The sequence below is a fragment of the Elephas maximus genome, chromosome 3, assembly GCF_024166365.1.
Source record: "Elephas maximus indicus isolate mEleMax1 chromosome 3, mEleMax1 primary haplotype, whole genome shotgun sequence".
NCBI classification, from domain to species: domain Eukaryota; kingdom Metazoa; phylum Chordata; class Mammalia; order Proboscidea; family Elephantidae; genus Elephas; species Elephas maximus.
This window is the reverse complement of record NC_064821.1, coordinates 220334362-220403824: the sequence shown is the minus strand read 5'-3', so window position 1 is coordinate 220403824 and position 69463 is coordinate 220334362.

The window sequence follows — 69463 nt, the reverse complement described above, 5'->3', positions numbered from 1 at the left end:
TCCACTTCCAGAACAGGGCTACCGCGAGGCAGTTCTCCGGGGGAAAACGGCCCTTCGCGAAGGGCAGATCTGCCGAGCTCATTGCGGGAAAGCGAAAGCAAAGGACGCTTTTCTCCCTCTAACCGCTTTCGTCAGAGGAACGGGGGAAGTCACAGTGTTCTTTCTCTCACTGAGATACACACAATCTGACGTTGCCTCTGAGCTCCGTTGCTGGCAAAGAACTGAAACTGACATACATTCCTGTGGGGAAACACAGGGCTTTGCTAGGATTTCTCTAGGCAGTGTGATTTCCCTGGGCCTCACTGCAGCAACACTATCTCGCCAGGGCAACACTGCGTGGGATTTCCTCTTCCAAGAGAGCTGCTGCTTTGTAGTTTGTGCTGGGAAACCTTACTTTGGCAAGTGCGAATTGACCGCATTCAGGCAGAAAGAAAAGAGAACAGCAAGAGGCCTTTTTTCCCCGGCTGCTTTCCCAAGCCCTTCCAGCTCAAACTATGTGGTTGCTCCTCTGGAAGGATCCTTGCACCGCGACGTAGTTTTTCAGAAGAAGCCCTGCTTTTGCAAGAGCAAATGAGGAATTCGTTGCAGGAAAGAGGAAGGAAAGAAAGTTTCTCTCCCTCTGCCTGCTTTGCTCAGAGAACTGGATGAAGTCAGGGAGTTCTCCCTTTCACTGAGAAACGTGCGGGCTGCTGTTGCCTGTGCGCTCTCTTCTTTGCAAAAGAGTCTGCAGTTCCACGCTTTGAACCGTGGAAAGGCGCCGGGCTCTGCTCAGACTTCCCCCGGCGCTTCGTTTGCCCTGGGCCAAAGCGAGCCTTCACAATAGCTGAACGCTAACACTGCATACTCGTTCCACTTCCAGAACAGGGCTACCGCGAGGCAGTTCTCCGGGGGAAAACGGCCCTTCGCGAAGGGCAGATCTGCCGAGCTCATTGCGGGAAAGGGAAAGCAAAGGACGCTTTTCTCCCTCTAACCGCTTTCGTCAGAGGAACGGGGGAAGTCACAGTGTTCTTTCTCTCACTGAGATACACACAATCTAACGTTGCCTCTGAGCTCCGTTGCTGGCAAAGAACTGAAACTGACATACATTCCTGTGGGGAAACACAGGGCTTTGCTAGGATTTCTCTAGGCAGTGTGTTTTCCCTGGACCTCACTGCAGCAACACTATCTCGCCAGGGCAACACTGCGTGGGATTTCCTCTTCCAAGAGAGCTGCTGCTTTGTAGTTTGTGCTGGGAAACCTTGCTTTGGCAAGTGCGAATTGACCGCATTCAGGCAGAAAGAAAAGAGAACAGCAAGAGGCCTTTTTTCCCCGGCTGCTTTCCCAAGCCCTTCCAGCTCAAACTATGTGGTTGCTCCTCTGGAAGGATCCTTGCACCGCGACGTAGTTTTTCAGAAGAAGCCCTGCTTTTGCAAGAGCAAATGAGGAATTCGTTGCAGGAAAGAGGAAGGAAAGAAAGTTTCTCTCCCTCTGCCTGCTTTGCTCAGAGAACTGGATGAAGTCAGGGAGTTCTCCCTTTCACTGAGAAACGTGCGGGCTGCTGTTGCCTGTGCGCTCTCTTCTTTGCAAAAGAGTCTGCAGTTCCACGCTTTGAACCGTGGAAAGGCGCCGGGCTCTGCTAAGACTTCCCCCGGCGCTTCGTTTGCCCTGGGCCAGAGCCAGCCTTCACAATAGCTGAACGCTAACACTGCATACTCGTTCCACTTCCAGAACAGGGCTACCGCGAGGCAGTTCTCCGGGGGAAAACGGCCCTTCGCGAAGGGCAGATCTGCCGAGCTCATTGCGGGAAAGCGAAAGCAAAGGACGCTTTTCTCCCTCTAACCGCTTTCGTCAGAGGAACGGGGGAAGTCACAGTGTTCTTTCTCTCACTGAGATACACACAATCTGACGTTGCCTCTGAGCTCCGTTGCTGGCAAAGAACTGAAACTGACATACATTCCTGTGGGGAAACACAGGGCTTTGCTAGGATTTCTCTAGGCAGTGTGATTTCCCTGGGCCTCACTGCAGCAACACTATCTCGCCAGGGCAACACTGCGTGGGATTTCCTCTTCCAAGAGAGCTGCTGCTTTGTAGTTTGTGCTGGGAAACCTTACTTTGGCAAGTGCGAATTGACCGCATTCAGGCAGAAAGAAAAGAGAACAGCAAGAGGCCTTTTTTCCCCGGCTGCTTTCCCAAGCCCTTCCAGCTCAAACTATGTCGTTGCTCCTCTGGAAGGATCCTTGCACCGCGACGTAGTTTTTCAGAAGAAGCCCTGCTTTTGCAAGAGCAAATGAGGAAGGAAAGAAAGTCTCTCTCCCTCTGCCTGCTTTGCTCAGAGAACTGGATGAAGTCAGGGAGTTCTCCCTTTCACTGAGAAACGTGCGGGCTGCTGTTGCCTGTGCGCTCTCTTCTTTGCAAAAGAGTCTGCAGTTCCACGCTTTGAACCGTGGAAAGGCGCCGGGCTCTGCTAAGACTTCCCCCGGCGCTTCGTTTGCCCTGGGCCAAAGCGAGCCTTCACAATAGCTGAACGCTAACACTGCATACTCGTTCCACTTCCAGAACAGGGCTACCGCGAGGCAGTTCTCCGGGGGAAAACGGCCCTTCGCGAAGGGCAGATCTGCCGAGCTCATTGCGGGAAAGCGAAAGCAAAGGACGCTTTTCTCCCTCTAACCGCTTTCGTCAGAGGAACGGGGGAAGTCACAGTGTTCTTTCTCTCACTGAGATACACACAATCTGACGTTGCCTCTGAGCTCCGTTGCTGGCAAAGAACTGAAACTGACATACATTCCTGTGGGGAAACACAGGGCTTTGCTAGAATTTCTCTAGGCAGTGTGATTTCCCTGGGCCTCACTGCAGCAACACTATCTCGCCAGGGCAACACTGCGTGGGATTTCCTCTTCCAAGAGAGCTGCTGCTTTGTAGTTTGTGCTGGGAAACCTTGCTTTGGCAAGTGCGAATTGACCGCATTCAGGCAGAAAGAAAAGAGAACAGCAAGAGGCCTTTTTTCCCCGGCTGCTTTCCCAAGCCCTTCCAGCTCAAACTATGTGGTTGCTCCTCTGGAAGGATCCTTGCACCGCGACGTAGTTTTTCAGAAGAAGCCCTGCTTTTGCAAGAGCAAATGAGGAATTCGTTGCAGGAAAGAGGAAGGAAAGAAAGTTTCTCTCCCTCTGCCTGCTTTGCTCAGAGAACTGGATGAAGTCAGGGAGTTCTCCCTTTCACTGAGAAACGTGCGGGCTGCTGTTGCCTGTGCGCTCTCTTCTTTGCAAAAGAGTCTGCAGTTCCACGCTTTGAACCGTGGAAAGGCGCCGGGCTCTGCTAAGACTTCCCCCGGCGCTTCGTTTGCCCTGGGCCAGAGCGAGCCTTCACAATAGCTGAACGCTAACACTGCATACTCGTTCCACTTCCAGAACAGGGCTACCGCGAGGCAGTTCTCCGGGGGAAAACGGCCCTTCGCGAAGGGCAGATCTGCCGAGCTCATTGCGGGAAAGCGAAAGCAAAGGACGCTTTTCTCCCTCTAACCGCTTTCGTCAGAGGAACGGGGGAAGTCACAGTGTTCTTTCTCTCACTGAGATACACACAATCTGACGTTGCCTCTGAGCTCCGTTGCTGGCAAAGAACTGAAACTGACATACATTCCTGTGGGGAAACACAGGGCTTTGCTAGGATTTCTCTAGGCATTGTGATTTCCCTGGGCCTCACTGCAGCAACACTATCTCGCCAGGGCAACACTGCGTGGGATTTCCTCTTCCAAGAGAGCTGCTGCTTTGTAGTTTGTGCTGGGAAACCTTACTTTGGCAAGTGCGAATTGACCGCATTCAGGCAGAAAGAAAAGAGAACAGCAAGAGGCCTTTTTTCCCCGGCTGCTTTCCCAAGCCCTTCCAGCTCAAACTATGTCGTTGCTCCTCTGGAAGGATCCTTGCACCGCGACGTAGTTTTTCAGAAGAAGCCCTGCTTTTGCAAGAGCAAATGAGGAATTCGTTGCAGGAAAGAGGAAGGAAAGAAAGTTTCTCTCCCTCTGCCTGCTTTGCTCAGAGAACTGGATGAAGTCAGGGAGTTCTCCCTTTCACTGAGAAACGTGCGGGCTGCTGTTGCCTGTGCGCTCTCTTCTTTGCAAAAGAGTCTGCAGTTCCACGCTTTGAACCGCGGAAAGGCGCCGGGCTCTGCTAAGACTTCCCCCGGCGCTTCGTTTGCCCTGGGCCAAAGCGAGCCTTCACAATAGCTGAACGCTAACACTGCATACTCGTTCCACTTCCAGAACAGGGCTACCGCGAGGCAGTTCTCCGGGGGAAAACGGCCCTTCGCGAAGGGCAGATCTGCCGAGCTCATTGCGGGAAAGCGAAAGCAAAGGACGCTTTTCTCCCTCTAACCGCTTTCGTCAGAGGAACGGGGGAAGTCACAGTGTTCTTTCTCTCACTGAGATACACACAATCTGACGTTGCCTCTGAGCTCCGTTGCTGGCAAAGAACTGAAACTGACATACATTCCTGTGGGGAAACACAGGGCTTTGCTAGAATTTCTCTAGGCAGTGTGATTTCCCTGGGCCTCACTGCAGCAACACTATCTCGCCAGGGCAACACTGCGTGGGATTTCCTCTTCCAAGAGAGCTGCTGCTTTGTAGTTTGTGCTGGGAAACCTTACTTTGGCAAGTGCGAATTGACCGCATTCAGGCAGAAAGAAAAGAGAACAGCAAGAGGCCTTTTTTCCCCGGCTGCTTTCCCAAGCCCTTCCAGCTCAAACTATGTGGTTGCTCCTCTGGAAGGATCCTTGCACCGCGACGTAGTTTTTCAGAAGAAGCCCTGCTTTTGCAAGAGCAAATGAGGAATTCGTTGCAGGAAAGAGGAAGGAAAGAAAGTTTCTCTCCCTCTGCCTGCTTTGCTCAGAGAACTGGATGAAGTCAGGGAGTTCTCCCTTTCACTGAGAAACGTGCGGGCTGCTGTTGCCTGTGCGCTCTCTTCTTTGCAAAAGAGTCTGCAGTTCCACGCTTTGAACCGTGGAAAGGCGCCGGGCTCTGCTCAGACTTCCCCCGGCGCTTCGTTTGCCCTGGGCCAAAGCGAGCCTTCACAATAGCTGAACGCTAACACTGCATACTCGTTCCACTTCCAGAACAGGGCTACCGCGAGGCAGTTCTCCGGGGGAAAACGGCCCTTCGCGAAGGGCAGATCTGCCGAGCTCATTGCGGGAAAGGGAAAGCAAAGGACGCTTTTCTCCCTCTAACCGCTTTCGTCAGAGGAACGGGGGAAGTCACAGTGTTCTTTCTCTCACTGAGATACACACAATCTAACGTTGCCTCTGAGCTCCGTTGCTGGCAAAGAACTGAAACTGACATACATTCCTGTGGGGAAACACAGGGCTTTGCTAGGATTTCTCTAGGCAGTGTGTTTTCCCTGGACCTCACTGCAGCAACACTATCTCGCCAGGGCAACACTGCGTGGGATTTCCTCTTCCAAGAGAGCTGCTGCTTTGTAGTTTGTGCTGGGAAACCTTGCTTTGGCAAGTGCGAATTGACCGCATTCAGGCAGAAAGAAAAGAGAACAGCAAGAGGCCTTTTTTCCCCGGCTGCTTTCCCAAGCCCTTCCAGCTCAAACTATGTGGTTGCTCCTCTGGAAGGATCCTTGCACCGCGACGTAGTTTTTCAGAAGAAGCCCTGCTTTTGCAAGAGCAAATGAGGAATTCGTTGCAGGAAAGAGGAAGGAAAGAAAGTTTCTCTCCCTCTGCCTGCTTTGCTCAGAGAACTGGATGAAGTCAGGGAGTTCTCCCTTTCACTGAGAAACGTGCGGGCTGCTGTTGCCTGTGCGCTCTCTTCTTTGCAAAAGAGTCTGCAGTTCCACGCTTTGAACCGTGGAAAGGCGCCGGGCTCTGCTAAGACTTCCCCCGGCGCTTCGTTTGCCCTGGGCCAGAGCGAGCCTTCACAATAGCTGAACGCTAACACTGCATACTCGTTCCACTTCCAGAACAGGGCTACCGCGAGGCAGTTCTCCGGGGGAAAACGGCCCTTCGCGAAGGGCAGATCTGCCGAGCTCATTGCGGGAAAGCGAAAGCAAAGGACGCTTTTCTCCCTCTAACCGCTTTCGTCAGAGGAACGGGGGAAGTCACAGTGTTCTTTCTCTCACTGAGATACACACAATCTGACGTTGCCTCTGAGCTCCGTTGCTGGCAAAGAACTGAAACTGACATACATTCCTGTGGGGAAACACAGGGCTTTGCTAGGATTTCTCTAGGCATTGTGATTTCCCTGGGCCTCACTGCAGCAACACTATCTCGCCAGGGCAACACTGCGTGGGATTTCCTCTTCCAAGAGAGCTGCTGCTTTGTAGTTTGTGCTGGGAAACCTTACTTTGGCAAGTGCGAATTGACCGCATTCAGGCAGAAAGAAAAGAGAACAGCAAGAGGCCTTTTTTCCCCGGCTGCTTTCCCAAGCCCTTCCAGCTCAAACTATGTCGTTGCTCCTCTGGAAGGATCCTTGCACCGCGACGTAGTTTTTCAGAAGAAGCCCTGCTTTTGCAAGAGCAAATGAGGAATTCGTTGCAGGAAAGAGGAAGGAAAGAAAGTTTCTCTCCCTCTGCCTGCTTTGCTCAGAGAACTGGATGAAGTCAGGGAGTTCTCCCTTTCACTGAGAAACGTGCGGGCTGCTGTTGCCTGTGCGCTCTCTTCTTTGCAAAAGAGTCTGCAGTTCCACGCTTTGAACCGCGGAAAGGCGCCGGGCTCTGCTAAGACTTCCCCCGGCGCTTCGTTTGCCCTGGGCCAAAGCGAGCCTTCACAATAGCTGAACGCTAACACTGCATACTCGTTCCACTTCCAGAACAGGGCTACCGCGAGGCAGTTCTCCGGGGGAAAACGGCCCTTCGCGAAGGGCAGATCTGCCGAGCTCATTGCGGGAAAGCGAAAGCAAAGGACGCTTTTCTCCCTCTAACCGCTTTCGTCAGAGGAACGGGGGAAGTCACAGTGTTCTTTCTCTCACTGAGATACACACAATCTGACGTTGCCTCTGAGCTCCGTTGCTGGCAAAGAACTGAAACTGACATACATTCCTGTGGGGAAACACAGGGCTTTGCTAGAATTTCTCTAGGCAGTGTGATTTCCCTGGGCCTCACTGCAGCAACACTATCTCGCCAGGGCAACACTGCGTGGGATTTCCTCTTCCAAGAGAGCTGCTGCTTTGTAGTTTGTGCTGGGAAACCTTACTTTGGCAAGTGCGAATTGACCGCATTCAGGCAGAAAGAAAAGAGAACAGCAAGAGGCCTTTTTTCCCCGGCTGCTTTCCCAAGCCCTTCCAGCTCAAACTATGTCGTTGCTCCTCTGGAAGGATCCTTGCACCGCGACGTAGTTTTTCAGAAGAAGCCCTGCTTTTGCAAGAGCAAATGAGGAATTCGTTGCAGGAAAGAGGAAGGAAAGAAAGTTTCTCTCCCTCTGCCTGCTTTGCTCAGAGAACTGGATGAAGTCAGGGAGTTCTCCCTTTCACTGAGAAACGTGCGGGCTGCTGTTGCCTGTGCGCTCTCTTCTTTGCAAAAGAGTCTGCAGTTCCACGCTTTGAACCGCGGAAAGGCGCCGGGCTCTGCTAAGACTTCCCCCGGCGCTTCGTTTGCCCTGGGCCAAAGCGAGCCTTCACAATAGCTGAACGCTAACACTGCATACTCGTTCCACTTCCAGAACAGGGCTACCGCGAGGCAGTTCTCCGGGGGAAAACGGCCCTTCGCGAAGGGCAGATCTGCCGAGCTCATTGCGGGAAAGCGAAAGCAAAGGACGCTTTTCTCCCTCTAACCGCTTTCGTCAGAGGAACGGGGGAAGTCACAGTGTTCTTTCTCTCACTGAGATACACACAATCTGACGTTGCCTCTGAGCTCCGTTGCTGGCAAAGAACTGAAACTGACATACATTCCTGTGGGGAAACACAGGGCTTTGCTAGAATTTCTCTAGGCAGTGTGATTTCCCTGGGCCTCACTGCAGCAACACTATCTCGCCAGGGCAACACTGCGTGGGATTTCCTCTTCCAAGAGAGCTGCTGCTTTGTAGTTTGTGCTGGGAAACCTTACTTTGGCAAGTGCGAATTGACCGCATTCAGGCAGAAAGAAAAGAGAACAGCAAGAGGCCTTTTTTCCCCGGCTGCTTTCCCAAGCCCTTCCAGCTCAAACTATGTGGTTGCTCCTCTGGAAGGATCCTTGCACCGCGACGTAGTTTTTCAGAAGAAGCCCTGCTTTTGCAAGAGCAAATGAGGAATTCGTTGCAGGAAAGAGGAAGGAAAGAAAGTTTCTCTCCCTCTGCCTGCTTTGCTCAGAGAACTGGATGAAGTCAGGGAGTTCTCCCTTTCACTGAGAAACGTGCGGGCTGCTGTTGCCTGTGCGCTCTCTTCTTTGCAAAAGAGTCTGCAGTTCCACGCTTTGAACCGTGGAAAGGCGCCGGGCTCTGCTCAGACTTCCCCCGGCGCTTCGTTTGCCCTGGGCCAAAGCGAGCCTTCACAATAGCTGAACGCTAACACTGCATACTCGTTCCACTTCCAGAACAGGGCTACCGCGAGGCAGTTCTCCGGGGGAAAACGGCCCTTCGCGAAGGGCAGATCTGCGGAGCTCATTGCGGGAAAGGGAAAGCAAAGGACGCTTTTCTCCCTCTAACCGCTTTCGTCAGAGGAACGGGGGAAGTCACAGTGTTCTTTCTCTCACTGAGATACACACAATCTAACGTTGCCTCTGAGCTCCGTTGCTGGCAAAGAACTGAAACTGACATACATTCCTGTGGGGAAACACAGGGCTTTGCTAGGATTTCTCTAGGCAGTGTGTTTTCCCTGGACCTCACTGCAGCAACACTATCTCGCCAGGGCAACACTGCGTGGGATTTCCTCTTCCAAGAGAGCTGCTGCTTTGTAGTTTGTGCTGGGAAACCTTGCTTTGGCAAGTGCGAATTGACCGCATTCAGGCAGAAAGAAAAGAGAACAGCAAGAGGCCTTTTTTCCCCGGCTGCTTTCCCAAGCCCTTCCAGCTCAAACTATGTCGTTGCTCCTCTGGAAGGATCCTTGCACCGCGACGTAGTTTTTCAGAAGAAGCCCTGCTTTTGCAAGAGCAAATGAGGAATTCGTTGCAGGAAAGAGGAAGGAAAGAAAGTTTCTCTCCCTCTGCCTGCTTTGCTCAGAGAACTGGATGAAGTCAGGGAGTTCTCCCTTTCACTGAGAAACGTGCGGGCTGCTGTTGCCTGTGCGCTCTCTTCTTTGCAAAAGAGTCTGCAGTTCCACGCTTTGAACCGTGGAAAGGCGCCGGGCTCTGCTAAGACTTCCCCCGGCGCTTCGTTTGCCCTGGGCCAGAGCCAGCCTTCACAATAGCTGAACGCTAACACTGCATACTCGTTCCACTTCCAGAACAGGGCTACCGCGAGGCAGTTCTCCGGGGGAAAACGGCCCTTCGCGAAGGGCAGATCTGCCGAGCTCATTGCGGGAAAGCGAAAGCAAAGGACGCTTTTCTCCCTCTAACCGCTTTCGTCAGAGGAACGGGGGAAGTCACAGTGTTCTTTCTCTCACTGAGATACACACAATCTGACGTTGCCTCTGAGCTCCGTTGCTGGCAAAGAACTGAAACTGACATACATTCCTGTGGGGAAACACAGGGCTTTGCTAGGATTTCTCTAGGCAGTGTGATTTCCCTGGGCCTCACTGCAGCAACACTATCTCGCCAGGGCAACACTGCGTGGGATTTCCTCTTCCAAGAGAGCTGCTGCTTTGTAGTTTGTGCTGGGAAACCTTACTTTGGCAAGTGCGAATTGACCGCATTCAGGCAGAAAGAAAAGAGAACAGCAAGAGGCCTTTTTTCCCCGGCTGCTTTCCCAAGCCCTTCCAGCTCAAACTATGTCGTTGCTCCTCTGGAAGGATCCTTGCACCGCGACGTAGTTTTTCAGAAGAAGCCCTGCTTTTGCAAGAGCAAATGAGGAATTCGTTGCAGGAAAGAGGAAGGAAAGAAAGTTTCTCTCCCTCTGCCTGCTTTGCTCAGAGAACTGGATGAAGTCAGGGAGTTCTCCCTTTCACTGAGAAACGTGCGGGCTGCTGTTGCCTGTGCGCTCTCTTCTTTGCAAAAGAGTCTGCAGTTCCACACTTTGAACCGCGGAAAGGCGCCGGGCTCTGCTAAGACTTCCCCCGGCGCTTCGTTTGCCCTGGGCCAAAGCGAGCCTTCACAATAGCTGAACGCTAACACTGCATACTCGTTCCACTTCCAGAACAGGGCTACCGCGAGGCAGTTCTCCGGGGGAAAACGGCCCTTCGCGAAGGGCAGATCTGCCGAGCTCATTGCGGGAAAGCGAAAGCAAAGGACGCTTTTCTCCCTCTAACCGCTTTCGTCAGAGGAACGGGGGAAGTCACAGTGTTCTTTCTCTCACTGAGATACACACAATCTGACGTTGCCTCTGAGCTCCGTTGCTGGCAAAGAACTGAAACTGACATACATTCCTGTGGGGAAACACAGGGCTTTGCTAGAATTTCTCTAGGCAGTGTGATTTCCCTGGGCCTCACTGCAGCAACACTATCTCGCCAGGGCAACACTGCGTGGGATTTCCTCTTCCAAGAGAGCTGCTGCTTTGTAGTTTGTGCTGGGAAACCTTACTTTGGCAAGTGCGAATTGACCGCATTCAGGCAGAAAGAAAAGAGAACAGCAAGAGGCCTTTTTTCCCCGGCTGCTTTCCCAAGCCCTTCCAGCTCAAACTATGTCGTTGCTCCTCTGGAAGGATCCTTGCACCGCGACGTAGTTTTTCAGAAGAAGCCCTGCTTTTGCAAGAGCAAATGAGGAATTCGTTGCAGGAAAGAGGAAGGAAAGAAAGTTTCTCTCCCTCTGCCTGCTTTGCTCAGAGAACTGGATGAAGTCAGGGAGTTCTCCCTTTCACTGAGAAACGTGCGGGCTGCTGTTGCCTGTGCGCTCTCTTCTTTGCAAAAGAGTCTGCAGTTCCACGCTTTGAACCGTGGAAAGGCGCCGGGCTCTGCTAAGACTTCCCCCGGCGCTTCGTTTGCCCTGGGCCAGAGCCAGCCTTCACAATAGCTGAACGCTAACACTGCATACTCGTTCCACTTCCAGAACAGGGCTACCGCGAGGCAGTTCTCCGGGGGAAAACGGCCCTTCGCGAAGGGCAGATCTGCCGAGCTCATTGCGGGAAAGCGAAAGCAAAGGACGCTTTTCTCCCTCTAACCGCTTTCGTCAGAGGAACGGGGGAAGTCACAGTGTTCTTTCTCTCACTGAGATACACACAATCTGACGTTGCCTCTGAGCTCCGTTGCTGGCAAAGAACTGAAACTGACATACATTCCTGTGGGGAAACACAGGGCTTTGCTAGGATTTCTCTAGGCAGTGTGATTTCCCTGGGCCTCACTGCAGCAACACTATCTCGCCAGGGCAACACTGCGTGGGATTTCCTCTTCCAAGAGAGCTGCTGCTTTGTAGTTTGTGCTGGGAAACCTTACTTTGGCAAGTGCGAATTGACCGCATTCAGGCAGAAAGAAAAGAGAACAGCAAGAGGCCTTTTTTCCCCGGCTGCTTTCCCAAGCCCTTCCAGCTCAAACTATGTCGTTGCTCCTCTGGAAGGATCCTTGCACCGCGACGTAGTTTTTCAGAAGAAGCCCTGCTTTTGCAAGAGCAAATGAGGAATTCGTTGCAGGAAAGAGGAAGGAAAGAAAGTTTCTCTCCCTCTGCCTGCTTTGCTCAGAGAACTGGATGAAGTCAGGGAGTTCTCCCTTTCACTGAGAAACGTGCGGGCTGCTGTTGCCTGTGCGCTCTCTTCTTTGCAAAAGAGTCTGCAGTTCCACACTTTGAACCGCGGAAAGGCGCCGGGCTCTGCTAAGACTTCCCCCGGCGCTTCGTTTGCCCTGGGCCAAAGCGAGCCTTCACAATAGCTGAACGCTAACACTGCATACTCGTTCCACTTCCAGAACAGGGCTACCGCGAGGCAGTTCTCCGGGGGAAAACGGCCCTTCGCGAAGGGCAGATCTGCCGAGCTCATTGCGGGAAAGCGAAAGCAAAGGACGCTTTTCTCCCTCTAACCGCTTTCGTCAGAGGAACGGGGGAAGTCACAGTGTTCTTTCTCTCACTGAGATACACACAATCTGACGTTGCCTCTGAGCTCCGTTGCTGGCAAAGAACTGAAACTGACATACATTCCTGTGGGGAAACACAGGGCTTTGCTAGAATTTCTCTAGGCAGTGTGATTTCCCTGGGCCTCACTGCAGCAACACTATCTCGCCAGGGCAACACTGCGTGGGATTTCCTCTTCCAAGAGAGCTGCTGCTTTGTAGTTTGTGCTGGGAAACCTTACTTTGGCAAGTGCGAATTGACCGCATTCAGGCAGAAAGAAAAGAGAACAGCAAGAGGCCTTTTTTCCCCGGCTGCTTTCCCAAGCCCTTCCAGCTCAAACTATGTCGTTGCTCCTCTGGAAGGATCCTTGCACCGCGACGTAGTTTTTCAGAAGAAGCCCTGCTTTTGCAAGAGCAAATGAGGAATTCGTTGCAGGAAAGAGGAAGGAAAGAAAGTTTCTCTCCCTCTGCCTGCTTTGCTCAGAGAACTGGATGAAGTCAGGGAGTTCTCCCTTTCACTGAGAAACGTGCGGGCTGCTGTTGCCTGGGCGCTCTCTTCTTTGCAAGAGAGTCTGCAGTTCCACGCTTTGAACCGTGGAAAGGCGCCGGGCTCTGCTAAGACTTCCCCCGGCGCTTCGTTTGCCCTGGGCCAAAGCGAGCCTTCACAGTAGCTGAACGCTAACACTGCATACTCGTTCCACTTCCAGAACAGGGCTACCGCGAGGCAGTTCTCCGGGGGAAAACGGCCCTTCGCGAAGGGCAGATCTGCCGAGCTCATTGCGGGAAAGCGAAAGCAAAGGACGCTTTTCTCCCTCTAACCGCTTTCGTCAGAGGAACGGGGGAAGTCACAATGTTCTTTCTCTCACTGAGATACACACAATCTGACGTTGCCTCTGAGCTCCGTTGCTGGCAAAGAACTGAAACTGACATACATTCCTGTGGGGAAACACAGGGCTTTGCTAGGATTTCTCTAGGCAGTGTGTTTTCCCTGGACCTCACTGCAGCAACACTATCTCGCCAGGGCAACACTGCGTGGGATTTCCTCTTCCAAGAGAGCTGCTGCTTTGTAGTTTGTGCTGGGAAACCTTGCTTTGGCAAGTGCGAATTGACCGCATTCAGGCAGAAAGAAAAGAGAACAGCAAGAGGCCTTTTTTCCCCGGCTGCTTTCCCAAGCCCTTCCAGCTCAAACTATGTGGTTGCTCCTCTGGAAGGATCCTTGCACCGCGACGTAGTTTTTCAGAAGAAGCCCTGCTTTTGCAAGAGCAAATGAGGAATTCGTTGCAGGAAAGAGGAAGGAAAGAAAGTTTCTCTCCCTCTGCCTGCTTTGCTCAGAGAACTGGATGAAGTCAGGGAGTTCTCCCTTTCACTGAGAAACGTGCGGGCTGCTGTTGCCTGTGCGCTCTCTTCTTTGCAAAAGAGTCTGCAGTTCCACGCTTTGAACCGTGGAAAGGCGCCGGGCTCTGCTAAGACTTCCCCCGGCGCTTCGTTTGCCCTGGGCCAGAGCCAGCCTTCACAATAGCTGAACGCTAACACTGCATACTCGTTCCACTTCCAGAACAGGGCTACCGCGAGGCAGTTCTCCGGGGGAAAACGGCCCTTCGCGAAGGGCAGATCTGCCGAGCTCATTGCGGGAAAGCGAAAGCAAAGGACGCTTTTCTCCCTCTAACCGCTTTCGTCAGAGGAACGGGGGAAGTCACAGTGTTCTTTCTCTCACTGAGATACACACAATCTGACGTTGCCTCTGAGCTCCGTTGCTGGCAAAGAACTGAAACTGACATACATTCCTGTGGGGAAACACAGGGCTTTGCTAGGATTTCTCTAGGCAGTGTGATTTCCCTGGGCCTCACTGCAGCAACACTATCTCGCCAGGGCAACACTGCGTGGGATTTCCTCTTCCAAGAGAGCTGCTGCTTTGTAGTTTGTGCTGGGAAACCTTACTTTGGCAAGTGCGAATTGACCGCATTCAGGCAGAAAGAAAAGAGAACAGCAAGAGGCCTTTTTTCCCCGGCTGCTTTCCCAAGCCCTTCCAGCTCAAACTATGTCGTTGCTCCTCTGGAAGGATCCTTGCACCGCGACGTAGTTTTTCAGAAGAAGCCCTGCTTTTGCAAGAGCAAATGAGGAAGGAAAGAAAGTCTCTCTCCCTCTGCCTGCTTTGCTCAGAGAACTGGATGAAGTCAGGGAGTTCTCCCTTTCACTGAGAAACGTGCGGGCTGCTGTTGCCTGTGCGCTCTCTTCTTTGCAAAAGAGTCTGCAGTTCCACGCTTTGAACCGTGGAAAGGCGCCGGGCTCTGCTAAGACTTCCCCCGGCGCTTCGTTTGCCCTGGGCCAAAGCGAGCCTTCACAATAGCTGAACGCTAACACTGCATACTCGTTCCACTTCCAGAACAGGGCTACCGCGAGGCAGTTCTCCGGGGGAAAACGGCCCTTCGCGAAGGGCAGATCTGCCGAGCTCATTGCGGGAAAGCGAAAGCAAAGGACGCTTTTCTCCCTCTAACCGCTTTCGTCAGAGGAACGGGGGAAGTCACAGTGTTCTTTCTCTCACTGAGATACACACAATCTGACGTTGCCTCTGAGCTCCGTTGCTGGCAAAGAACTGAAACTGACATACATTCCTGTGGGGAAACACAGGGCTTTGCTAGAATTTCTCTAGGCAGTGTGATTTCCCTGGGCCTCACTGCAGCAACACTATCTCGCCAGGGCAACACTGCGTGGGATTTCCTCTTCCAAGAGAGCTGCTGCTTTGTAGTTTGTGCTGGGAAACCTTGCTTTGGCAAGTGCGAATTGACCGCATTCAGGCAGAAAGAAAAGAGAACAGCAAGAGGCCTTTTTTCCCCGGCTGCTTTCCCAAGCCCTTCCAGCTCAAACTATGTGGTTGCTCCTCTGGAAGGATCCTTGCACCGCGACGTAGTTTTTCAGAAGAAGCCCTGCTTTTGCAAGAGCAAATGAGGAATTCGTTGCAGGAAAGAGGAAGGAAAGAAAGTTTCTCTCCCTCTGCCTGCTTTGCTCAGAGAACTGGATGAAGTCAGGGAGTTCTCCCTTTCACTGAGAAACGTGCGGGCTGCTGTTGCCTGTGCGCTCTCTTCTTTGCAAAAGAGTCTGCAGTTCCACGCTTTGAACCGTGGAAAGGCGCCGGGCTCTGCTAAGACTTCCCCCGGCGCTTCGTTTGCCCTGGGCCAGAGCCAGCCTTCACAATAGCTGAACGCTAACACTGCATACTCGTTCCACTTCCAGAACAGGGCTACCGCGAGGCAGTTCTCCGGGGGAAAACGGCCCTTCGCGAAGGGCAGATCTGCCGAGCTCATTGCGGGAAAGCGAAAGCAAAGGACGCTTTTCTCCCTCTAACCGCTTTCGTCAGAGGAACGGGGGAAGTCACAGTGTTCTTTCTCTCACTGAGATACACACAATCTGACGTTGCCTCTGAGCTCCGTTGCTGGCAAAGAACTGAAACTGACATACATTCCTGTGGGGAAACACAGGGCTTTGCTAGGATTTCTCTAGGCAGTGTGATTTCCCTGGGCCTCACTGCAGCAACACTATCTCGCCAGGGCAACACTGCGTGGGATTTCCTCTTCCAAGAGAGCTGCTGCTTTGTAGTTTGTGCTGGGAAACCTTACTTTGGCAAGTGCGAATTGACCGCATTCAGGCAGAAAGAAAAGAGAACAGCAAGAGGCCTTTTTTCCCCGGCTGCTTTCCCAAGCCCTTCCAGCTCAAACTATGTCGTTGCTCCTCTGGAAGGATCCTTGCACCGCGACGTAGTTTTTCAGAAGAAGCCCTGCTTTTGCAAGAGCAAATGAGGAAGGAAAGAAAGTCTCTCTCCCTCTGCCTGCTTTGCTCAGAGAACTGGATGAAGTCAGGGAGTTCTCCCTTTCACTGAGAAACGTGCGGGCTGCTGTTGCCTGTGCGCTCTCTTCTTTGCAAAAGAGTCTGCAGTTCCACGCTTTGAACCGTGGAAAGGCGCCGGGCTCTGCTAAGACTTCCCCCGGCGCTTCGTTTGCCCTGGGCCAAAGCGAGCCTTCACAGTAGCTGAACGCTAACACTGCATACTCGTTCCACTTCCAGAACAGGGCTACCGCGAGGCAGTTCTCCGGGGGAAAACGGCCCTTTGCGAAGGGCAGATCTGCCGAGCTCATTGCGGGAAAGCGAAAGCAAAGGACGCTTTTCTCCCTCTAACCGCTTTCGTCAGAGGAACGGGGGAAGTCACAGTGTTCTTTCTCTCACTGAGATACACACAATCTGACGTTGCCTCTGAGCTCCGTTGCTGGCAAAGAACTGAAACTGACATACATTCCTGTGGGGAAACACAGGGCTTTGCTAGAATTTCTCTAGGCAGTGTGATTTCCCTGGGCCTCACTGCAGCAACACTATCTCGCCAGGGCAACACTGCGTGGGATTTCCTCTTCCAAGAGAGCTGCTGCTTTGTAGTTTGTGCTGGGAAACCTTGCTTTGGCAAGTGCGAATTGACCGCATTCAGGCAGAAAGAAAAGAGAACAGCAAGAGGCCTTTTTTCCCCGGCTGCTTTCCCAAGCCCTTCCAGCTCAAACTATGTGGTTGCTCCTCTGGAAGGATCCTTGCACCGCGACGTAGTTTTTCAGAAGAAGCCCTGCTTTTGCAAGAGCAAATGAGGAATTCGTTGCAGGAAAGAGGAAGGAAAGAAAGTTTCTCTCCCTCTGCCTGCTTTGCTCAGAGAACTGGATGAAGTCAGGGAGTTCTCCCTTTCACTGAGAAACGTGCGGGCTGCTGTTGCCTGTGCGCTCTCTTCTTTGCAAAAGAGTCTGCAGTTCCACGCTTTGAACCGTGGAAAGGCGCCGGGCTCTGCTAAGACTTCCCCCGGCGCTTCGTTTGCCCTGGGCCAGAGCGAGCCTTCACAATAGCTGAACGCTAACACTGCATACTCGTTCCACTTCCAGAACAGGGCTACCGCGAGGCAGTTCTCCGGGGGAAAACGGCCCTTCGCGAAGGGCAGATCTGCCGAGCTCATTGCGGGAAAGCGAAAGCAAAGGACGCTTTTCTCCCTCTAACCGCTTTCGTCAGAGGAACGGGGGAAGTCACAGTGTTCTTTCTCTCACTGAGATACACACAATCTGACGTTGCCTCTGAGCTCCGTTGCTGGCAAAGAACTGAAACTGACATACATTCCTGTGGGGAAACACAGGGCTTTGCTAGGATTTCTCTAGGCATTGTGATTTCCCTGGGCCTCACTGCAGCAACACTATCTCGCCAGGGCAACACTGCGTGGGATTTCCTCTTCCAAGAGAGCTGCTGCTTTGTAGTTTGTGCTGGGAAACCTTACTTTGGCAAGTGCGAATTGACCGCATTCAGGCAGAAAGAAAAGAGAACAGCAAGAGGCCTTTTTTCCCCGGCTGCTTTCCCAAGCCCTTCCAGCTCAAACTATGTCGTTGCTCCTCTGGAAGGATCCTTGCACCGCGACGTAGTTTTTCAGAAGAAGCCCTGCTTTTGCAAGAGCAAATGAGGAATTCGTTGCAGGAAAGAGGAAGGAAAGAAAGTTTCTCTCCCTCTGCCTGCTTTGCTCAGAGAACTGGATGAAGTCAGGGAGTTCTCCCTTTCACTGAGAAACGTGCGGGCTGCTGTTGCCTGTGCGCTCTCTTCTTTGCAAAAGAGTCTGCAGTTCCACGCTTTGAACCGCGGAAAGGCGCCGGGCTCTGCTAAGACTTCCCCCGGCGCTTCGTTTGCCCTGGGCCAAAGCGAGCCTTCACAATAGCTGAACGCTAACACTGCATACTCGTTCCACTTCCAGAACAGGGCTACCGCGAGGCAGTTCTCCGGGGGAAAACGGCCCTTCGCGAAGGGCAGATCTGCCGAGCTCATTGCGGGAAAGCGAAAGCAAAGGACGCTTTTCTCCCTCTAACCGCTTTCGTCAGAGGAACGGGGGAAGTCACAGTGTTCTTTCTCTCACTGAGATACACACAATCTGACGTTGCCTCTGAGCTCCGTTGCTGGCAAAGAACTGAAACTGACATACATTCCTGTGGGGAAACACAGGGCTTTGCTAGAATTTCTCTAGGCAGTGTGATTTCCCTGGGCCTCACTGCAGCAACACTATCTCGCCAGGGCAACACTGCGTGGGATTTCCTCTTCCAAGAGAGCTGCTGCTTTGTAGTTTGTGCTGGGAAACCTTACTTTGGCAAGTGCGAATTGACCGCATTCAGGCAGAAAGAAAAGAGAACAGCAAGAGGCCTTTTTTCCCCGGCTGCTTTCCCAAGCCCTTCCAGCTCAAACTATGTCGTTGCTCCTCTGGAAGGATCCTTGCACCGCGACGTAGTTTTTCAGAAGAAGCCCTGCTTTTGCAAGAGCAAATGAGGAATTCGTTGCAGGAAAGAGGAAGGAAAGAAAGTTTCTCTCCCTCTGCCTGCTTTGCTCAGAGAACTGGATGAAGTCAGGGAGTTCTCCCTTTCACTGAGAAACGTGCGGGCTGCTGTTGCCTGGGCGCTCTCTTCTTTGCAAGAGAGTCTGCAGTTCCACGCTTTGAACCGTGGAAAGGCGCCGGGCTCTGCTAAGACTTCCCCCGGCGCTTCGTTTGCCCTGGGCCAAAGCGAGCCTTCACAGTAGCTGAACGCTAACACTGCATACTCGTTCCACTTCCAGAACAGGGCTACCGCGAGGCAGTTCTCCGGGGGAAAACGGCCCTTCGCGAAGGGCAGATCTGCCGAGCTCATTGCGGGAAAGCGAAAGCAAAGGACGCTTTTCTCCCTCTAACCGCTTTCGTCAGAGGAACGGGGGAAGTCACAATGTTCTTTCTCTCACTGAGATACACACAATCTGACGTTGCCTCTGAGCTCCGTTGCTGGCAAAGAACTGAAACTGACATACATTCCTGTGGGGAAACACAGGGCTTTGCTAGGATTTCTCTAGGCAGTGTGTTTTCCCTGGACCTCACTGCAGCAACACTATCTCGCCAGGGCAACACTGCGTGGGATTTCCTCTTCCAAGAGAGCTGCTGCTTTGTAGTTTGTGCTGGGAAACCTTGCTTTGGCAAGTGCGAATTGACCGCATTCAGGCAGAAAGAAAAGAGAACAGCAAGAGGCCTTTTTTCCCCGGCTGCTTTCCCAAGCCCTTCCAGCTCAAACTATGTGGTTGCTCCTCTGGAAGGATCCTTGCACCGCGACGTAGTTTTTCAGAAGAAGCCCTGCTTTTGCAAGAGCAAATGAGGAATTCGTTGCAGGAAAGAGGAAGGAAAGAAAGTTTCTCTCCCTCTGCCTGCTTTGCTCAGAGAACTGGATGAAGTCAGGGAGTTCTCCCTTTCACTGAGAAACGTGCGGGCTGCTGTTGCCTGTGCGCTCTCTTCTTTGCAAAAGAGTCTGCAGTTCCACGCTTTGAACCGTGGAAAGGCGCCGGGCTCTGCTAAGACTTCCCCCGGCGCTTCGTTTGCCCTGGGCCAGAGCCAGCCTTCACAATAGCTGAACGCTAACACTGCATACTCGTTCCACTTCCAGAACAGGGCTACCGCGAGGCAGTTCTCCGGGGGAAAACGGCCCTTCGCGAAGGGCAGATCTGCCGAGCTCATTGCGGGAAAGCGAAAGCAAAGGACGCTTTTCTCCCTCTAACCGCTTTCGTCAGAGGAACGGGGGAAGTCACAGTGTTCTTTCTCTCACTGAGATACACACAATCTGACGTTGCCTCTGAGCTCCGTTGCTGGCAAAGAACTGAAACTGACATACATTCCTGTGGGGAAACACAGGGCTTTGCTAGGATTTCTCTAGGCAGTGTGATTTCCCTGGGCCTCACTGCAGCAACACTATCTCGCCAGGGCAACACTGCGTGGGATTTCCTCTTCCAAGAGAGCTGCTGCTTTGTAGTTTGTGCTGGGAAACCTTACTTTGGCAAGTGCGAATTGACCGCATTCAGGCAGAAAGAAAAGAGAACAGCAAGAGGCCTTTTTTCCCCGGCTGCTTTCCCAAGCCCTTCCAGCTCAAACTATGTCGTTGCTCCTCTGGAAGGATCCTTGCACCGCGACGTAGTTTTTCAGAAGAAGCCCTGCTTTTGCAAGAGCAAATGAGGAAGGAAAGAAAGTCTCTCTCCCTCTGCCTGCTTTGCTCAGAGAACTGGATGAAGTCAGGGAGTTCTCCCTTTCACTGAGAAACGTGCGGGCTGCTGTTGCCTGTGCGCTCTCTTCTTTGCAAAAGAGTCTGCAGTTCCACGCTTTGAACCGTGGAAAGGCGCCGGGCTCTGCTAAGACTTCCCCCGGCGCTTCGTTTGCCCTGGGCCAAAGCGAGCCTTCACAATAGCTGAACGCTAACACTGCATACTCGTTCCACTTCCAGAACAGGGCTACCGCGAGGCAGTTCTCCGGGGGAAAACGGCCCTTCGCGAAGGGCAGATCTGCCGAGCTCATTGCGGGAAAGCGAAAGCAAAGGACGCTTTTCTCCCTCTAACCGCTTTCGTCAGAGGAACGGGGGAAGTCACAGTGTTCTTTCTCTCACTGAGATACACACAATCTGACGTTGCCTCTGAGCTCCGTTGCTGGCAAAGAACTGAAACTGACATACATTCCTGTGGGGAAACACAGGGCTTTGCTAGAATTTCTCTAGGCAGTGTGATTTCCCTGGGCCTCACTGCAGCAACACTATCTCGCCAGGGCAACACTGCGTGGGATTTCCTCTTCCAAGAGAGCTGCTGCTTTGTAGTTTGTGCTGGGAAACCTTGCTTTGGCAAGTGCGAATTGACCGCATTCAGGCAGAAAGAAAAGAGAACAGCAAGAGGCCTTTTTTCCCCGGCTGCTTTCCCAAGCCCTTCCAGCTCAAACTATGTGGTTGCTCCTCTGGAAGGATCCTTGCACCGCGACGTAGTTTTTCAGAAGAAGCCCTGCTTTTGCAAGAGCAAATGAGGAATTCGTTGCAGGAAAGAGGAAGGAAAGAAAGTTTCTCTCCCTCTGCCTGCTTTGCTCAGAGAACTGGATGAAGTCAGGGAGTTCTCCCTTTCACTGAGAAACGTGCGGGCTGCTGTTGCCTGTGCGCTCTCTTCTTTGCAAAAGAGTCTGCAGTTCCACGCTTTGAACCGTGGAAAGGCGCCGGGCTCTGCTAAGACTTCCCCCGGCGCTTCGTTTGCCCTGGGCCAGAGCCAGCCTTCACAATAGCTGAACGCTAACACTGCATACTCGTTCCACTTCCAGAACAGGGCTACCGCGAGGCAGTTCTCCGGGGGAAAACGGCCCTTCGCGAAGGGCAGATCTGCCGAGCTCATTGCGGGAAAGCGAAAGCAAAGGACGCTTTTCTCCCTCTAACCGCTTTCGTCAGAGGAACGGGGGAAGTCACAGTGTTCTTTCTCTCACTGAGATACACACAATCTGACGTTGCCTCTGAGCTCCGTTGCTGGCAAAGAACTGAAACTGACATACATTCCTGTGGGGAAACACAGGGCTTTGCTAGGATTTCTCTAGGCAGTGTGATTTCCCTGGGCCTCACTGCAGCAACACTATCTCGCCAGGGCAACACTGCGTGGGATTTCCTCTTCCAAGAGAGCTGCTGCTTTGTAGTTTGTGCTGGGAAACCTTACTTTGGCAAGTGCGAATTGACCGCATTCAGGCAGAAAGAAAAGAGAACAGCAAGAGGCCTTTTTTCCCCGGCTGCTTTCCCAAGCCCTTCCAGCTCAAACTATGTCGTTGCTCCTCTGGAAGGATCCTTGCACCGCGACGTAGTTTTTCAGAAGAAGCCCTGCTTTTGCAAGAGCAAATGAGGAAGGAAAGAAAGTCTCTCTCCCTCTGCCTGCTTTGCTCAGAGAACTGGATGAAGTCAGGGAGTTCTCCCTTTCACTGAGAAACGTGCGGGCTGCTGTTGCCTGTGCGCTCTCTTCTTTGCAAAAGAGTCTGCAGTTCCACGCTTTGAACCGTGGAAAGGCGCCGGGCTCTGCTAAGACTTCCCCCGGCGCTTCGTTTGCCCTGGGCCAAAGCGAGCCTTCACAGTAGCTGAACGCTAACACTGCATACTCGTTCCACTTCCAGAACAGGGCTACCGCGAGGCAGTTCTCCGGGGGAAAACGGCCCTTTGCGAAGGGCAGATCTGCCGAGCTCATTGCGGGAAAGCGAAAGCAAAGGACGCTTTTCTCCCTCTAACCGCTTTCGTCAGAGGAACGGGGGAAGTCACAGTGTTCTTTCTCTCACTGAGATACACACAATCTGACGTTGCCTCTGAGCTCCGTTGCTGGCAAAGAACTGAAACTGACATACATTCCTGTGGGGAAACACAGGGCTTTGCTAGAATTTCTCTAGGCAGTGTGATTTCCCTGGGCCTCACTGCAGCAACACTATCTCGCCAGGGCAACACTGCGTGGGATTTCCTCTTCCAAGAGAGCTGCTGCTTTGTAGTTTGTGCTGGGAAACCTTGCTTTGGCAAGTGCGAATTGACCGCATTCAGGCAGAAAGAAAAGAGAACAGCAAGAGGCCTTTTTTCCCCGGCTGCTTTCCCAAGCCCTTCCAGCTCAAACTATGTGGTTGCTCCTCTGGAAGGATCCTTGCACCGCGACGTAGTTTTTCAGAAGAAGCCCTGCTTTTGCAAGAGCAAATGAGGAATTCGTTGCAGGAAAGAGGAAGGAAAGAAAGTTTCTCTCCCTCTGCCTGCTTTGCTCAGAGAACTGGATGAAGTCAGGGAGTTCTCCCTTTCACTGAGAAACGTGCGGGCTGCTGTTGCCTGTGCGCTCTCTTCTTTGCAAAAGAGTCTGCAGTTCCACGCTTTGAACCGTGGAAAGGCGCCGGGCTCTGCTAAGACTTCCCCCGGCGCTTCGTTTGCCCTGGGCCAGAGCGAGCCTTCACAATAGCTGAACGCTAACACTGCATACTCGTTCCACTTCCAGAACAGGGCTACCGCGAGGCAGTTCTCCGGGGGAAAACGGCCCTTCGCGAAGGGCAGATCTGCCGAGCTCATTGCGGGAAAGCGAAAGCAAAGGACGCTTTTCTCCCTCTAACCGCTTTCGTCAGAGGAACGGGGGAAGTCACAGTGTTCTTTCTCTCACTGAGATACACACAATCTGACGTTGCCTCTGAGCTCCGTTGCTGGCAAAGAACTGAAACTGACATACATTCCTGTGGGGAAACACAGGGCTTTGCTAGGATTTCTCTAGGCATTGTGATTTCCCTGGGCCTCACTGCAGCAACACTATCTCGCCAGGGCAACACTGCGTGGGATTTCCTCTTCCAAGAGAGCTGCTGCTTTGTAGTTTGTGCTGGGAAACCTTACTTTGGCAAGTGCGAATTGACCGCATTCAGGCAGAAAGAAAAGAGAACAGCAAGAGGCCTTTTTTCCCCGGCTGCTTTCCCAAGCCCTTCCAGCTCAAACTATGTCGTTGCTCCTCTGGAAGGATCCTTGCACCGCGACGTAGTTTTTCAGAAGAAGCCCTGCTTTTGCAAGAGCAAATGAGGAATTCGTTGCAGGAAAGAGGAAGGAAAGAAAGTTTCTCTCCCTCTGCCTGCTTTGCTCAGAGAACTGGATGAAGTCAGGGAGTTCTCCCTTTCACTGAGAAACGTGCGGGCTGCTGTTGCCTGTGCGCTCTCTTCTTTGCAAAAGAGTCTGCAGTTCCACGCTTTGAACCGCGGAAAGGCGCCGGGCTCTGCTAAGACTTCCCCCGGCGCTTCGTTTGCCCTGGGCCAAAGCGAGCCTTCACAATAGCTGAACGCTAACACTGCATACTCGTTCCACTTCCAGAACAGGGCTACCGCGAGGCAGTTCTCCGGGGGAAAACGGCCCTTCGCGAAGGGCAGATCTGCCGAGCTCATTGCGGGAAAGCGAAAGCAAAGGACGCTTTTCTCCCTCTAACCGCTTTCGTCAGAGGAACGGGGGAAGTCACAGTGTTCTTTCTCTCACTGAGATACACACAATCTGACGTTGCCTCTGAGCTCCGTTGCTGGCAAAGAACTGAAACTGACATACATTCCTGTGGGGAAACACAGGGCTTTGCTAGAATTTCTCTAGGCAGTGTGATTTCCCTGGGCCTCACTGCAGCAACACTATCTCGCCAGGGCAACACTGCGTGGGATTTCCTCTTCCAAGAGAGCTGCTGCTTTGTAGTTTGTGCTGGGAAACCTTACTTTGGCAAGTGCGAATTGACCGCATTCAGGCAGAAAGAAAAGAGAACAGCAAGAGGCCTTTTTTCCCCGGCTGCTTTCCCAAGCCCTTCCAGCTCAAACTATGTCGTTGCTCCTCTGGAAGGATCCTTGCACCGCGACGTAGTTTTTCAGAAGAAGCCCTGCTTTTGCAAGAGCAAATGAGGAATTCGTTGCAGGAAAGAGGAAGGAAAGAAAGTTTCTCTCCCTCTGCCTGCTTTGCTCAGAGAACTGGATGAAGTCAGGGAGTTCTCCCTTTCACTGAGAAACGTGCGGGCTGCTGTTGCCTGTGCGCTCTCTTCTTTGCAAAAGAGTCTGCAGTTCCACGCTTTGAACCGCGGAAAGGCGCCGGGCTCTGCTAAGACTTCCCCCGGCGCTTCGTTTGCCCTGGGCCAAAGCGAGCCTTCACAATAGCTGAACGCTAACACTGCATACTCGTTCCACTTCCAGAACAGGGCTACCGCGAGGCAGTTCTCCGGGGGAAAACGGCCCTTCGCGAAGGGCAGATCTGCCGAGCTCATTGCGGGAAAGCGAAAGCAAAGGACGCTTTTCTCCCTCTAACCGCTTTCGTCAGAGGAACGGGGGAAGTCACAGTGTTCTTTCTCTCACTGAGATACACACAATCTGACGTTGCCTCTGAGCTCCGTTGCTGGCAAAGAACTGAAACTGACATACATTCCTGTGGGGAAACACAGGGCTTTGCTAGAATTTCTCTAGGCAGTGTGATTTCCCTGGGCCTCACTGCAGCAACACTATCTCGCCAGGGCAACACTGCGTGGGATTTCCTCTTCCAAGAGAGCTGCTGCTTTGTAGTTTGTGCTGGGAAACCTTACTTTGGCAAGTGCGAATTGACCGCATTCAGGCAGAAAGAAAAGAGAACAGCAAGAGGCCTTTTTTCCCCGGCTGCTTTCCCAAGCCCTTCCAGCTCAAACTATGTGGTTGCTCCTCTGGAAGGATCCTTGCACCGCGACGTAGTTTTTCAGAAGAAGCCCTGCTTTTGCAAGAGCAAATGAGGAATTCGTTGCAGGAAAGAGGAAGGAAAGAAAGTTTCTCTCCCTCTGCCTGCTTTGCTCAGAGAACTGGATGAAGTCAGGGAGTTCTCCCTTTCACTGAGAAACGTGCGGGCTGCTGTTGCCTGTGCGCTCTCTTCTTTGCAAAAGAGTCTGCAGTTCCACGCTTTGAACCGTGGAAAGGCGCCGGGCTCTGCTCAGACTTCCCCCGGCGCTTCGTTTGCCCTGGGCCAAAGCGAGCCTTCACAATAGCTGAACGCTAACACTGCATACTCGTTCCACTTCCAGAACAGGGCTACCGCGAGGCAGTTCTCCGGGGGAAAACGGCCCTTCGCGAAGGGCAGATCTGCCGAGCTCATTGCGGGAAAGGGAAAGCAAAGGACGCTTTTCTCCCTCTAACCGCTTTCGTCAGAGGAACGGGGGAAGTCACAGTGTTCTTTCTCTCACTGAGATACACACAATCTAACGTTGCCTCTGAGCTCCGTTGCTGGCAAAGAACTGAAACTGACATACATTCCTGTGGGGAAACACAGGGCTTTGCTAGGATTTCTCTAGGCAGTGTGTTTTCCCTGGACCTCACTGCAGCAACACTATCTCGCCAGGGCAACACTGCGTGGGATTTCCTCTTCCAAGAGAGCTGCTGCTTTGTAGTTTGTGCTGGGAAACCTTGCTTTGGCAAGTGCGAATTGACCGCATTCAGGCAGAAAGAAAAGAGAACAGCAAGAGGCCTTTTTTCCCCGGCTGCTTTCCCAAGCCCTTCCAGCTCAAACTATGTCGTTGCTCCTCTGGAAGGATCCTTGCACCGCGACGTAGTTTTTCAGAAGAAGCCCTGCTTTTGCAAGAGCAAATGAGGAATTCGTTGCAGGAAAGAGGAAGGAAAGAAAGTTTCTCTCCCTCTGCCTGCTTTGCTCAGAGAACTGGATGAAGTCAGGGAGTTCTCCCTTTCACTGAGAAACGTGCGGGCTGCTGTTGCCTGTGCGCTCTCTTCTTTGCAAAAGAGTCTGCAGTTCCACGCTTTGAACCGTGGAAAGGCGCCGGGCTCTGCTAAGACTTCCCCCGGCGCTTCGTTTGCCCTGGGCCAGAGCCAGCCTTCACAATAGCTGAACGCTAACACTGCATACTCGTTCCACTTCCAGAACAGGGCTACCGCGAGGCAGTTCTCCGGGGGAAAACGGCCCTTCGCGAAGGGCAGATCTGCCGAGCTCATTGCGGGAAAGCGAAAGCAAAGGACGCTTTTCTCCCTCTAACCGCTTTCGTCAGAGGAACGGGGGAAGTCACAGTGTTCTTTCTCTCACTGAGATACACACAATCTGACGTTGCCTCTGAGCTCCGTTGCTGGCAAAGAACTGAAACTGACATACATTCCTGTGGGGAAACACAGGGCTTTGCTAGGATTTCTCTAGGCAGTGTGATTTCCCTGGGCCTCACTGCAGCAACACTATCTCGCCAGGGCAACACTGCGTGGGATTTCCTCTTCCAAGAGAGCTGCTGCTTTGTAGTTTGTGCTGGGAAACCTTACTTTGGCAAGTGCGAATTGACCGCATTCAGGCAGAAAGAAAAGAGAACAGCAAGAGGCCTTTTTTCCCCGGCTGCTTTCCCAAGCCCTTCCAGCTCAAACTATGTCGTTGCTCCTCTGGAAGGATCCTTGCACCGCGACGTAGTTTTTCAGAAGAAGCCCTGCTTTTGCAAGAGCAAATGAGGAATTCGTTGCAGGAAAGAGGAAGGAAAGAAAGTTTCTCTCCCTCTGCCTGCTTTGCTCAGAGAACTGGATGAAGTCAGGGAGTTCTCCCTTTCACTGAGAAACGTGCGGGCTGCTGTTGCCTGGGCGCTCTCTTCTTTGCAAAAGAGTCTGCAGTTCCACGCTTTGAACCGCGGAAAGGCGCCGGGCTCTGCTAAGACTTCCCCCGGCGCTTCGTTTGCCCTGGGCCAAAGCGAGCCTTCACAATAGCTGAACGCTAACACTGCATACTCGTTCCACTTCCAGAACAGGGCTACCGCGAGGCAGTTCTCCGGGGGAAAACGGCCCTTCGCGAAGGGCAGATCTGCCGAGCTCATTGCGGGAAAGCGAAAGCAAAGGACGCTTTTCTCCCTCTAACCGCTTTCGTCAGAGGAACGGGGGAAGTCACAGTGTTCTTTCTCTCACTGAGATACACACAATCTGACGTTGCCTCTGAGCTCCGTTGCTGGCAAAGAACTGAAACTGACATACATTCCTGTGGGGAAACACAGGGCTTTGCTAGAATTTCTCTAGGCAGTGTGATTTCCCTGGGCCTCACTGCAGCAACACTATCTCGCCAGGGCAACACTGCGTGGGATTTCCTCTTCCAAGAGAGCTGCTGCTTTGTAGTTTGTGCTGGGAAACCTTACTTTGGCAAGTGCGAATTGACCGCATTCAGGCAGAAAGAAAAGAGAACAGCAAGAGGCCTTTTTTCCCCGGCTGCTTTCCCAAGCCCTTCCAGCTCAAACTATGTCGTTGCTCCTCTGGAAGGATCCTTGCACCGCGACGTAGTTTTTCAGAAGAAGCCCTGCTTTTGCAAGAGCAAATGAGGAATTCGTTGCAGGAAAGAGGAAGGAAAGAAAGTTTCTCTCCCTCTGCCTGCTTTGCTCAGAGAACTGGATGAAGTCAGGGAGTTCTCCCTTTCACTGAGAAACGTGCGGGCTGCTGTTGCCTGGGCGCTCTCTTCTTTGCAAGAGAGTCTGCAGTTCCACGCTTTGAACCGTGGAAAGGCGCCGGGCTCTGCTAAGACTTCCCCCGGCGCTTCGTTTGCCCTGGGCCAAAGCGAGCCTTCACAGTAGCTGAACGCTAACACTGCATACTCGTTCCACTTCCAGAACAGGGCTACCGCGAGGCAGTTCTCCGGGGGAAAACGGCCCTTCGCGAAGGGCAGATCTGCCGAGCTCATTGCGGGAAAGCGAAAGCAAAGGACGCTTTTCTCCCTCTAACCGCTTTCGTCAGAGGAACGGGGGAAGTCACAATGTTCTTTCTCTCACTGAGATACACACAATCTGACGTTGCCTCTGAGCTCCGTTGCTGGCAAAGAACTGAAACTGACATACATTCCTGTGGGGAAACACAGGGCTTTGCTAGGATTTCTCTAGGCAGTGTGTTTTCCCTGGACCTCACTGCAGCAACACTATCTCGCCAGGGCAACACTGCGTGGGATTTCCTCTTCCAAGAGAGCTGCTGCTTTGTAGTTTGTGCTGGGAAACCTTGCTTTGGCAAGTGCGAATTGACCGCATTCAGGCAGAAAGAAAAGAGAACAGCAAGAGGCCTTTTTTCCCCGGCTGCTTTCCCAAGCCCTTCCAGCTCAAACTATGTCGTTGCTCCTCTGGAAGGATCCTTGCACCGCGACGTAGTTTTTCAGAAGAAGCCCTGCTTTTGCAAGAGCAAATGAGGAATTCGTTGCAGGAAAGAGGAAGGAAAGAAAGTTTCTCTCCCTCTGCCTGCTTTGCTCAGAGAACTGGATGAAGTCAGGGAGTTCTCCCTTTCACTGAGAAACGTGCGGGCTGCTGTTGCCTGTGCGCTCTCTTCTTTGCAAAAGAGTCTGCAGTTCCACGCTTTGAACCGTGGAAAGGCGCCGGGCTCTGCTAAGACTTCCCCCGGCGCTTCGTTTGCCCTGGGCCAGAGCCAGCCTTCACAATAGCTGAACGCTAACACTGCATACTCGTTCCACTTCCAGAACAGGGCTACCGCGAGGCAGTTCTCCGGGGGAAAACGGCCCTTCGCGAAGGGCAGATCTGCCGAGCTCATTGCGGGAAAGCGAAAGCAAAGGACGCTTTTCTCCCTCTAACCGCTTTCGTCAGAGGAACGGGGGAAGTCACAGTGTTCTTTCTCTCACTGAGATACACACAATCTGACGTTGCCTCTGAGCTCCGTTGCTGGCAAAGAACTGAAACTGACATACATTCCTGTGGGGAAACACAGGGCTTTGCTAGGATTTCTCTAGGCAGTGTGATTTCCCTGGGCCTCACTGCAGCAACACTATCTCGCCAGGGCAACACTGCGTGGGATTTCCTCTTCCAAGAGAGCTGCTGCTTTGTAGTTTGTGCTGGGAAACCTTACTTTGGCAAGTGCGAATTGACCGCATTCAGGCAGAAAGAAAAGAGAACAGCAAGAGGCCTTTTTTCCCCGGCTGCTTTCCCAAGCCCTTCCAGCTCAAACTATGTCGTTGCTCCTCTGGAAGGATCCTTGCACCGCGACGTAGTTTTTCAGAAGAAGCCCTGCTTTTGCAAGAGCAAATGAGGAAGGAAAGAAAGTCTCTCTCCCTCTGCCTGCTTTGCTCAGAGAACTGGATGAAGTCAGGGAGTTCTCCCTTTCACTGAGAAACGTGCGGGCTGCTGTTGCCTGTGCGCTCTCTTCTTTGCAAAAGAGTCTGCAGTTCCACGCTTTGAACCGTGGAAAGGCGCCGGGCTCTGCTCAGACTTCCCCCGGCGCTTCGTTTGCCCTGGGCCAAAGCGAGCCTTCACAATAGCTGAACGCTAACACTGCATACTCGTTCCACTTCCAGAACAGGGCTACGGCGAGGCAGTTCTCCGGGGGAAAACGGCCCTTCGCGAAGGGCAGATCTGCCGAGCTCATTGCGGGAAAGCGAAAGCAAAGGACGCTTTTCTCCCTCTAACCGCTTTCGTCAGAGGAACGGGGGAAGTCACAGTGTTCTTTCTCTCACTGAGATACACACAATCTGACGTTGCCTCTGAGCTCCGTTGCTGGCAAAGAACTGAAACTGACATACATTCCTGTGGGGAAACACAGGGCTTTGCTAGAATTTCTCTAGGCAGTGTGATTTCCCTGGGCCTCACTGCAGCAACACTATCTCGCCAGGGCAACACTGCGTGGGATTTCCTCTTCCAAGAGAGCTGCTGCTTTGTAGTTTGTGCTGGGAAACCTTGCTTTGGCAAGTGCGAATTGACCGCATTCAGGCAGAAAGAAAAGAGAACAGCAAGAGGCCTTTTTTCCCCGGCTGCTTTCCCAAGCCCTTCCAGCTCAAACTATGTCGTTGCTCCTCTGGAAGGATCCTTGCACCGCGACGTAGTTTTTCAGAAGAAGCCCTGCTTTTGCAAGAGCAAATGAGGAATTCGTTGCAGGAAAGAGGAAGGAAAGAAAGTTTCTCTCCCTCTGCCTGCTTTGCTCAGAGAACTGGATGAAGTCAGGGAGTTCTCCCTTTCACTGAGAAACGTGCGGGCTGCTGTTGCCTGTGCGCTCTCTTCTTTGCAAAAGAGTCTGCAGTTCCACGCTTTGAACCGTGGAAAGGCGCCGGGCTCTGCTAAGACTTCCCCCGGCGCTTCGTTTGCCCTGGGCCAGAGCGAGCCTTCACAATAGCTGAACGCTAACACTGCATACTCGTTCCACTTCCAGAACAGGGCTACCGCGAGGCAGTTCTCCGGGGGAAAACGGCCCTTCGCGAAGGGCAGATCTGCCGAGCTCATTGCGGGAAAGCGAAAGCAAAGGACGCTTTTCTCCCTCTAACCGCTTTCGTCAGAGGAACGGGGGAAGTCACAGTGTTCTTTCTCTCACTGAGATACACACAATCTGACGTTGCCTCTGAGCTCCGTTGCTGGCAAAGAACTGAAACTGACATACATTCCTGTGGGGAAACACAGGGCTTTGCTAGGATTTCTCTAGGCATTGTGATTTCCCTGGGCCTCACTGCAGCAACACTATCTCGCCAGGGCAACACTGCGTGGGATTTCCTCTTCCAAGAGAGCTGCTGCTTTGTAGTTTGTGCTGGGAAACCTTACTTTGGCAAGTGCGAATTGACCGCATTCAGGCAGAAAGAAAAGAGAACAGCAAGAGGCCTTTTTTCCCCGGCTGCTTTCCCAAGCCCTTCCAGCTCAAACTATGTCGTTGCTCCTCTGGAAGGATCCTTGCACCGCGACGTAGTTTTTCAGAAGAAGCCCTGCTTTTGCAAGAGCAAATGAGGAATTCGTTGCAGGAAAGAGGAAGGAAAGAAAGTTTCTCTCCCTCTGCCTGCTTTGCTCAGAGAACTGGATGAAGTCAGGGAGTTCTCCCTTTCACTGAGAAACGTGCGGGCTGCTGTTGCCTGTGCGCTCTCTTCTTTGCAAAAGAGTCTGCAGTTCCACGCTTTGAACCGTGGAAAGGCGCCGGGCTCTGCTAAGACTTCCCCCGGCGCTTCGTTTGCCCTGGGCCAGAGCCAGCCTTCACAATAGCTGAACGCTAACACTGCATACTCGTTCCACTTCCAGAACAGGGCTACCGCGAGGCAGTTCTCCGGGGGAAAACGGCCCTTCGCGAAGGGCAGATCTGCCGAGCTCATTGCGGGAAAGCGAAAGCAAAGGACGCTTTTCTCCCTCTAACCGCTTTCGTCAGAGGAACGGGGGAAGTCACAGTGTTCTTTCTCTCACTGAGATACACACAATCTGACGTTGCCTCTGAGCTCCGTTGCTGGCAAAGAACTGAAACTGACATACATTCCTGTGGGGAAACACAGGGCTTTGCTAGGATTTCTCTAGGCAGTGAGATTTCCCTGGGCCTCACTGCAGCAACACTATCTCGCCAGGGCAACACTGCGTGGGATTTCCTCTTCCAAGAGAGCTGCTGCTTTGTAGTTTGTGCTGGGAAACCTTACTTTGGCAAGTGCGAATTGACCGCATTCAGGCAGAAAGAAAAGAGAACAGCAAGAGGCCTTTTTTCCCCGGCTGCTTTCCCAAGCCCTTCCAGCTCAAACTATGTCGTTGCTCCTCTGGAAGGATCCTTGCACCGCGACGTAGTTTTTCAGAAGAAGCCCTGCTTTTGCAAGAGCAAATGAGGAATTCGTTGCAGGAAAGAGGAAGGAAAGAAAGTTTCTCTCCCTCTGCCTGCTTTGCTCAGAGAACTGGATGAAGTCAGGGAGTTCTCCCTTTCACTGAGAAACGTGCGGGCTGCTGTTGCCTGTGCGCTCTCTTCTTTGCAAAAGAGTCTGCAGTTCCACACTTTGAACCGCGGAAAGGCGCCGGGCTCTGCTAAGACTTCCCCCGGCGCTTCGTTTGCCCTGGGCCAAAGCGAGCCTTCACAATAGCTGAACGCTAACACTGCATACTCGTTCCACTTCCAGAACAGGGCTACCGCGAGGCAGTTCTCCGGGGGAAAACGGCCCTTCGCGAAGGGCAGATCTGCCGAGCTCATTGCGGGAAAGCGAAAGCAAAGGACGCTTTTCTCCCTCTAACCGCTTTCGTCAGAGGAACGGGGGAAGTCACAGTGTTCTTTCTCTCACTGAGATACACACAATCTGACGTTGCCTCTGAGCTCCGTTGCTGGCAAAGAACTGAAACTGACATACATTCCTGTGGGGAAACACAGGGCTTTGCTAGAATTTCTCTAGGCAGTGTGATTTCCCTGGGCCTCACTGCAGCAACACTATCTCGCCAGGGCAACACTGCGTGGGATTTCCTCTTCCAAGAGAGCTGCTGCTTTGTAGTTTGTGCTGGGAAACCTTACTTTGGCAAGTGCGAATTGACCGCATTCAGGCAGAAAGAAAAGAGAACAGCAAGAGGCCTTTTTTCCCCGGCTGCTTTCCCAAGCCCTTCCAGCTCAAACTATGTGGTTGCTCCTCTGGAAGGATCCTTGCACCGCGACGTAGTTTTTCAGAAGAAGCCCTGCTTTTGCAAGAGCAAATGAGGAATTCGTTGCAGGAAAGAGGAAGGAAAGAAAGTTTCTCTCCCTCTGCCTGCTTTGCTCAGAGAACTGGATGAAGTCAGGGAGTTCTCCCTTTCACTGAGAAACGTGCGGGCTGCTGTTGCCTGGGCGCTCTCTTCTTTGCAAGAGAGTCTGCAGTTCCACGCTTTGAACCGTGGAAAGGCGCCGGGCTCTGCTAAGACTTCCCCCGGCGCTTCGTTTGCCCTGGGCCAAAGCGAGCCTTCACAGTAGCTGAACGCTAACACTGCATACTCGTTCCACTTCCAGAACAGGGCTACCGCGAGGCAGTTCTCCGGGGGAAAACGGCCCTTCGCGAAGGGCAGATCTGCCGAGCTCATTGCGGGAAAGCGAAAGCAAAGGACGCTTTTCTCCCTCTAACCGCTTTCGTCAGAGGAACGGGGGAAGTCACAATGTTCTTTCTCTCACTGAGATACACACAATCTGACGTTGCCTCTGAGCTCCGTTGCTGGCAAAGAACTGAAACTGACATACATTCCTGTGGGGAAACACAGGGCTTTGCTAGGATTTCTCTAGGCAGTGTGATTTCCCTGGGCCTCACTGTAGCAACACTATCTCGCCAGGGCAACACTGCGTGGGATTTCCTCTTCCAAGAGAGCTGCTGCTTTGTAGTTTGTGCTGGGAAACCTTACTTTGGCAAGTGCGAATTGACCGCATTCAGGCAGAAAGAAAAGAGAACAGCAAGAGGCCTTTTTTCCCCGGCTGCTTTCCCAAGCCCTTCCAGCTCAAACTATGTGGTTGCTCCTCTGGAAGGATCCTTGCACCGCGACGTAGTTTTTCAGAAGAAGCCCTGCTTTTGCAAGAGCAAATGAGGAATTCGTTGCAGGAAAGAGGAAGGAAAGAAAGTTTCTCTCCCTCTGCCTGCTTTGCTCAGAGAACTGGATGAAGTCAGGGAGTTCTCCCTTTCACTGAGAAACGTGCGGGCTGCTGTTGCCTGTGCGCTCTCTTCTTTGCAAAAGAGTCTGCAGTTCCACGCTTTGAACCGTGGAAAGGCGCCGGGCTCTGCTCAGACTTCCCCCGGCGCTTCGTTTGCCCTGGGCCAAAGCGAGCCTTCACAATAGCTGAACGCTAACACTGCATACTCGTTCCACTTCCAGAACAGGGCTACCGCGAGGCAGTTCTCCGGGGGAAAACGGCCCTTCGCGAAGGGCAGATCTGCCGAGCTCATTGCGGGAAAGCGAAAGCAAAGGACGCTTTTCTCCCTCTAACCGCTTTCGTCAGAGGAACGGGGGAAGTCACAGTGTTCTTTCTCTCACTGAGATACACACAATCTAACGTTGCCTCTGAGCTCCGTTGCTGGCAAAGAACTGAAACTGACATACATTCCTGTGGGGAAACACAGGGCTTTGCTAGGATTTCTCTAGGCAGTGTGTTTTCCCTGGACCTCACTGCAGCAACACTATCTCGCCAGGGCAACACTGCGTGGGATTTCCTCTTCCAAGAGAGCTGCTGCTTTGTAGTTTGTGCTGGGAAACCTTGCTTTGGCAAGTCCGAATTGACTGCATTCACGCAGAAAAATGAGAGAACAGCAAGAGGCCTTTTATCCCCGGCTGCTTTCCCAAGCCCTTCCAGCTCAAACTATGTCGTTGCTCCTCTGGAAGGATCCTTGCACCGCGACGTAGTTTTTCAGAAGAAGCCCTGCTTTTGCAAGAGCAAATGAGGAATTCGTTGCAGGAAAGAGGAAGGAAAGAAAGTTTCTCTCCCTCTGCCTGCTTTGCTCAGAGAACTGGATGAAGTCAGGGAGTTCTCCCTTTCACTGAGAAACGTGCGGGCTGCTGTTGCCTGGGCGCTCTCTTCTTTGCAAAAGAGTCTGCAGTTCCACGCTTTGAACCGTGGAAAGGCGCCGGGCTCTGCTAAGACTTCCCCCGGCGCTTCGTTTGCCCTGGGCCAAAGCGAGCCTTCACAGTAGCTGAACGCTAACACTGCATACTCGTTCCACTTCCAGAACAGGGCTACCGCGAGGCAGTTCTCCGGGGGAAAACGGCCCTTCGCGAAGGGCAGATCTGCCGAGCTCATTGCGGGAAAGCGAAAGCAAAGGACGCTTTTCTCCCTCTAACCGCTTTCGTCAGAGGAACGGGGGAAGTCACAATGTTCTTTCTCTCACTGAGATACACACAATCTGACGTTGCCTCTGAGCTCCGTTGCTGGCAAAGAACTGAAACTGACATACATTCCTGTGGGGAAACACAGGGCTTTGCTAGGATTTCTCTAGGCAGTGTGATTTCCCTGGGCCTCACTGTAGCAACACTATCTCGCCAGGGCAACACTGCGTGGGATTTCCTCTTCCAAGAGAGCTGCTGCTTTGTAGTTTGTGCTGGGAAACCTTACTTTGGCAAGTGCGAATTGACCGCATTCAGGCAGAAAGAAAAGAGAACAGCAAGAGGCCTTTTTTCCCCGGCTGCTTTCCCAAGCCCTTCCAGCTCAAACTATGTGGTTGCTCCTCTGGAAGGATCCTTGCACCGCGACGTAGTTTTTCAGAAGAAGCCCTGCTTTTGCAAGAGCAAATGAGGAATTCGTTGCAGGAAAGAGGAAGGAAAGAAAGTTTCTCTCCCTCTGCCTGCTTTGCTCAGAGAACTGGATGAAGTCAGGGAGTTCTCCCTTTCACTGAGAAACGTGCGGGCTGCTGTTGCCTGTGCGCTCTCTTCTTTGCAAAAGAGTCTGCAGTTCCACGCTTTGAACCGTGGAAAGGCGCCGGGCTCTGCTAAGACTTCCCCCGGCGCTTCGTTTGCCCTGGGCCAGAGCCAGCCTTCACAATAGCTGAACGCTAACACTGCATACTCGTTCCACTTCCAGAACAGGGCTACCGCGAGGCAGTTCTCCGGGGGAAAACGGCCCTTCGCGAAGGGCAGATCTGCCGAGCTCATTGCGGGAAAGCGAAAGCAAAGGACGCTTTTCTCCCTCTAACCGCTTTCGTCAGAGGAACGGGGGAAGTCACAGTGTTCTTTCTCTCACTGAGATACACACAATCTGACGTTGCCTCTGAGCTCCGTTGCTGGCAAAGAACTGAAACTGACATACATTCCTGTGGGGAAACACAGGGCTTTGCTAGGATTTCTCTAGGCAGTGTGATTTCCCTGGGCCTCACTGCAGCAACACTATCTCGCCAGGGCAACACTGCGTGGGATTTCCTCTTCCAAGAGAGCTGCTGCTTTGTAGTTTGTGCTGGGAAACCTTACTTTGGCAAGTGCGAATTGACCGCATTCAGGCAGAAAGAAAAGAGAACAGCAAGAGGCCTTTTTTCCCCGGCTGCTTTCCCAAGCCCTTCCAGCTCAAACTATGTCGTTGCTCCTCTGGAAGGATCCTTGCACCGCGACGTAGTTTTTCAGAAGAAGCCCTGCTTTTGCAAGAGCAAATGAGGAATTCGTTGCAGGAAAGAGGAAGGAAAGAAAGTTTCTCTCCCTCTGCCTGCTTTGCTCAGAGAACTGGATGAAGTCAGGGAGTTCTCCCTTTCACTGAGAAACGTGCGGGCTGCTGTTGCCTGTGCGCTCTCTTCTTTGCAAAAGAGTCTGCAGTTCCACACTTTGAACCGCGGAAAGGCGCCGGGCTCTGCTAAGACTTCCCCCGGCGCTTCGTTTGCCCTGGGCCAAAGCGAGCCTTCACAATAGCTGAACGCTAACACTGCATACTCGTTCCACTTCCAGAACAGGGCTACCGCGAGGCAGTTCTCCGGGGGAAAACGGCCCTTCGCGAAGGGCAGATCTGCCGAGCTCATTGCGGGAAAGCGAAAGCAAAGGACGCTTTTCTCCCTCTAACCGCTTTCGTCAGAGGAACGGGGGAAGTCACAGTGTTCTTTCTCTCACTGAGATACACACAATCTGACGTTGCCTCTGAGCTCCGTTGCTGGCAAAGAACTGAAACTGACATACATTCCTGTGGGGAAACACAGGGCTTTGCTAGAATTTCTCTAGGCAGTGTGATTTCCCTGGGCCTCACTGCAGCAACACTATCTCGCCAGGGCAACACTGCGTGGGATTTCCTCTTCCAAGAGAGCTGCTGCTTTGTAGTTTGTGCTGGGAAACCTTACTTTGGCAAGTGCGAATTGACCGCATTCAGGCAGAAAGAAAAGAGAACAGCAAGAGGCCTTTTTTCCCCGGCTGCTTTCCCAAGCCCTTCCAGCTCAAACTATGTCGTTGCTCCTCTGGAAGGATCCTTGCACCGCGACGTAGTTTTTCAGAAGAAGCCCTGCTTTTGCAAGAGCAAATGAGGAATTCGTTGCAGGAAAGAGGAAGGAAAGAAAGTTTCTCTCCCTCTGCCTGCTTTGCTCAGAGAACTGGATGAAGTCAGGGAGTTCTCCCTTTCACTGAGAAACGTGCGGGCTGCTGTTGCCTGTGCGCTCTCTTCTTTGCAAAAGAGTCTGCAGTTCCACACTTTGAACCGCGGAAAGGCGCCGGGCTCTGCTAAGACTTCCCCCGGCGCTTCGTTTGCCCTGGGCCAAAGCGAGCCTTCACAATAGCTGAACGCTAACACTGCATACTCGTTCCACTTCCAGAACAGGGCTACCGCGAGGCAGTTCTCCGGGGGAAAACGGCCCTTCGCGAAGGGCAGATCTGCCGAGCTCATTGCGGGAAAGCGAAAGCAAAGGACGCTTTTCTCCCTCTAACCGCTTTCGTCAGAGGAACGGGGGAAGTCACAGTGTTCTTTCTCTCACTGAGATACACACAATCTGACGTTGCCTCTGAGCTCCGTTGCTGGCAAAGAACTGAAACTGACATACATTCCTGTGGGGAAACACAGGGCTTTGCTAGAATTTCTCTAGGCAGTGTGATTTCCCTGGGCCTCACTGCAGCAACACTATCTCGCCAGGGCAACACTGCGTGGGATTTCCTCTTCCAAGAGAGCTGCTGCTTTGTAGTTTGTGCTGGGAAACCTTACTTTGGCAAGTGCGAATTGACCGCATTCAGGCAGAAAGAAAAGAGAACAGCAAGAGGCCTTTTTTCCCCGGCTGCTTTCCCAAGCCCTTCCAGCTCAAACTATGTGGTTGCTCCTCTGGAAGGATCCTTGCACCGCGACGTAGTTTTTCAGAAGAAGCCCTGCTTTTGCAAGAGCAAATGAGGAATTCGTTGCAGGAAAGAGGAAGGAAAGAAAGTTTCTCTCCCTCTGCCTGCTTTGCTCAGAGAACTGGATGAAGTCAGGGAGTTCTCCCTTTCACTGAGAAACGTGCGGGCTGCTGTTGCCTGGGCGCTCTCTTCTTTGCAAGAGAGTCTGCAGTTCCACGCTTTGAACCGTGGAAAGGCGCCGGGCTCTGCTAAGACTTCCCCCGGCGCTTCGTTTGCCCTGGGCCAAAGCGAGCCTTCACAGTAGCTGAACGCTAACACTGCATACTCGTTCCACTTCCAGAACAGGGCTACCGCGAGGCAGTTCTCCGGGGGAAAACGGCCCTTCGCGAAGGGCAGATCTGCCGAGCTCATTGCGGGAAAGCGAAAGCAAAGGACGCTTTTCTCCCTCTAACCGCTTTCGTCAGAGGAACGGGGGAAGTCACAATGTTCTTTCTCTCACTGAGATACACACAATCTGACGTTGCCTCTGAGCTCCGTTGCTGGCAAAGAACTGAAACTGACATACATTCCTGTGGGGAAACACAGGGCTTTGCTAGGATTTCTCTAGGCAGTGTGATTTCCCTGGGCCTCACTGTAGCAACACTATCTCGCCAGGGCAACACTGCGTGGGATTTCCTCTTCCAAGAGAGCTGCTGCTTTGTAGTTTGTGCTGGGAAACCTTACTTTGGCAAGTGCGAATTGACCGCATTCAGGCAGAAAGAAAAGAGAACAGCAAGAGGCCTTTTTTCCCCGGCTGCTTTCCCAAGCCCTTCCAGCTCAAACTATGTGGTTGCTCCTCTGGAAGGATCCTTGCACCGCGACGTAGTTTTTCAGAAGAAGCCCTGCTTTTGCAAGAGCAAATGAGGAATTCGTTGCAGGAAAGAGGAAGGAAAGAAAGTTTCTCTCCCTCTGCCTGCTTTGCTCAGAGAACTGGATGAAGTCAGGGAGTTCTCCCTTTCACTGAGAAACGTGCGGGCTGCTGTTGCCTGTGCGCTCTCTTCTTTGCAAAAGAGTCTGCAGTTCCACGCTTTGAACCGTGGAAAGGCGCCGGGCTCTGCTCAGACTTCCCCCGGCGCTTCGTTTGCCCTGGGCCAAAGCGAGCCTTCACAATAGCTGAACGCTAACACTGCATACTCGTTCCACTTCCAGAACAGGGCTACCGCGAGGCAGTTCTCCGGGGGAAAACGGCCCTTCGCGAAGGGCAGATCTGCCGAGCTCATTGCGGGAAAGCGAAAGCAAAGGACGCTTTTCTCCCTCTAACCGCTTTCGTCAGAGGAACGGGGGAAGTCACAGTGTTCTTTCTCTCACTGAGATACACACAATCTAACGTTGCCTCTGAGCTCCGTTGCTGGCAAAGAACTGAAACTGACATACATTCCTGTGGGGAAACACAGGGCTTTGCTAGGATTTCTCTAGGCAGTGTGTTTTCCCTGGACCTCACTGCAGCAACACTATCTCGCCAGGGCAACACTGCGTGGGATTTCCTCTTCCAAGAGAGCTGCTGCTTTGTAGTTTGTGCTGGGAAACCTTGCTTTGGCAAGTCCGAATTGACTGCATTCACGCAGAAAAATGAGAGAACAGCAAGAGGCCTTTTATCCCCGGCTGCTTTCCCAAGCCCTTCCAGCTCAAACTATGTCGTTGCTCCTCTGGAAGGATCCTTGCACCGCGACGTAGTTTTTCAGAAGAAGCCCTGCTTTTGCAAGAGCAAATGAGGAATTCGTTGCAGGAAAGAGGAAGGAAAGAAAGTTTCTCTCCCTCTGCCTGCTTTGCTCAGAGAACTGGATGAAGTCAGGGAGTTCTCCCTTTCACTGAGAAACGTGCGGGCTGCTGTTGCCTGGGCGCTCTCTTCTTTGCAAAAGAGTCTGCAGTTCCACGCTTTGAACCGTGGAAAGGCGCCGGGCTCTGCTAAGACTTCCCCCGGCGCTTCGTTTGCCCTGGGCCAAAGCGAGCCTTCACAGTAGCTGAACGCTAACACTGCATACTCGTTCCACTTCCAGAACAGGGCTACCGCGAGGCAGTTCTCCGGGGGAAAACGGCCCTTCGCGAAGGGCAGATCTGCCGAGCTCATTGCGGGAAAGCGAAAGCAAAGGACGCTTTTCTCCCTCTAACCGCTTTCGTCAGAGGAACGGGGGAAGTCACAATGTTCTTTCTCTCACTGAGATACACACAATCTGACGTTGCCTCTGAGCTCCGTTGCTGGCAAAGAACTGAAACTGACATACATTCCTGTGGGGAAACACAGGGCTTTGCTAGGATTTCTCTAGGCAGTGTGATTTCCCTGGGCCTCACTGTAGCAACACTATCTCGCCAGGGCAACACTGCGTGGGATTTCCTCTTCCAAGAGAGCTGCTGCTTTGTAGTTTGTGCTGGGAAACCTTACTTTGGCAAGTGCGAATTGACCGCATTCAGGCAGAAAGAAAAGAGAACAGCAAGAGGCCTTTTTTCCCCGGCTGCTTTCCCAAGCCCTTCCAGCTCAAACTATGTGGTTGCTCCTCTGGAAGGATCCTTGCACCGCGACGTAGTTTTTCAGAAGAAGCCCTGCTTTTGCAAGAGCAAATGAGGAATTCGTTGCAGGAAAGAGGAAGGAAAGAAAGTTTCTCTCCCTCTGCCTGCTTTGCTCAGAGAACTGGATGAAGTCAGGGAGTTCTCCCTTTCACTGAGAAACGTGCGGGCTGCTGTTGCCTGTGCGCTCTCTTCTTTGCAAAAGAGTCTGCAGTTCCACGCTTTGAACCGTGGAAAGGCGCCGGGCTCTGCTAAGACTTCCCCCGGCGCTTCGTTTGCCCTGGGCCAGAGCCAGCCTTCACAATAGCTGAACGCTAACACTGCATACTCGTTCCACTTCCAGAACAGGGCTACCGCGAGGCAGTTCTCCGGGGGAAAACGGCCCTTCGCGAAGGGCAGATCTGCCGAGCTCATTGCGGGAAAGCGAAAGCAAAGGACGCTTTTCTCCCTCTAACCGCTTTCGTCAGAGGAACGGGGGAAGTCACAGTGTTCTTTCTCTCACTGAGATACACACAATCTGACGTTGCCTCTGAGCTCCGTTGCTGGCAAAGAACTGAAACTGACATACATTCCTGTGGGGAAACACAGGGCTTTGCTAGGATTTCTCTAGGCAGTGTGATTTCCCTGGGCCTCACTGCAGCAACACTATCTCGCCAGGGCAACACTGCGTGGGATTTCCTCTTCCAAGAGAGCTGCTGCTTTGTAGTTTGTGCTGGGAAACCTTACTTTGGCAAGTGCGAATTGACCGCATTCAGGCAGAAAGAAAAGAGAACAGCAAGAGGCCTTTTTTCCCCGGCTGCTTTCCCAAGCCCTTCCAGCTCAAACTATGTCGTTGCTCCTCTGGAAGGATCCTTGCACCGCGACGTAGTTTTTCAGAAGAAGCCCTGCTTTTGCAAGAGCAAATGAGGAATTCGTTGCAGGAAAGAGGAAGGAAAGAAAGTTTCTCTCCCTCTGCCTGCTTTGCTCAGAGAACTGGATGAAGTCAGGGAGTTCTCCCTTTCACTGAGAAACGTGCGGGCTGCTGTTGCCTGTGCGCTCTCTTCTTTGCAAAAGAGTCTGCAGTTCCACACTTTGAACCGCGGAAAGGCGCCGGGCTCTGCTAAGACTTCCCCCGGCGCTTCGTTTGCCCTGGGCCAAAGCGAGCCTTCACAATAGCTGAACGCTAACACTGCATACTCGTTCCACTTCCAGAACAGGGCTACCGCGAGGCAGTTCTCCGGGGGAAAACGGCCCTTCGCGAAGGGCAGATCTGCCGAGCTCATTGCGGGAAAGCGAAAGCAAAGGACGCTTTTCTCCCTCTAACCGCTTTCGTCAGAGGAACGGGGGAAGTCACAGTGTTCTTTCTCTCACTGAGATACACACAATCTGACGTTGCCTCTGAGCTCCGTTGCTGGCAAAGAACTGAAACTGACATACATTCCTGTGGGGAAACACAGGGCTTTGCTAGAATTTCTCTAGGCAGTGTGATTTCCCTGGGCCTCACTGCAGCAACACTATCTCGCCAGGGCAACACTGCGTGGGATTTCCTCTTCCAAGAGAGCTGCTGCTTTGTAGTTTGTGCTGGGAAACCTTACTTTGGCAAGTGCGAATTGACCGCATTCAGGCAGAAAGAAAAGAGAACAGCAAGAGGCCTTTTTTCCCCGGCTGCTTTCCCAAGCCCTTCCAGCTCAAACTATGTCGTTGCTCCTCTGGAAGGATCCTTGCACCGCGACGTAGTTTTTCAGAAGAAGCCCTGCTTTTGCAAGAGCAAATGAGGAATTCGTTGCAGGAAAGAGGAAGGAAAGAAAGTTTCTCTCCCTCTGCCTGCTTTGCTCAGAGAACTGGATGAAGTCAGGGAGTTCTCCCTTTCACTGAGAAACGTGCGGGCTGCTGTTGCCTGTGCGCTCTCTTCTTTGCAAGAGAGTCTGCAGTTCCACGCTTTGAACCGTGGAAAGGCGCCGGGCTCTGCTAAGACTTCCCCCGGCGCTTCGTTTGCCCTGGGCCAAAGCGAGCCTTCACAGTAGCTGAACGCTAACACTGCATACTCGTTCCACTTCCAGAACAGGGCTACCGCGAGGCAGTTCTCCGGGGGAAAACGGCCCTTCGCGAAGGGCAGATCTGCCGAGCTCATTGCGGGAAAGCGAAAGCAAAGGACGCTTTTCTCCCTCTAACCGCTTTCGTCAGAGGAACGGGGGAAGTCACAGTGTTCTTTCTCTCACTGAGATACACACAATCTAACGTTGCCTCTGAGCTCCGTTGCTGGCAAAGAACTGAAACTGACATACATTCCTGTGGGGAAACACAGGGCTTTGCTAGGATTTCTCTAGGCAGTGTGTTTTCCCTGGACCTCACTGCAGCAACACTATCTCGCCAGGGCAACACTGCGTGGGATTTCCTCTTCCAAGAGAGCTGCTGCTTTGTAGTTTGTGCTGGGAAACCTTGCTTTGGCAAGTCCGAATTGACTGCATTCACGCAGAAAAATGAGAGAACAGCAAGAGGCCTTTTATCCCCGGCTGCTTTCCCAAGCCCTTCCAGCTCAAACTATGTCGTTGCTCCTCTGGAAGGATCCTTGCACCGCGACGTAGTTTTTCAGAAGAAGCCCTGCTTTTGCAAGAGCAAATGAGGAATTCGTTGCAGGAAAGAGGAAGGAAAGAAAGTTTCTCTCCCTCTGCCTGCTTTGCTCAGAGAACTGGATGAAGTCAGGGAGTTCTCCCTTTCACTGAGAAACGTGCGGGCTGCTGTTGCCTGTGCGCTCTCTTCTTTGCAAAAGAGTCTGCAGTTCCACGCTTTGAACCGTGGAAAGGCGCCGGGCTCTGCTAAGACTTCCCCCGGCGCTTCGTTTGCCCTGGGCCAAAGCGAGCCTTCACAGTAGCTGAACGCTAACACTGCATACTCGTTCCACTTCCAGAACAGGGCTACCGCGAGGCAGTTCTCCGGGGGAAAACGGCCCTTCGCGAAGGGCAGATCTGCCGAGCTCATTGCGGGAAAGCGAAAGCAAAGGACGCTTTTCTCCCTCTAACCGCTTTCGTCAGAGGAACGGGGGAAGTCACAATGTTCTTTCTCTCACTGAGATACACACAATCTGACGTTGCCTCTGAGCTCCGTTGCTGGCAAAGAACTGAAACTGACATACATTCCTGTGGGGAAACACAGGGCTTTGCTAGGATTTCTCTAGGCAGTGTGATTTCCCTGGGCCTCACTGTAGCAACACTATCTCGCCAGGGCAACACTGCGTGGGATTTCCTCTTCCAAGAGAGCTGCTGCTTTGTAGTTTGTGCTGGGAAACCTTACTTTGGCAAGTGCGAATTGACCGCATTCAGGCAGAAAGAAAAGAGAACAGCAAGAGGCCTTTTTTCCCCGGCTGCTTTCCCAAGCCCTTCCAGCTCAAACTATGTGGTTGCTCCTCTGGAAGGATCCTTGCACCGCGACGTAGTTTTTCAGAAGAAGCCCTGCTTTTGCAAGAGCAAATGAGGAATTCGTTGCAGGAAAGAGGAAGGAAAGAAAGTTTCTCTCCCTCTGCCTGCTTTGCTCAGAGAACTGGATGAAGTCAGGGAGTTCTCCCTTTCACTGAGAAACGTGCGGGCTGCTGTTGCCTGTGCGCTCTCTTCTTTGCAAAAGAGTCTGCAGTTCCACGCTTTGAACCGTGGAAAGGCGCCGGGCTCTGCTAAGACTTCCCCCGGCGCTTCGTTTGCCCTGGGCCAGAGCCAGCCTTCACAATAGCTGAACGCTAACACTGCATACTCGTTCCACTTCCAGAACAGGGCTACCGCGAGGCAGTTCTCCGGGGGAAAACGGCCCTTCGCGAAGGGCAGATCTGCCGAGCTCATTGCGGGAAAGCGAAAGCAAAGGACGCTTTTCTCCCTCTAACCGCTTTCGTCAGAGGAACGGGGGAAGTCACAGTGTTCTTTCTCTCACTGAGATACACACAATCTGACGTTGCCTCTGAGCTCCGTTGCTGGCAAAGAACTGAAACTGACATACATTCCTGTGGGGAAACACAGGGCTTTGCTAGGATTTCTCTAGGCAGTGTGATTTCCCTGGGCCTCACTGCAGCAACACTATCTCGCCAGGGCAACACTGCGTGGGATTTCCTCTTCCAAGAGAGCTGCTGCTTTGTAGTTTGTGCTGGGAAACCTTACTTTGGCAAGTGCGAATTGACCGCATTCAGGCAGAAAGAAAAGAGAACAGCAAGAGGCCTTTTTTCCCCGGCTGCTTTCCCAAGCCCTTCCAGCTCAAACTATGTCGTTGCTCCTCTGGAAGGATCCTTGCACCGCGACGTAGTTTTTCAGAAGAAGCCCTGCTTTTGCAAGAGCAAATGAGGAATTCGTTGCAGGAAAGAGGAAGGAAAGAAAGTTTCTCTCCCTCTGCCTGCTTTGCTCAGAGAACTGGATGAAGTCAGGGAGTTCTCCCTTTCACTGAGAAACGTGCGGGCTGCTGTTGCCTGTGCGCTCTCTTCTTTGCAAAAGAGTCTGCAGTTCCACACTTTGAACCGCGGAAAGGCGCCGGGCTCTGCTAAGACTTCCCCCGGCGCTTCGTTTGCCCTGGGCCAAAGCGAGCCTTCACAATAGCTGAACGCTAACACTGCATACTCGTTCCACTTCCAGAACAGGGCTACCGCGAGGCAGTTCTCCGGGGGAAAACGGCCCTTCGCGAAGGGCAGATCTGCCGAGCTCATTGCGGGAAAGCGAAAGCAAAGGACGCTTTTCTCCCTCTAACCGCTTTCGTCAGAGGAACGGGGGAAGTCACAGTGTTCTTTCTCTCACTGAGATACACACAATCTGACGTTGCCTCTGAGCTCCGTTGCTGGCAAAGAACTGAAACTGACATACATTCCTGTGGGGAAACACAGGGCTTTGCTAGAATTTCTCTAGGCAGTGTGATTTCCCTGGGCCTCACTGCAGCAACACTATCTCGCCAGGGCAACACTGCGTGGGATTTCCTCTTCCAAGAGAGCTGCTGCTTTGTAGTTTGTGCTGGGAAACCTTACTTTGGCAAGTGCGAATTGACCGCATTCAGGCAGAAAGAAAAGAGAACAGCAAGAGGCCTTTTTTCCCCGGCTGCTTTCCCAAGCCCTTCCAGCTCAAACTATGTGGTTGCTCCTCTGGAAGGATCCTTGCACCGCGACGTAGTTTTTCAGAAGAAGCCCTGCTTTTGCAAGAGCAAATGAGGAATTCGTTGCAGGAAAGAGGAAGGAAAGAAAGTTTCTCTCCCTCTGCCTGCTTTGCTCAGAGAACTGGATGAAGTCAGGGAGTTCTCCCTTTCACTGAGAAACGTGCGGGCTGCTGTTGCCTGTGCGCTCTCTTCTTTGCAAAAGAGTCTGCAGTTCCACACTTTGAACCGCGGAAAGGCGCCGGGCTCTGCTAAGACTTCCCCCGGCGCTTCGTTTGCCCTGGGCCAAAGCGAGCCTTCACAATAGCTGAACGCTAACACTGCATACTCGTTCCACTTCCAGAACAGGGCTACCGCGAGGCAGTTCTCCGGGGGAAAACGGCCCTTCGCGAAGGGCAGATCTGCCGAGCTCATTGCGGGAAAGCGAAAGCAAAGGACGCTTTTCTCCCTCTAACCGCTTTCGTCAGAGGAACGGGGGAAGTCACAGTGTTCTTTCTCTCACTGAGATACACACAATCTGACGTTGCCTCTGAGCTCCGTTGCTGGCAAAGAACTGAAACTGACATACATTCCTGTGGGGAAACACAGGGCTTTGCTAGAATTTCTCTAGGCAGTGTGATTTCCCTGGGCCTCACTGCAGCAACACTATCTCGCCAGGGCAACACTGCGTGGGATTTCCTCTTCCAAGAGAGCTGCTGCTTTGTAGTTTGTGCTGGGAAACCTTACTTTGGCAAGTGCGAATTGACCGCATTCAGGCAGAAAGAAAAGAGAACAGCAAGAGGCCTTTTTTCCCCGGCTGCTTTCCCAAGCCCTTCCAGCTCAAACTATGTGGTTGCTCCTCTGGAAGGATCCTTGCACCGCGACGTAGTTTTTCAGAAGAAGCCCTGCTTTTGCAAGAGCAAATGAGGAATTCGTTGCAGGAAAGAGGAAGGAAAGAAAGTTTCTCTCCCTCTGCCTGCTTTGCTCAGAGAACTGGATGAAGTCAGGGAGTTCTCCCTTTCACTGAGAAACGTGCGGGCTGCTGTTGCCTGTGCGCTCTCTTCTTTGCAAAAGAGTCTGCAGTTCCACGCTTTGAACCGTGGAAAGGCGCCGGGCTCTGCTCAGACTTCCCCCGGCGCTTCGTTTGCCCTGGGCCAAAGCGAGCCTTCACAATAGCTGAACGCTAACACTGCATACTCGTTCCACTTCCAGAACAGGGCTACCGCGAGGCAGTTCTCCGGGGGAAAACGGCCCTTCGCGAAGGGCAGATCTGCCGAGCTCATTGCGGGAAAGCGAAAGCAAAGGACGCTTTTCTCCCTCTAACCGCTTTCGTCAGAGGAACGGGGGAAGTCACAGTGTTCTTTCTCTCACTGAGATACACACAATCTGACGTTGCCTCTGAGCTCCGTTGCTGGCAAAGAACTGAAACTGACATACATTCCTGTGGGGAAACACAGGGCTTTGCTAGGATTTCTCTAGGCAGTGTGATTTCCCTGGGCCTCACTGCAGCAACACTATCTCGCCAGGGCAACACTGCGTGGGATTTCCTCTTCCAAGAGAGCTGCTGCTTTGTAGTTTGTGCTGGGAAACCTTACTTTGGCAAGTGCGAATTGACCGCATTCAGGCAGAAAGAAAAGAGAACAGCAAGAGGCCTTTTTTCCCCGGCTGCTTTCCCAAGCCCTTCCAGCTCAAACTATGTGGTTGCTCCTCTGGAAGGATCCTTGCACCGCGACGTAGTTTTTCAGAAGAAGCCCTGCTTTTGCAAGAGCAAATGAGGAATTCGTTGCAGGAAAGAGGAAGGAAAGAAAGTTTCTCTCCCTCTGCCTGCTTTGCTCAGAGAACTGGATGAAGTCAGGGAGTTCTCCCTTTCACTGAGAAACGTGCGGGCTGCTGTTGCCTGTGCGCTCTCTTCTTTGCAAAAGAGTCTGCAGTTCCACGCTTTGAACCGTGGAAAGGCGCCGGGCTCTGCTCAGACTTCCCCCGGCGCTTCGTTTGCCCTGGGCCAAAGCGAGCCTTCACAATAGCTGAACGCTAACACTGCATACTCGTTCCACTTCCAGAACAGGGCTACCGCGAGGCAGTTCTCCGGGGGAAAACGGCCCTTCGCGAAGGGCAGATCTGCCGAGCTCATTGCGGGAAAGGGAAAGCAAAGGACGCTTTTCTCCCTCTAACCGCTTTCGTCAGAGGAACGGGGGAAGTCACAGTGTTCTTTCTCTCACTGAGATACACACAATCTAACGTTGCCTCTGAGCTCCGTTGCTGGCAAAGAACTGAAACTGACATACATTCCTGTGGGGAAACACAGGGCTTTGCTAGGATTTCTCTAGGCAGTGTGTTTTCCCTGGACCTCACTGCAGCAACACTATCTCACCAGGGCAACACTGCGTGGGATTTCCTCTTCCAAGAGAGCTGCTGCTTTGTAGTTTGTGCTGGGAAACCTTGCTTTGGCAAGTGCGAATTGACCGCATTCAGGCAGAAAGAAAAGAGAACAGCAAGAGGCCTTTTTTCCCCGGCTGCTTTCCCAAGCCCTTCCAGCTCAAACTATGTCGTTGCTCCTCTGGAAGGATCCTTGCACCGCGACGTAGTTTTTCAGAAGAAGCCCTGCTTTTTCAAGAGCAAATGAGGAATTCGTTGCAGGAAAGAGGAAGGAAAGAAAGTTTCTCTCCCTCTGCCTGCTTTGCTCAGAGAACTGGATGAAGTCAGGGAGTTCTCCCTTTCACTGAGAAACGTGCGGGCTGCTGTTGCCTGTGCGCTCTCTTCTTTGCAAAAGAGTCTGCAGTTCCACGCTTTGAACCGTGGAAAGGCGCCGGGCTCTGCTAAGACTTCCCCCGGCGCTTCGTTTGCCCTGGGCCAGAGCCAGCCTTCACAATAGCTGAACGCTAACACTGCATACTCGTTCCACTTCCAGAACAGGGCTACCGCGAGGCAGTTCTCCGGGGGAAAACGGCCCTTCGCGAAGGGCAGATCTGCCGAGCTCATTGCGGGAAAGCGAAAGCAAAGGACGCTTTTCTCCCTCTAACCGCTTTCGTCAGAGGAACGGGGGAAGTCACAGTGTTCTTTCTCTCACTGAGATACACACAATCTGACGTTGCCTCTGAGCTCCGTTGCTGGCAAAGAACTGAAACTGACATACATTCCTGTGGGGAAACACAGGGCTTTGCTAGAATTTCTCTAGGCAGTGTGATTTCCCTGGGCCTCACTGCAGCAACACTATCTCGCCAGGGCAACACTGCGTGGGATTTCCTCTTCCAAGAGAGCTGCTGCTTTGTAGTTTGTGCTGGGAAACCTTACTTTGGCAAGTGCGAATTGACCGCATTCAGGCAGAAAGAAAAGAGAACAGCAAGAGGCCTTTTTTCCCCGGCTGCTTTCCCAAGCCCTTCCAGCTCAAACTATGTCGTTGCTCCTCTGGAAGGATCCTTGCACCGCGACGTAGTTTTTCAGAAGAAGCCCTGCTTTTGCAAGAGCAAATGAGGAATTCGTTGCAGGAAAGAGGAAGGAAAGAAAGTTTCTCTCCCTCTGCCTGCTTTGCTCAGAGAACTGGATGAAGTCAGGGAGTTCTCCCTTTCACTGAGAAACGTGCGGGCTGCTGTTGCCTGTGCGCTCTCTTCTTTGCAAAAGAGTCTGCAGTTCCACGCTTTGAACCGTGGAAAGGCGCCGGGCTCTGCTAAGACTTCCCCCGGCGCTTCGTTTGCCCTGGGCCAGAGCCAGCCTTCACAATAGCTGAACGCTAACACTGCATACTCGTTCCACTTCCAGAACAGGGCTACCGCGAGGCAGTTCTCCGGGGGAAAACGGCCCTTCGCGAAGGGCAGATCTGCCGAGCTCATTGCGGGAAAGCGAAAGCAAAGGACGCTTTTCTCCCTCTAACCGCTTTCGTCAGAGGAACGGGGGAAGTCACAGTGTTCTTTCTCTCACTGAGATACACACAATCTGACGTTGCCTCTGAGCTCCGTTGCTGGCAAAGAACTGAAACTGACATACATTCCTGTGGGGAAACACAGGGCTTTGCTAGGATTTCTCTAGGCAGTGTGATTTCCCTGGGCCTCACTGCAGCAACACTATCTCGCCAGGGCAACACTGCGTGGGATTTCCTCTTCCAAGAGAGCTGCTGCTTTGTAGTTTGTGCTGGGAAACCTTACTTTGGCAAGTGCGAATTGACCGCATTCAGGCAGAAAGAAAAGAGAACAGCAAGAGGCCTTTTTTCCCCGGCTGCTTTCCCAAGCCCTTCCAGCTCAAACTATGTCGTTGCTCCTCTGGAAGGATCCTTGCACCGCGACGTAGTTTTTCAGAAGAAGCCCTGCTTTTGCAAGAGCAAATGAGGAATTCGTTGCAGGAAAGAGGAAGGAAAGAAAGTTTCTCTCCCTCTGCCTGCTTTGCTCAGAGAACTGGATGAAGTCAGGGAGTTCTCCCTTTCACTGAGAAACGTGCGGGCTGCTGTTGCCTGTGCGCTCTCTTCTTTGCAAAAGAGTCTGCAGTTCCACACTTTGAACCGCGGAAAGGCGCCGGGCTCTGCTAAGACTTCCCCCGGCGCTTCGTTTGCCCTGGGCCAAAGCGAGCCTTCACAATAGCTGAACGCTAACACTGCATACTCGTTCCACTTCCAGAACAGGGCTACCGCGAGGCAGTTCTCCGGGGGAAAACGGCCCTTCGCGAAGGGCAGATCTGCCGAGCTCATTGCGGGAAAGCGAAAGCAAAGGACGCTTTTCTCCCTCTAACCGCTTTCGTCAGAGGAACGGGGGAAGTCACAGTGTTCTTTCTCTCACTGAGATACACACAATCTGACGTTGCCTCTGAGCTCCGTTGCTGGCAAAGAACTGAAACTGACATACATTCCTGTGGGGAAACACAGGGCTTTGCTAGAATTTCTCTAGGCAGTGTGATTTCCCTGGGCCTCACTGCAGCAACACTATCTCGCCAGGGCAACACTGCGTGGGATTTCCTCTTCCAAGAGAGCTGCTGCTTTGTAGTTTGTGCTGGGAAACCTTACTTTGGCAAGTGCGAATTGACCGCATTCAGGCAGAAAGAAAAGAGAACAGCAAGAGGCCTTTTTTCCCCGGCTGCTTTCCCAAGCCCTTCCAGCTCAAACTATGTCGTTGCTCCTCTGGAAGGATCCTTGCACCGCGACGTAGTTTTTCAGAAGAAGCCCTGCTTTTGCAAGAGCAAATGAGGAATTCGTTGCAGGAAAGAGGAAGGAAAGAAAGTTTCTCTCCCTCTGCCTGCTTTGCTCAGAGAACTGGATGAAGTCAGGGAGTTCTCCCTTTCACTGAGAAACGTGCGGGCTGCTGTTGCCTGTGCGCTCTCTTCTTTGCAAAAGAGTCTGCAGTTCCACACTTTGAACCGCGGAAAGGCGCCGGGCTCTGCTAAGACTTCCCCCGGCGCTTCGTTTGCCGTGGGCCAAAGCGAGCCTTCACAATAGCTGAACGCTAACACTGCATACTCGTTCCACTTCCAGAACAGGGCTACCGCGAGGCAGTTCTCCGGGGGAAAACGGCCCTTCGCGAAGGGCAGATCTGCCGAGCTCATTGCGGGAAAGCGAAAGCAAAGGACGCTTTTCTCCCTCTAACCGCTTTCGTCAGAGGAACGGGGGAAGTCACAGTGTTCTTTCTCTCACTGAGATACACACAATCTGACGTTGCCTCTGAGCTCCGTTGCTGGCAAAGAACTGAAACTGACATACATTCCTGTGGGGAAACACAGGGCTTTGCTAGAATTTCTCTAGGCAGTGTGATTTCCCTGGGCCTCACTGCAGCAACACTATCTCGCCAGGGCAACACTGCGTGGGATTTCCTCTTCCAAGAGAGCTGCTGCTTTGTAGTTTGTGCTGGGAAACCTTACTTTGGCAAGTGCGAATTGACCGCATTCAGGCAGAAAGAAAAGAGAACAGCAAGAGGCCTTTTTTCCCCGGCTGCTTTCCCAAGCCCTTCCAGCTCAAACTATGTGGTTGCTCCTCTGGAAGGATCCTTGCACCGCGACGTAGTTTTTCAGAAGAAGCCCTGCTTTTGCAAGAGCAAATGAGGAATTCGTTGCAGGAAAGAGGAAGGAAAGAAAGTTTCTCTCCCTCTGCCTGCTTTGCTCAGAGAACTGGATGAAGTCAGGGAGTTCTCCCTTTCACTGAGAAACGTGCGGGCTGCTGTTGCCTGTGCGCTCTCTTCTTTGCAAAAGAGTCTGCAGTTCCACACTTTGAACCGCGGAAAGGCGCCGGGCTCTGCTAAGACTTCCCCCGGCGCTTCGTTTGCCCTGGGCCAAAGCGAGCCTTCACAATAGCTGAACGCTAACACTGCATACTCGTTCCACTTCCAGAACAGGGCTACCGCGAGGCAGTTCTCCGGGGGAAAACGGCCCTTCGCGAAGGGCAGATCTGCCGAGCTCATTGCGGGAAAGCGAAAGCAAAGGACGCTTTTCTCCCTCTAACCGCTTTCGTCAGAGGAACGGGGGAAGTCACAGTGTTCTTTCTCTCACTGAGATACACACAATCTGACGTTGCCTCTGAGCTCCGTTGCTGGCAAAGAACTGAAACTGACATACATTCCTGTGGGGAAACACAGGGCTTTGCTAGAATTTCTCTAGGCAGTGTGATTTCCCTGGGCCTCACTGCAGCAACACTATCTCGCCAGGGCAACACTGCGTGGGATTTCCTCTTCCAAGAGAGCTGCTGCTTTGTAGTTTGTGCTGGGAAACCTTACTTTGGCAAGTGCGAATTGACCGCATTCAGGCAGAAAGAAGAGAACAGCAAGAGGCCTTTTTTCCCCGGCTGCTTTCCCAAGCCCTTCCAGCTCAAACTATGTGGTTGCTCCTCTGGAAGGATCCTTGCACCGCGACGTAGTTTTTCAGAAGAAGCCCTGCTTTTGCAAGAGCAAATGAGGAATTCGTTGCAGGAAAGAGGAAGGAAAGAAAGTTTCTCTCCCTCTGCCTGCTTTGCTCAGAGAACTGGATGAAGTCAGGGAGTTCTCCCTTTCACTGAGAAACGTGCGGGCTGCTGTTGCCTGTGCGCTCTCTTCTTTGCAAAAGAGTCTGCAGTTCCACGCTTTGAACCGTGGAAAGGCGCCGGGCTCTGCTCAGACTTCCCCCGGCGCTTCGTTTGCCCTGGGCCAAAGCGAGCCTTCACAATAGCTGAACGCTAACACTGCATACTCGTTCCACTTCCAGAACAGGGCTACCGCGAGGCAGTTCTCCGGGGGAAAAAGGCCCTTCGCGAAGGGCAGATCTGCCGAGCTCATTGCGGGAAAGCGAAAGCAAAGGACGCTTTTCTCCCTCTAACCGCTTTCGTCAGAGGAACGGGGGAAGTCACAGTGTTCTTTCTCTCACTGAGATACACACAATCTGACGTTGCCTCTGAGCTCCGTTGCTGGCAAAGAACTGAAACTGACATACATTCCTGTGGGGAAACACAGGGCTTTGCTAGAATTTCTCTAGGCAGTGTGATTTCCCTGGGCCTCACTGCAGCAACACTATCTCGCCAGGGCAACACTGCGTGGGATTTCCTCTTCCAAGAGAGCTGCTGCTTTGTAGTTTGTGCTGGGAAACCTTACTTTGGCAAGTGCGAATTGACCGCATTCAGGCAGAAAGAAAAGAGAACAGCAAGAGGCCTTTTTTCCCCGGCTGCTTTCCCAAGCCCTTCCAGCTCAAACTATGTGGTTGCTCCTCTGGAAGGATCCTTGCACCGCGACGTAGTTTTTCAGAAGAAGCCCTGCTTTTGCAAGAGCAAATGAGGAATTCGTTGCAGGAAAGAGGAAGGAAAGAAAGTTTCTCTCCCTCTGCCTGCTTTGCTCAGAGAACTGGATGAAGTCAGGGAGTTCTCCCTTTCACTGAGAAACGTGCGGGCTGCTGTTGCCTGTGCGCTCTCTTCTTTGCAAAAGAGTCTGCAGTTCCACACTTTGAACCGCGGAAAGGCGCCGGGCTCTGCTAAGACTTCCCCCGGCGCTTCGTTTGCCGTGGGCCAAAGCGAGCCTTCACAATAGCTGAACGCTAACACTGCATACTCGTTCCACTTCCAGAACAGGGCTACCGCGAGGCAGTTCTCCGGGGGAAAACGGCCCTTCGCGAAGGGCAGATCTGCCGAGCTCATTGCGGGAAAGCGAAAGCAAAGGACGCTTTTCTCCCTCTAACCGCTTTCGTCAGAGGAACGGGGGAAGTCACAGTGTTCTTTCTCTCACTGAGATACACACAATCTGACGTTGCCTCTGAGCTCCGTTGCTGGCAAAGAACTGAAACTGACATACATTCCTGTGGGGAAACACAGGGCTTTGCTAGGATTTCTCTAGGCAGTGTGATTTCCCTGGGCCTCACTGCAGCAACACTATCTCGCCAGGGCAACACTGCGTGGGATTTCCTCTTCCAAGAGAGCTGCTGCTTTGTAGTTTGTGCTGGGAAACCTTACTTTGGCAAGTGCGAATTGACCGCATTCAGGCAGAAAGAAAAGAGAACAGCAAGAGGCCTTTTTTCCCCGGCTGCTTTCCCAAGCCCTTCCAGCTCAAACTATGTCGTTGCTCCTCTGGAAGGATCCTTGCACCGCGACGTAGTTTTTCAGAAGAAGCCCTGCTTTTGCAAGAGCAAATGAGGAATTCGTTGCAGGAAAGAGGAAGGAAAGAAAGTTTCTCTCCCTCTGCCTGCTTTGCTCAGAGAACTGGATGAAGTCAGGGAGTTCTCCCTTTCACTGAGAAACGTGCGGGCTGCTGTTGCCTGTGCGCTCTCTTCTTTGCAAAAGAGTCTGCAGTTCCACACTTTGAACCGCGGAAAGGCGCCGGGCTCTGCTAAGACTTCCCCCGGCGCTTCGTTTGCCCTGGGCCAAAGCGAGCCTTCACAATAGCTGAACGCTAACACTGCATACTCGTTCCACTTCCAGAACAGGGCTACCGCGAGGCAGTTCTCCGGGGGAAAACGGCCCTTCGCGAAGGGCAGATCTGCCGAGCTCATTGCGGGAAAGCGAAAGCAAAGGACGCTTTTCTCCCTCTAACCGCTTTCGTCAGAGGAACGGGGGAAGTCACAGTGTTCTTTCTCTCACTGAGATACACACAATCTGACGTTGCCTCTGAGCTCCGTTGCTGGCAAAGAACTGAAACTGACATACATTCCTGTGGGGAAACACAGGGCTTTGCTAGAATTTCTCTAGGCAGTGTGATTTCCCTGGGCCTCACTGCAGCAACACTATCTCGCCAGGGCAACACTGCGTGGGATTTCCTCTTCCAAGAGAGCTGCTGCTTTGTAGTTTGTGCTGGGAAACCTTACTTTGGCAAGTGCGAATTGACCGCATTCAGGCAGAAAGAAAAGAGAACAGCAAGAGGCCTTTTTTCCCCGGCTGCTTTCCCAAGCCCTTCCAGCTCAAACTATGTCGTTGCTCCTCTGGAAGGATCCTTGCACCGCGACGTAGTTTTTCAGAAGAAGCCCTGCTTTTGCAAGAGCAAATGAGGAATTCGTTGCAGGAAAGAGGAAGGAAAGAAAGTTTCTCTCCCTCTGCCTGCTTTGCTCAGAGAACTGGATGAAGTCAGGGAGTTCTCCCTTTCACTGAGAAACGTGCGGGCTGCTGTTGCCTGGGCGCTCTCTTCTTTGCAAGAGAGTCTGCAGTTCCACGCTTTGAACCGTGGAAAGGCGCCGGGCTCTGCTAAGACTTCCCCCGGCGCTTCGTTTGCCCTGGGCCAAAGCGAGCCTTCACAGTAGCTGAACGCTAACACTGCATACTCGTTCCACTTCCAGAACAGGGCTACCGCGAGGCAGTTCTCCGGGGGAAAACGGCCCTTCGCGAAGGGCAGATCTGCCGAGCTCATTGCGGGAAAGCGAAAGCAAAGGACGCTTTTCTCCCTCTAACCGCTTTCGTCAGAGGAACGGGGGAAGTCACAATGTTCTTTCTCTCACTGAGATACACACAATCTGACGTTGCCTCTGAGCTCCGTTGCTGGCAAAGAACTGAAACTGACATACATTCCTGTGGGGAAACACAGGGCTTTGCTAGGATTTCTCTAGGCAGTGTGATTTCCCTGGGCCTCACTGTAGCAACACTATCTCGCCAGGGCAACACTGCGTGGGATTTCCTCTTCCAAGAGAGCTGCTGCTTTGTAGTTTGTGCTGGGAAACCTTACTTTGGCAAGTGCGAATTGACCGCATTCAGGCAGAAAGAAAAGAGAACAGCAAGAGGCCTTTTTTCCCCGGCTGCTTTCCCAAGCCCTTCCAGCTCAAACTATGTGGTTGCTCCTCTGGAAGGATCCTTGCACCGCGACGTAGTTTTTCAGAAGAAGCCCTGCTTTTGCAAGAGCAAATGAGGAATTCGTTGCAGGAAAGAGGAAGGAAAGAAAGTTTCTCTCCCTCTGCCTGCTTTGCTCAGAGAACTGGATGAAGTCAGGGAGTTCTCCCTTTCACTGAGAAACGTGCGGGCTGCTGTTGCCTGTGCGCTCTCTTCTTTGCAAAAGAGTCTGCAGTTCCACGCTTTGAACCGTGGAAAGGCGCCGGGCTCTGCTCAGACTTCCCCCGGCGCTTCGTTTGCCCTGGGCCAAAGCGAGCCTTCACAATAGCTGAACGCTAACACTGCATACTCGTTCCACTTCCAGAACAGGGCTACCGCGAGGCAGTTCTCCGGGGGAAAACGGCCCTTCGCGAAGGGCAGATCTGCCGAGCTCATTGCGGGAAAGCGAAAGCAAAGGACGCTTTTCTCCCTCTAACCGCTTTCGTCAGAGGAACGGGGGAAGTCACAGTGTTCTTTCTCTCACTGAGATACACACAATCTAACGTTGCCTCTGAGCTCCGTTGCTGGCAAAGAACTGAAACTGACATACATTCCTGTGGGGAAACACAGGGCTTTGCTAGGATTTCTCTAGGCAGTGTGTTTTCCCTGGACCTCACTGCAGCAACACTATCTCGCCAGGGCAACACTGCGTGGGATTTCCTCTTCCAAGAGAGCTGCTGCTTTGTAGTTTGTGCTGGGAAACCTTGCTTTGGCAAGTCCGAATTGACTGCATTCACGCAGAAAAATGAGAGAACAGCAAGAGGCCTTTTATCCCCGGCTGCTTTCCCAAGCCCTTCCAGCTCAAACTATGTCGTTGCTCCTCTGGAAGGATCCTTGCACCGCGACGTAGTTTTTCAGAAGAAGCCCTGCTTTTGCAAGAGCAAATGAGGAATTCGTTGCAGGAAAGAGGAAGGAAAGAAAGTTTCTCTCCCTCTGCCTGCTTTGCTCAGAGAACTGGATGAAGTCAGGGAGTTCTCCCTTTCACTGAGAAACGTGCGGGCTGCTGTTGCCTGTGCGCTCTCTTCTTTGCAAAAGAGTCTGCAGTTCCACGCTTTGAACCGTGGAAAGGCGCCGGGCTCTGCTAAGACTTCCCCCGGCGCTTCGTTTGCCCTGGGCCAAAGCGAGCCTTCACAGTAGCTGAACGCTAACACTGCATACTCGTTCCACTTCCAGAACAGGGCTACCGCGAGGCAGTTCTCCGGGGGAAAACGGCCCTTCGCGAAGGGCAGATCTGCCGAGCTCATTGCGGGAAAGCGAAAGCAAAGGACGCTTTTCTCCCTCTAACCGCTTTCGTCAGAGGAACGGGGGAAGTCACAATGTTCTTTCTCTCACTGAGATACACACAATCTGACGTTGCCTCTGAGCTCCGTTGCTGGCAAAGAACTGAAACTGACATACATTCCTGTGGGGAAACACAGGGCTTTGCTAGAATTTCTCTAGGCAGTGTGATTTCCCTGGGCCTCACTGCAGCAACACTATCTCGCCAGGGCAACACTGCGTGGGATTTCCTCTTCCAAGAGAGCTGCTGCTTTGTAGTTTGTGCTGGGAAACCTTACTTTGGCAAGTGCGAATTGACCGCATTCAGGCAGAAAGAAAAGAGAACAGCAAGAGGCCTTTTTTCCCCGGCTGCTTTCCCAAGCCCTTCCAGCTCAAACTATGTCGTTGCTCCTCTGGAAGGATCCTTGCACCGCGACGTAGTTTTTCAGAAGAAGCCCTGCTTTTGCAAGAGCAAATGAGGAATTCGTTGCAGGAAAGAGGAAGGAAAGAAAGTTTCTCTCCCTCTGCCTGCTTTGCTCAGAGAACTGGATGAAGTCAGGGAGTTCTCCCTTTCACTGAGAAACGTGCGGGCTGCTGTTGCCTGTGCGCTCTCTTCTTTGCAAAAGAGTCTGCAGTTCCACACTTTGAACCGCGGAAAGGCGCCGGGCTCTGCTAAGACTTCCCCCGGCGCTTCGTTTGCCGTGGGCCAAAGCGAGCCTTCACAATAGCTGAACGCTAACACTGCATACTCGTTCCACTTCCAGAACAGGGCTACCGCGAGGCAGTTCTCCGGGGGAAAACGGCCCTTCGCGAAGGGCAGATCTGCCGAGCTCATTGCGGGAAAGCGAAAGCAAAGGACGCTTTTCTCCCTCTAACCGCTTTCGTCAGAGGAACGGGGGAAGTCACAGTGTTCTTTCTCTCACTGAGATACACACAATCTGACGTTGCCTCTGAGCTCCGTTGCTGGCAAAGAACTGAAACTGACATACATTCCTGTGGGGAAACACAGGGCTTTGCTAGAATTTCTCTAGGCAGTGTGATTTCCCTGGGCCTCACTGCAGCAACACTATCTCGCCAGGGCAACACTGCGTGGGATTTCCTCTTCCAAGAGAGCTGCTGCTTTGTAGTTTGTGCTGGGAAACCTTACTTTGGCAAGTGCGAATTGACCGCATTCAGGCAGAAAGAAAAGAGAACAGCAAGAGGCCTTTTTTCCCCGGCTGCTTTCCCAAGCCCTTCCAGCTCAAACTATGTGGTTGCTCCTCTGGAAGGATCCTTGCACCGCGACGTAGTTTTTCAGAAGAAGCCCTGCTTTTGCAAGAGCAAATGAGGAATTCGTTGCAGGAAAGAGGAAGGAAAGAAAGTTTCTCTCCCTCTGCCTGCTTTGCTCAGAGAACTGGATGAAGTCAGGGAGTTCTCCCTTTCACTGAGAAACGTGCGGGCTGCTGTTGCCTGTGCGCTCTCTTCTTTGCAAAAGAGTCTGCAGTTCCACACTTTGAACCGCGGAAAGGCGCCGGGCTCTGCTAAGACTTCCCCCGGCGCTTCGTTTGCCGTGGGCCAAAGCGAGCCTTCACAATAGCTGAACGCTAACACTGCATACTCGTTCCACTTCCAGAACAGGGCTACCGCGAGGCAGTTCTCCGGGGGAAAACGGCCCTTCGCGAAGGGCAGATCTGCCGAGCTCATTGCGGGAAAGCGAAAGCAAAGGACGCTTTTCTCCCTCTAACCGCTTTCGTCAGAGGAACGGGGGAAGTCACAGTGTTCTTTCTCTCACTGAGATACACACAATCTGACGTTGCCTCTGAGCTCCGTTGCTGGCAAAGAACTGAAACTGACATACATTCCTGTGGGGAAACACAGGGCTTTGCTAGAATTTCTCTAGGCAGTGTGATTTCCCTGGGCCTCACTGCAGCAACACTATCTCGCCAGGGCAACACTGCGTGGGATTTCCTCTTCCAAGAGAGCTGCTGCTTTGTAGTTTGTGCTGGGAAACCTTACTTTGGCAAGTGCGAATTGACCGCATTCAGGCAGAAAGAAAAGAGAACAGCAAGAGGCCTTTTTTCCCCGGCTGCTTTCCCAAGCCCTTCCAGCTCAAACTATGTCGTTGCTCCTCTGGAAGGATCCTTGCACCGCGACGTAGTTTTTCAGAAGAAGCCCTGCTTTTGCAAGAGCAAATGAGGAATTCGTTGCAGGAAAGAGGAAGGAAAGAAAGTTTCTCTCCCTCTGCCTGCTTTGCTCAGAGAACTGGATGAAGTCAGGGAGTTCTCCCTTTCACTGAGAAACGTGCGGGCTGCTGTTGCCTGTGCGCTCTCTTCTTTGCAAAAGAGTCTGCAGTTCCACACTTTGAACCGCGGAAAGGCGCCGGGCTCTGCTAAGACTTCCCCCGGCGCTTCGTTTGCCCTGGGCCAAAGCGAGCCTTCACAATAGCTGAACGCTAACACTGCATACTCGTTCCACTTCCAGAACAGGGCTACCGCGAGGCAGTTCTCCGGGGGAAAACGGCCCTTCGCGAAGGGCAGATCTGCCGAGCTCATTGCGGGAAAGCGAAAGCAAAGGACGCTTTTCTCCCTCTAACCGCTTTCGTCAGAGGAACGGGGGAAGTCACAGTGTTCTTTCTCTCACTGAGATACACACAATCTGACGTTGCCTCTGAGCTCCGTTGCTGGCAAAGAACTGAAACTGACATACATTCCTGTGGGGAAACACAGGGCTTTGCTAGAATTTCTCTAGGCAGTGTGATTTCCCTGGGCCTCACTGCAGCAACACTATCTCGCCAGGGCAACACTGCGTGGGATTTCCTCTTCCAAGAGAGCTGCTGCTTTGTAGTTTGTGCTGGGAAACCTTACTTTGGCAAGTGCGAATTGACCGCATTCAGGCAGAAAGAAAAGAGAACAGCAAGAGGCCTTTTTTCCCCGGCTGCTTTCCCAAGCCCTTCCAGCTCAAACTATGTCGTTGCTCCTCTGGAAGGATCCTTGCACCGCGACGTAGTTTTTCAGAAGAAGCCCTGCTTTTGCAAGAGCAAATGAGGAATTCGTTGCAGGAAAGAGGAAGGAAAGAAAGTTTCTCTCCCTCTGCCTGCTTTGCTCAGAGAACTGGATGAAGTCAGGGAGTTCTCCCTTTCACTGAGAAACGTGCGGGCTGCTGTTGCCTGGGCGCTCTCTTCTTTGCAAGAGAGTCTGCAGTTCCACGCTTTGAACCGTGGAAAGGCGCCGGGCTCTGCTAAGACTTCCCCCGGCGCTTCGTTTGCCCTGGGCCAAAGCGAGCCTTCACAGTAGCTGAACGCTAACACTGCATACTCGTTCCACTTCCAGAACAGGGCTACCGCGAGGCAGTTCTCCGGGGGAAAACGGCCCTTCGCGAAGGGCAGATCTGCCGAGCTCATTGCGGGAAAGCGAAAGCAAAGGACGCTTTTCTCCCTCTAACCGCTTTCGTCAGAGGAACGGGGGAAGTCACAATGTTCTTTCTCTCACTGAGATACACACAATCTGACGTTGCCTCTGAGCTCCGTTGCTGGCAAAGAACTGAAACTGACATACATTCCTGTGGGGAAACACAGGGCTTTGCTAGGATTTCTCTAGGCAGTGTGATTTCCCTGGGCCTCACTGTAGCAACACTATCTCGCCAGGGCAACACTGCGTGGGATTTCCTCTTCCAAGAGAGCTGCTGCTTTGTAGTTTGTGCTGGGAAACCTTACTTTGGCAAGTGCGAATTGACCGCATTCAGGCAGAAAGAAAAGAGAACAGCAAGAGGCCTTTTTTCCCCGGCTGCTTTCCCAAGCCCTTCCAGCTCAAACTATGTGGTTGCTCCTCTGGAAGGATCCTTGCACCGCGACGTAGTTTTTCAGAAGAAGCCCTGCTTTTGCAAGAGCAAATGAGGAATTCGTTGCAGGAAAGAGGAAGGAAAGAAAGTTTCTCTCCCTCTGCCTGCTTTGCTCAGAGAACTGGATGAAGTCAGGGAGTTCTCCCTTTCACTGAGAAACGTGCGGGCTGCTGTTGCCTGTGCGCTCTCTTCTTTGCAAAAGAGTCTGCAGTTCCACGCTTTGAACCGTGGAAAGGCGCCGGGCTCTGCTCAGACTTCCCCCGGCGCTTCGTTTGCCCTGGGCCAAAGCGAGCCTTCACAATAGCTGAACGCTAACACTGCATACTCGTTCCACTTCCAGAACAGGGCTACCGCGAGGCAGTTCTCCGGGGGAAAACGGCCCTTCGCGAAGGGCAGATCTGCCGAGCTCATTGCGGGAAAGCGAAAGCAAAGGACGCTTTTCTCCCTCTAACCGCTTTCGTCAGAGGAACGGGGGAAGTCACAGTGTTCTTTCTCTCACTGAGATACACACAATCTAACGTTGCCTCTGAGCTCCGTTGCTGGCAAAGAACTGAAACTGACATACATTCCTGTGGGGAAACACAGGGCTTTGCTAGGATTTCTCTAGGCAGTGTGTTTTCCCTGGACCTCACTGCAGCAACACTATCTCGCCAGGGCAACACTGCGTGGGATTTCCTCTTCCAAGAGAGCTGCTGCTTTGTAGTTTGTGCTGGGAAACCTTGCTTTGGCAAGTGCGAATTGACCGCATTCAGGCAGAAAGAAAAGAGAACAGCAAGAGGCCTTTTTTCCCCGGCTGCTTTCCCAAGCCCTTCCAGCTCAAACTATGTCGTTGCTCCTCTGGAAGGATCCTTGCACCGCGACGTAGTTTTTCAGAAGAAGCCCTGCTTTTGCAAGAGCAAATGAGGAATTCGTTGCAGGAAAGAGGAAGGAAAGAAAGTTTCTCTCCCTCTGCCTGCTTTGCTCAGAGAACTGGATGAAGTCAGGGAGTTCTCCCTTTCACTGAGAAACGTGCGGGCTGCTGTTGCCTGTGCGCTCTCTTCTTTGCAAAAGAGTCTGCAGTTCCACGCTTTGAACCGTGGAAAGGCGCCGGGCTCTGCTAAGACTTCCCCCGGCGCTTCGTTTGCCCTGGGCCAGAGCCAGCCTTCACAATAGCTGAACGCTAACACTGCATACTCGTTCCACTTCCAGAACAGGGCTACCGCGAGGCAGTTCTCCGGGGGAAAACGGCCCTTCGCGAAGGGCAGATCTGCCGAGCTCATTGCGGGAAAGCGAAAGCAAAGGACGCTTTTCTCCCTCTAACCGCTTTCGTCAGAGGAACGGGGGAAGTCACAGTGTTCTTTCTCTCACTGAGATACACACAATCTGACGTTGCCTCTGAGCTCCGTTGCTGGCAAAGAACTGAAACTGACATACATTCCTGTGGGGAAACACAGGGCTTTGCTAGGATTTCTCTAGGCAGTGTGATTTCCCTGGGCCTCACTGCAGCAACACTATCTCGCCAGGGCAACACTGCGTGGGATTTCCTCTTCCAAGAGAGCTGCTGCTTTGTAGTTTGTGCTGGGAAACCTTACTTTGGCAAGTGCGAATTGACCGCATTCAGGCAGAAAGAAAAGAGAACAGCAAGAGGCCTTTTTTCCCCGGCTGCTTTCCCAAGCCCTTCCAGCTCAAACTATGTCGTTGCTCCTCTGGAAGGATCCTTGCACCGCGACGTAGTTTTTCAGAAGAAGCCCTGCTTTTGCAAGAGCAAATGAGGAATTCGTTGCAGGAAAGAGGAAGGAAAGAAAGTTTCTCTCCCTCTGCCTGCTTTGCTCAGAGAACTGGATGAAGTCAGGGAGTTCTCCCTTTCACTGAGAAACGTGCGGGCTGCTGTTGCCTGTGCGCTCTCTTCTTTGCAAAAGAGTCTGCAGTTCCACGCTTTGAACCGTGGAAAGGCGCCGGGCTCTGCTAAGACTTCCCCCGGCGCTTCGTTTGCCCTGGGCCAGAGCCAGCCTTCACAATAGCTGAACGCTAACACTGCATACTCGTTCCACTTCCAGAACAGGGCTACCGCGAGGCAGTTCTCCGGGGGAAAACGGCCCTTCGCGAAGGGCAGATCTGCCGAGCTCATTGCGGGAAAGCGAAAGCAAAGGACGCTTTTCTCCCTCTAACCGCTTTCGTCAGAGGAACGGGGGAAGTCACAGTGTTCTTTCTCTCACTGAGATACACACAATCTGACGTTGCCTCTGAGCTCCGTTGCTGGCAAAGAACTGAAACTGACATACATTCCTGTGGGGAAACACAGGGCTTTGCTAGGATTTCTCTAGGCAGTGTGATTTCCCTGGGCCTCACTGCAGCAACACTATCTCGCCAGGGCAACACTGCGTGGGATTTCCTCTTCCAAGAGAGCTGCTGCTTTGTAGTTTGTGCTGGGAAACCTTACTTTGGCAAGTGCGAATTGACCGCATTCAGGCAGAAAGAAAAGAGAACAGCAAGAGGCCTTTTTTCCCCGGCTGCTTTCCCAAGCCCTTCCAGCTCAAACTATGTCGTTGCTCCTCTGGAAGGATCCTTGCACCGCGACGTAGTTTTTCAGAAGAAGCCCTGCTTTTGCAAGAGCAAATGAGGAATTCGTTGCAGGAAAGAGGAAGGAAAGAAAGTTTCTCTCCCTCTGCCTGCTTTGCTCAGAGAACTGGATGAAGTCAGGGAGTTCTCCCTTTCACTGAGAAACGTGCGGGCTGCTGTTGCCTGTGCGCTCTCTTCTTTGCAAAAGAGTCTGCAGTTCCACACTTTGAACCGCGGAAAGGCGCCGGGCTCTGCTAAGACTTCCCCCGGCGCTTCGTTTGCCCTGGGCCAAAGCGAGCCTTCACAATAGCTGAACGCTAACACTGCATACTCGTTCCACTTCCAGAACAGGGCTACCGCGAGGCAGTTCTCCGGGGGAAAACGGCCCTTCGCGAAGGGCAGATCTGCCGAGCTCATTGCGGGAAAGCGAAAGCAAAGGACGCTTTTCTCCCTCTAACCGCTTTCGTCAGAGGAACGGGGGAAGTCACAGTGTTCTTTCTCTCACTGAGATACACACAATCTGACGTTGCCTCTGAGCTCCGTTGCTGGCAAAGAACTGAAACTGACATACATTCCTGTGGGGAAACACAGGGCTTTGCTAGAATTTCTCTAGGCAGTGTGATTTCCCTGGGCCTCACTGCAGCAACACTATCTCGCCAGGGCAACACTGCGTGGGATTTCCTCTTCCAAGAGAGCTGCTGCTTTGTAGTTTGTGCTGGGAAACCTTACTTTGGCAAGTGCGAATTGACCGCATTCAGGCAGAAAGAAAAGAGAACAGCAAGAGGCCTTTTTTCCCCGGCTGCTTTCCCAAGCCCTTCCAGCTCAAACTATGTCGTTGCTCCTCTGGAAGGATCCTTGCACCGCGACGTAGTTTTTCAGAAGAAGCCCTGCTTTTGCAAGAGCAAATGAGGAATTCGTTGCAGGAAAGAGGAAGGAAAGAAAGTTTCTCTCCCTCTGCCTGCTTTGCTCAGAGAACTGGATGAAGTCAGGGAGTTCTCCCTTTCACTGAGAAACGTGCGGGCTGCTGTTGCCTGTGCGCTCTCTTCTTTGCAAGAGAGTCTGCAGTTCCACGCTTTGAACCGTGGAAAGGCGCCGGGCTCTGCTAAGACTTCCCCCGGCGCTTCGTTTGCCCTGGGCCAAAGCGAGCCTTCACAATAGCTGAACGCTAACACTGCATACTCGTTCCACTTCCAGAACAGGGCTACCGCGAGGCAGTTCTCCGGGGGAAAACGGCCCTTCGCGAAGGGCAGATCTGCCGAGCTCATTGCGGGAAAGCGAAAGCAAAGGACGCTTTTCTCCCTCTAACCGCTTTCGTCAGAGGAACGGGGGAAGTCACAGTGTTCTTTCTCTCACTGAGATACACACAATCTAACGTTGCCTCTGAGCTCCGTTGCTGGCAAAGAACTGAAACTGACATACATTCCTGTGGGGAAACACAGGGCTTTGCTAGGATTTCTCTAGGCAGTGTGTTTTCCCTGGACCTCACTGCAGCAACACTATCTCGCCAGGGCAACACTGCGTGGGATTTCCTCTTCCAAGAGAGCTGCTGCTTTGTAGTTTGTGCTGGGAAACCTTGCTTTGGCAAGTCCGAATTGACTGCATTCACGCAGAAAAATGAGAGAACAGCAAGAGGCCTTTTATCCCCGGCTGCTTTCCCAAGCCCTTCCAGCTCAAACTATGTCGTTGCTCCTCTGGAAGGATCCTTGCACCGCGACGTAGTTTTTCAGAAGAAGCCCTGCTTTTGCAAGAGCAAATGAGGAATTCGTTGCAGGAAAGAGGAAGGAAAGAAAGTTTCTCTCCCTCTGCCTGCTTTGCTCAGAGAACTGGATGAAGTCAGGGAGTTCTCCCTTTCACTGAGAAACGTGCGGGCTGCTGTTGCCTGTGCGCTCTCTTCTTTGCAAAAGAGTCTGCAGTTCCACGCTTTGAACCGTGGAAAGGCGCCGGGCTCTGCTAAGACTTCCCCCGGCGCTTCGTTTGCCCTGGGCCAAAGCGAGCCTTCACAGTAGCTGAACGCTAACACTGCATACTCGTTCCACTTCCAGAACAGGGCTACCGCGAGGCAGTTCTCCGGGGGAAAACGGCCCTTCGCGAAGGGCAGATCTGCCGAGCTCATTGCGGGAAAGCGAAAGCAAAGGACGCTTTTCTCCCTCTAACCGCTTTCGTCAGAGGAACGGGGGAAGTCACAATGTTCTTTCTCTCACTGAGATACACACAATCTGACGTTGCCTCTGAGCTCCGTTGCTGGCAAAGAACTGAAACTGACATACATTCCTGTGGGGAAACACAGGGCTTTGCTAGGATTTCTCTAGGCAGTGTGATTTCCCTGGGCCTCACTGTAGCAACACTATCTCGCCAGGGCAACACTGCGTGGGATTTCCTCTTCCAAGAGAGCTGCTGCTTTGTAGTTTGTGCTGGGAAACCTTACTTTGGCAAGTGCGAATTGACCGCATTCAGGCAGAAAGAAAAGAGAACAGCAAGAGGCCTTTTTTCCCCGGCTGCTTTCCCAAGCCCTTCCAGCTCAAACTATGTGGTTGCTCCTCTGGAAGGATCCTTGCACCGCGACGTAGTTTTTCAGAAGAAGCCCTGCTTTTGCAAGAGCAAATGAGGAATTCGTTGCAGGAAAGAGGAAGGAAAGAAAGTTTCTCTCCCTCTGCCTGCTTTGCTCAGAGAACTGGATGAAGTCAGGGAGTTCTCCCTTTCACTGAGAAACGTGCGGGCTGCTGTTGCCTGTGCGCTCTCTTCTTTGCAAAAGAGTCTGCAGTTCCACGCTTTGAACCGTGGAAAGGCGCCGGGCTCTGCTAAGACTTCCCCCGGCGCTTCGTTTGCCCTGGGCCAGAGCCAGCCTTCACAATAGCTGAACGCTAACACTGCATACTCGTTCCACTTCCAGAACAGGGCTACCGCGAGGCAGTTCTCCGGGGGAAAACGGCCCTTCGCGAAGGGCAGATCTGCCGAGCTCATTGCGGGAAAGCGAAAGCAAAGGACGCTTTTCTCCCTCTAACCGCTTTCGTCAGAGGAACGGGGGAAGTCACAGTGTTCTTTCTCTCACTGAGATACACACAATCTGACGTTGCCTCTGAGCTCCGTTGCTGGCAAAGAACTGAAACTGACATACATTCCTGTGGGGAAACACAGGGCTTTGCTAGGATTTCTCTAGGCAGTGTGATTTCCCTGGGCCTCACTGCAGCAACACTATCTCGCCAGGGCAACACTGCGTGGGATTTCCTCTTCCAAGAGAGCTGCTGCTTTGTAGTTTGTGCTGGGAAACCTTACTTTGGCAAGTGCGAATTGACCGCATTCAGGCAGAAAGAAAAGAGAACAGCAAGAGGCCTTTTTTCCCCGGCTGCTTTCCCAAGCCCTTCCAGCTCAAACTATGTCGTTGCTCCTCTGGAAGGATCCTTGCACCGCGACGTAGTTTTTCAGAAGAAGCCCTGCTTTTGCAAGAGCAAATGAGGAATTCGTTGCAGGAAAGAGGAAGGAAAGAAAGTTTCTCTCCCTCTGCCTGCTTTGCTCAGAGAACTGGATGAAGTCAGGGAGTTCTCCCTTTCACTGAGAAACGTGCGGGCTGCTGTTGCCTGTGCGCTCTCTTCTTTGCAAAAGAGTCTGCAGTTCCACACTTTGAACCGCGGAAAGGCGCCGGGCTCTGCTAAGACTTCCCCCGGCGCTTCGTTTGCCCTGGGCCAAAGCGAGCCTTCACAATAGCTGAACGCTAACACTGCATACTCGTTCCACTTCCAGAACAGGGCTACCGCGAGGCAGTTCTCCGGGGGAAAACGGCCCTTCGCGAAGGGCAGATCTGCCGAGCTCATTGCGGGAAAGCGAAAGCAAAGGACGCTTTTCTCCCTCTAACCGCTTTCGTCAGAGGAACGGGGGAAGTCACAGTGTTCTTTCTCTCACTGAGATACACACAATCTGACGTTGCCTCTGAGCTCCGTTGCTGGCAAAGAACTGAAACTGACATACATTCCTGTGGGGAAACACAGGGCTTTGCTAGAATTTCTCTAGGCAGTGTGATTTCCCTGGGCCTCACTGCAGCAACACTATCTCGCCAGGGCAACACTGCGTGGGATTTCCTCTTCCAAGAGAGCTGCTGCTTTGTAGTTTGTGCTGGGAAACCTTACTTTGGCAAGTGCGAATTGACCGCATTCAGGCAGAAAGAAAAGAGAACAGCAAGAGGCCTTTTTTCCCCGGCTGCTTTCCCAAGCCCTTCCAGCTCAAACTATGTGGTTGCTCCTCTGGAAGGATCCTTGCACCGCGACGTAGTTTTTCAGAAGAAGCCCTGCTTTTGCAAGAGCAAATGAGGAATTCGTTGCAGGAAAGAGGAAGGAAAGAAAGTTTCTCTCCCTCTGCCTGCTTTGCTCAGAGAACTGGATGAAGTCAGGGAGTTCTCCCTTTCACTGAGAAACGTGCGGGCTGCTGTTGCCTGTGCGCTCTCTTCTTTGCAAAAGAGTCTGCAGTTCCACACTTTGAACCGCGGAAAGGCGCCGGGCTCTGCTAAGACTTCCCCCGGCGCTTCGTTTGCCCTGGGCCAAAGCGAGCCTTCACAATAGCTGAACGCTAACACTGCATACTCGTTCCACTTCCAGAACAGGGCTACCGCGAGGCAGTTCTCCGGGGGAAAACGGCCCTTCGCGAAGGGCAGATCTGCCGAGCTCATTGCGGGAAAGCGAAAGCAAAGGACGCTTTTCTCCCTCTAACCGCTTTCGTCAGAGGAACGGGGGAAGTCACAGTGTTCTTTCTCTCACTGAGATACACACAATCTGACGTTGCCTCTGAGCTCCGTTGCTGGCAAAGAACTGAAACTGACATACATTCCTGTGGGGAAACACAGGGCTTTGCTAGAATTTCTCTAGGCAGTGTGATTTCCCTGGGCCTCACTGCAGCAACACTATCTCGCCAGGGCAACACTGCGTGGGATTTCCTCTTCCAAGAGAGCTGCTGCTTTGTAGTTTGTGCTGGGAAACCTTACTTTGGCAAGTGCGAATTGACCGCATTCAGGCAGAAAGAAAAGAGAACAGCAAGAGGCCTTTTTTCCCCGGCTGCTTTCCCAAGCCCTTCCAGCTCAAACTATGTCGTTGCTCCTCTGGAAGGATCCTTGCACCGCGACGTAGTTTTTCAGAAGAAGCCCTGCTTTTGCAAGAGCAAATGAGGAATTCGTTGCAGGAAAGAGGAAGGAAAGAAAGTTTCTCTCCCTCTGCCTGCTTTGCTCAGAGAACTGGATGAAGTCAGGGAGTTCTCCCTTTCACTGAGAAACGTGCGGGCTGCTGTTGCCTGTGCGCTCTCTTCTTTGCAAAAGAGTCTGCAGTTCCACGCTTTGAACCGTGGAAAGGCGCCGGGCTCTGCTCAGACTTCCCCCGGCGCTTCGTTTGCCCTGGGCCAAAGCGAGCCTTCACAATAGCTGAACGCTAACACTGCATACTCGTTCCACTTCCAGAACAGGGCTACCGCGAGGCAGTTCTCCGGGGGAAAACGGCCCTTCGCGAAGGGCAGATCTGCCGAGCTCATTGCGGGAAAGCGAAAGCAAAGGACGCTTTTCTCCCTCTAACCGCTTTCGTCAGAGGAACGGGGGAAGTCACAGTGTTCTTTCTCTCACTGAGATACACACAATCTGACGTTGCCTCTGAGCTCCGTTGCTGGCAAAGAACTGAAACTGACATACATTCCTGTGGGGAAACACAGGGCTTTGCTAGGATTTCTCTAGGCAGTGTGATTTCCCTGGGCCTCACTGCAGCAACACTATCTCGCCAGGGCAACACTGCGTGGGATTTCCTCTTCCAAGAGAGCTGCTGCTTTGTAGTTTGTGCTGGGAAACCTTACTTTGGCAAGTGCGAATTGACCGCATTCAGGCAGAAAGAAAAGAGAACAGCAAGAGGCCTTTTTTCCCCGGCTGCTTTCCCAAGCCCTTCCAGCTCAAACTATGTGGTTGCTCCTCTGGAAGGATCCTTGCACCGCGACGTAGTTTTTCAGAAGAAGCCCTGCTTTTGCAAGAGCAAATGAGGAATTCGTTGCAGGAAAGAGGAAGGAAAGAAAGTTTCTCTCCCTCTGCCTGCTTTGCTCAGAGAACTGGATGAAGTCAGGGAGTTCTCCCTTTCACTGAGAAACGTGCGGGCTGCTGTTGCCTGTGCGCTCTCTTCTTTGCAAAAGAGTCTGCAGTTCCACGCTTTGAACCGTGGAAAGGCGCCGGGCTCTGCTCAGACTTCCCCCGGCGCTTCGTTTGCCCTGGGCCAAAGCGAGCCTTCACAATAGCTGAACGCTAACACTGCATACTCGTTCCACTTCCAGAACAGGGCTACCGCGAGGCAGTTCTCCGGGGGAAAACG